At 55.5% G+C, this 65,052-nt stretch overlaps 2 protein-coding genes across 2 annotated transcripts; both read left to right on the top strand.

The window, feature by feature from the left end:
* Positions 1-12,924: 12,924 nt before the first annotated feature.
* On the top strand, positions 12,925-43,492 carry LOC118690074 (diacylglycerol kinase beta-like). The gene is made up of 25 exons (XM_036388775.2): positions 12,925-13,279; positions 18,068-18,319; positions 20,650-20,726; positions 22,006-22,171; positions 23,479-23,709; positions 24,836-25,006; positions 25,713-25,762; positions 26,295-26,369; positions 26,472-26,591; positions 27,549-27,666; positions 27,952-28,040; positions 28,379-28,495; positions 28,608-28,706; positions 28,976-29,089; positions 29,174-29,247; positions 29,921-29,995; positions 30,582-30,667; positions 31,514-31,603; positions 32,562-32,722; positions 34,006-34,070; positions 34,877-34,967; positions 38,237-38,438; positions 39,840-39,960; positions 40,050-40,110; positions 40,927-43,492. Exons 2-25 carry the CDS (start codon positions 18,253-18,255, stop codon positions 41,023-41,025), a joined length of 2,619 nt encoding a protein of 872 aa, XP_036244668.1. The 5' UTR covers positions 12,925-13,279; positions 18,068-18,252; the 3' UTR covers positions 41,026-43,492.
* A 1,875-nt stretch (positions 43,493-45,367) lies between these two features.
* ETV5 (ETS variant transcription factor 5) lies at positions 45,368-56,492 on the top strand. The gene is made up of 13 exons (XM_036389081.2): positions 45,368-45,472; positions 45,992-46,128; positions 46,290-46,377; positions 46,486-46,533; positions 46,637-46,687; positions 51,446-51,575; positions 51,661-51,915; positions 53,425-53,684; positions 54,288-54,347; positions 54,683-54,751; positions 55,114-55,283; positions 55,921-56,022; positions 56,165-56,492. The coding sequence occupies exons 2-13, from the start codon at positions 46,084-46,086 to the stop codon at positions 56,384-56,386; spliced, it is 1,500 nt and encodes a 499-aa protein (XP_036244974.1). The 5' UTR covers positions 45,368-45,472; positions 45,992-46,083; the 3' UTR covers positions 56,387-56,492.
* Positions 56,493-65,052: the final 8,560 nt, after the last annotated feature.

The raw sequence follows: 65,052 nt of genomic DNA, 5'->3' as shown, positions 1-65,052 counted from the left end.
TGAGCAGTGCCCTGACACCAGAGTCACTGCTGGATGCTTTGGGAAGCAGGAGGAAGCACCAACTGATCCATTTCTGTTTGCAAAGCTCTTCATTCCTTTGTCCTGGGTCTCTCCCTGAGGTGACACCTGGACTACAAATCACCCCAGTGGCGTGGGCAGGGACCCAGGCAGCAGGAGCAGGCAAGGAAAGTCAGGGGAGACCAGAGCACCACTCTGATCCCAGCGGCCTTTCCTCTCCCTCTCCTTATTTGTCTCTGAAGGGGATTTTCAAACCCTTCAAGATGGCCTCAAGTGGTTTCCAAGGCGACGGTGCTAGAGTCATCACTGCCATGGAAACCCTCTCTTTGGCATCATATAAATATTTCCCTTGAAGGAGGCTGGATGAGTGGGCGATGCACTATTTTCTAGCACTCCCTGGCTGCAACAGGACAACCTCCAGGAGATGGGAGGGAGCTTGGGAGGTTAAAATTAGCTTGCCATGCCGGCCAGCAATGGAAAGAGGTGATTGCTGATGTTTCAGCCCAAAACCTGGGGTTATTTGTGTCAGCAGGATCCAAATGAAATAGATTTACTCTGTAGGGAGACAAAAACGAGGAAAAAAAAGGCAGGGAGGAAGTAAAGTTGAAAACTTGTGCTTTTTTTGCTGTTCTTCAGAAAAACTTCTTAAAGTTTTCCCTTTAATGCCAATCCCACATTCTCTTGGGTCAGAGGGGACTGAAAACACCGTCTCCTCCACGCTGGGAGCTCCTGGGGCAGCTCAGAAATCCCTGCTGGCTGCTGAGAGCTGGCATGGGGGGTGACAGCCACGTGCTGGGCTGGTGTCCATGCAGGGCACTGGGAATGCTGCTGGCAGCCCCTCCAGAGCTGTGCCCTGGGGCTGGGCACAGCCAGAGCTGGGCTGGTGTCCATGCAGGGCACTGGCAATGCTGCTGGCAGCCCCTCCAGAGCAGTGCCCTGGGGCTGGGCACAGCCAGAGCTGGGCTGGTGTCCATGCAGGGCACTGGCAATGCTGCTGGCAGCCCCTCCAGAGCTGTGCCCTGGGGCTGAGCATCCTGGCTGGGCAGAGCTGGAGGGGATGCTGGGCTGCAGCCCTTGGCAGAACCAGTGGCCCTTAGGGGACAGCACAGCTCCAGAGAGTGTTTTGGGGTTCCTGTCCCACTGCCTATGCTCAGGGTGCAGGCAGACACCTCTCCCTGTGCTCCTGTAAAGGTGCTGGTGAGTTGATGAGACAGAAGGGAGGCAATTAAAAGCAAAGCAAAACACCTCAGCCTTGAATATGCTGCCAGGAGAGGGTGAGGTACTCCAGGACCCCCATCTGCCTGCACCCTGAGCGTAGGCAGTGGGACAGGAACCCCAAAACACTCTCTGGAGCTGTGCTGTCCCCTAAGGGCCACTGGTTCTGCCAAGGGCTGCAGCCCAGCATCCCCTCCAGCCCTGCCCAGCTCTGGCTGTGCCCAGCCCCAGGGCACAGCTCTGGAGGGGCTGCCAGCAGCATTCCCAGTGCCCTGCATGGACACCAGCCCAGCACGTGGCTGTCACCCCCCATGCCAGCTCTCAGCAGCCAGCAGGGATTTCTGAGCTGCCCCGGGAGCTCCCAGCGTGGAGGAGCCGGTGTTCTCATAAACAGAGACGTCTGCCTTCAGCACCGGGGCCAAGCTCCGAGCAGGGACAGGCTCTGCAGAGGGCGTCTGCGCCCGGGCTGCTGCTGTAAACACCTCCTGTCCCCGAGCAGATGGCTCCTCTCACATCCCTGCTGCAGGCAGATACCAAAGGGCTTTCCTGACAAACAAAGCACGGCCGCCTGCAGCCCTGGAGCGCTTCTGGCTTTCCTGGAAGAAGGGGATGCTCCCTCCTTGTCGCACTGCCCAGGCTATTTTTAGACCTGCATAGCAACCAGAGGATGGGGAGACACGGTGTCCCCCTGCCACCCTCTCACCTGCTGGCTGCTGGCCTTTGGCAGGGGCTGGGGATGAGTGTGGGGTGCTGGCTGGGCTGGAGGAGAGGGGTTCCAGCTGATTGCCCCCCAGCACCACCCCAAAAAGTCTCCCAGGAGGCACAGAGCTGCTCCAAGACCCACTTGCTTTCCCCACTCCAGAAGGTGCTGCCAAGGAAATCTGGAGACCAGCAAGGTCAGGCCCCAGCACCTGCTTTCCTCTTTCTCCCTTTAGAAAAAAATAACAACCCACCCTAAATCCAGAGCAAACAATTAAAATGTTCCAGTTGCTGGCTCAGAGCAGCGATCCCAGATAAAACCCCAAGGATCTGCCAGCTAAAAATAGCCTGAGCCCCATAAATTAAACAAAAGCTTTTTGCTGGGCTCTTGGAAAGCCAGTTCCAGTGCAGTTTTCTCTATGTAAGGTATAACTCTAATGGTATTTGTTATTATTAGCCCTACCTCCCCCGTGTCACCGACCTTCCCAGCACCATTGTTTAGGAACAGGAATTTTACAGAGCCAGACTTCTTCCTCCTGGCAGCTCCTCTGCTGGAGTGGGATCCCACCTCAGCCACTTTCCTGCCTTTTTATATTAGTTTAAACCTTTTTTTTTTCCCTTTCGGGCAACTGATTATTTGATACTAAGACATTCTATGTTTTGTAGGGCCACCCTCATTTAAGGCCTGTCTCAAACATCTGCTTAATTTCTATCCCTATCAGCTGTCCTGGGAGCTGTGGACCCTTAAATAAATTCCTGCTTGGAATGCAAATGTATTGGGCAGCCTTTGGTGGACACTGTGCAAGCCAGCATGCATGTAGGGGCTTGTCTCACCTCCTTTCTGGCATCAAGCCCATTAACAATATTTCCTCATATTATATTTTATATATATGTGATGTTAGACAGCCAACGACTTACAGCTTTCTGGGAGTTTTCTCCTCCAACCCTTTAAAGAGCTTCCAGCATCCCACTGCCTCAAGCACACGTGGCCAGCTCATGAGGATGAGTTCTCTCCAGTCCTTCTCCAATGCTTTTTCCCAGCACTCCATGCTGGCTGTGAGGAGCACATCCAACACCTGCTTTCCCATCCCAGATATTTAGGCTTTGTTGCTTTTTCTATTGGCTTTTACAAAAGTATTTCACTTACTGCACTGGGAGCAGCTGCATCCCAAAGCCCAGCTGAGATCCCTTGCTCCATCCTTGTGCTGGACTTCAATTTTTTTGCTTCACTTGCCAGTAGTTCTGTGGCTGAGTAATCCAGCCCACATCTCCAAGAGGTGTGAGCAGGGCTGGCAGCTCAGAAGATCCACACTGCCTTTCCCAAGTGAAAGCACCATCTCCTTGCTGAGTTTTTCTCAGCTTTCCATCCCAGCAGCAGGACTGGCTCTTCTGAAACCACCCAGCAAAGCTTCTCCTTGCTGAGCTGTGTGTGACTGAGTTTCCACAGGTGCCACCCACTTGGTGTGTCCCAAATTTTTTGGCTCCCTGCAATGTTTTTTAGGCTGTCAGACCTTTCTGGGCAGGGTGTGAGGAAGAGGACACCTCGTCTGGTTCCTGCTCAAGGGCTGGAGACAGCCTGAGTGCTCTGCACCCACATCTGCTCCACCCTCAGGACCATTCAAGGATGTGCAGGAGGAAGGGTGATGTTCCCATCATCCCACCATGGCCTTGGGTTTGTAACTGTGTTTGTAAACATGCCTCTACCTGCCCCCTCAGCAGGGCACAAAAAAAAACCCTCAACATGCTATTTTAAGTGAACTCAAACCAAAGGAAAAAAAAAAAAAAAGAAGTCAACTCTGAGGCTGTCATGTCTATATTTAGTTGGAACTTTTCTGTCCAGGATTCAGACTCTATTTGGAAACCCTGTGCCTTGGCATGCAGCCAAGCATCTCAGTTTTATACAGTAATCCCTCAGCATATGGCAAACGTTTCTCTTCTCCTGGTGGCTGCAGCAGCAGCAGCCTGGCATGGAGGGGTTTAAGCTGAACCCAAGATAAGCTGTCTGTCTGAGGATTCACATCACAGACCCAAAAAGTCTTTTAATAGCAATATCTTTTGGAGGAAAAAATCACTCAGGGTGCCCCTACCCCAGGCCCCAGGGCCAGGAGGGCATTTTTGGGGTGCAGGCCTTGGGGCATTTCTACTGGCTGCTGGTCTGGGGTGATGGGGATGGAGATATGGCACATGCCAGGTCACATCCCCAGGTCTCCCTGGCTGCTTCAGCTGTCAAGGTGGGAAACAGCTTCTGGCTTGTTTTGCCTCTCTCCCCACTGAAAATGTAATAAAATTCCCATCCATTATTCTGAGATTTCACATGCCAGGACTTCTGGGATTGACACAAATGTTGCCCAGTGCATGGTGTAGTTCCCAGTATGTGTTTTGTCCCTGACGGTATTTCAGTGTCAACAATTTTGCCCTGACACCTACAGGTGTCTGACTGATGTTTGGGGAAGCAGCATCCTTGTGAATCCTGCTCCTCTCCTCTCCTCTCCTCTCCTCTCCTCTCCTCTCCTCTCCTCTCCTCTCCTCTCCTCTCCTCTCCTCTCCTCTCCTCTCCTCTCCTCTCCTCCCTTTCAGATTAAACAAGTCTTGTGACAGCACCTCTCATGAAAACTCAAGAAACCTCTCATGAAGGTAGCTGAGAGTAAACTTGCAGATTCTGAGTGCCATGCACATTTCCCCACTCTGTGGCAGATGTGGAACAGGGAGAGGCAGAAGCCAGATGAGAAAAGGTGATCACACAGTTATTTATACAGCCCTTCCAAATATTTGAGGCTTGTGACACGCGTGATGATGTATAACAAAAATATCTCCTTCAAAAACCTTCCAAGTTAAATCCCACATCCGTATTTGAATTCAGGAGTTGAAGGGATTTAGGGAAGTGTACACTTGCAGTGATTCTTATCACTGGCAGTGAGCAGCTCTCCAGCCAGCCCTCACAGACAGTGCCCAGGGCTGGGGACAGAGCTAAAACCCTGCACCATGACCCTGGGGAAGGGGAGCCTCAGTGGGGACAACAGGCTGGGCCACCTGTGGGAATAACACAGAGGGGAGGTGTTGGGGAAGATGAAACAGGAAAGCCTTAGAAATATGATTGCCTGGCAAAAGATTTTGAGAATATGGAAACTATAAGCGAGATTGAAATGAAAGCAAGCTTTGAGATCCTTAGTCACTGAATAACGGGAAAACAATGATGTGGCTGGCTGAAGGTAATCCCCTTTTGATGGAACAACACCCTCTGCTTGCAGGCAGCTCCAAGGGTCAGAGCAGACCCTGCCAGCTTGGCAGAAGGGACCCAAAGAGGAGTTTTTAGGGTTTAAAATGTAGCACAGTATGGTAATGTAGTGATTCTTATAGACTGTATGTAAATGCTATAGGAATTGTATCTTGTACTAGATTGGTTAGTGAGAATCAGAATATTCAACACAGAAGATTTATTGTATTGTAACAGGAACTTTGCTCTCTTACTCTTCCTTGCTCTCTCATTTTCTCTTTACCACGCTCTTGCCTTCTCTCTCTGAGCTGTGCCTGGCAGCTCCCAGCAGGGCTCTGCACCCAGGCCCTTTGCAATGAACCCCAAATCCCAAAAGGCCCCTGCACCCAGGCCCTTTGCAATGAACCCCCAGTTCCTGACCTGGCTGCAGAGATCTCTCATGTCCATCTGTCCTGACCGTCTCACCCCTCTGGCTCCTACAGGGAAGGGTCTGTGGGGATGCACAGGATCAGCACCTTTGATTTGGGGACCCCCCTGTCCCCAGCAGAGTGGAGACTCACTGTCCCCTGCAGCCTGGTGCTCCACTGCTCAACATAACAGGATTTCTAGTGAAATTAGTTTAATTTTGCTCACTCAGGAGAGACCAAATCATCTGAGGGAGCTCAGCAGAGCTCAGGAGCTGGAGGTGGCACCAAACATTCCCTGGGCAGGCCAGTCATGGCAAATCTCAGTTCACACCAACATGCCATGCTGGGACCACATGCTCCATCCCAAGGCACCCATCTACAGGTTCCTTCCTGTTACCCTGATTTTTTAAGATTTTCTAAGCCTTCTGATGTTTACATTCTTGTAATGAACTTTCTCACACACTTTCTGTAAATAACTCATTGTTTTGCATTCTTTTATGGAAGAAGAGAAATTTGATGGACTGCTGGTTTGTCCAGTGTCATTGGAGAGGTGGCACTGTCACCCTCCAATCCACTGTCACTTTTAGAAAACTATAATTGTTAAACTCAGAAAATAAACTTCCCCTTTTCTTCACCTCAAGAGCAGTGGTGTGTGCACTCTGTTTATAGCAACACTTTCCCTTGCTTTGGGGATCCCCATGGACACTGTGGAGTTTGGTTCCCCTTGATCCCACAAGGTATCCCCAGCCCTGGTAGGAAAATCCTGGGGAAAGGCAGGAGAGCACGTTCCTGCCTGCCCAAATGTCTGCTGCAGCTGAGCCAAGCTTCAGAGAGCTTTGCAACACCCACCCGCGTGTTCCCTGCAGCCCGGTGATTCATCGATAGCCACTTGACTCAGCTCTACCCTTTCAGCGTGCCTGAATGTGGCATTTCCCAAATCACATGGGCTTTTTCTGCTGCTGTTCCACACCTCCAGGCCCAGCTGCTCCTCTGTGTGGTGCCCTCCTGCACTAGGAGTGCTCACTGCCAGCCCAGTGACACGTGCTGCCCCGAGATGACACAGGGGTTTGTCACAGCAGATTTTATCCCCACAGTGTCCCCACAATTCTTCTTCCCCCAGACAGGATTTCCTTCTCACAGTTATTGCTTCATGCAGCTGCCTGTGTCTCTTGGGACAAGGACAAGGCAGGATGGACATTCTGATAAAGGCTGCTGGAAAACCTGTTCATTCTTTTGATTAAGGATGCAAGATCCATGTGCACATTCCCAGGTGAGAGAAGTGTCTGTGGGAACCAGGTACATCCCCAGAAGTGACCCACAGCTGGATCAACACATCCCAAAAGATGCTAGGAGTTTCCCAGGAGCTCTGTGCTGCAGGAAGGATTTGGTTGCGATCCTGATTTCCTTGCTCTCACGCTGGGGTGTTGGAGCTCGTGGTGCCAAATGCTGCCCCAGCCTGTTTATCAGTGCTGATTGTAAAACCCTGGCACTAGCACTCCCAATCAGGCCTGCAGAAATCCTGCTGGATCTGCTGCCTTCCAGACAGATGGGCCTTATTAAGAGGTGTCACAGCACTAACAACATCTGACAGCTCCTGTGCTCCCTCCCCTGCTCTTCTCCTCACAATCTGCGGGCCAGGCAGCAGCCAGAGACGGTGACAGGAGGCAGATCCCTCTGTTCCCACACCTGCCCCGAGGGCACAGAGCTGGGGCTCTCCTTTGCACGAATTCCTGCACTCTGAATTTGCTCCATGCTCTTCCCTTGCCCTCCTCCTCCCACCTCCCTTCTCCACCAGGGAGGCCCCAGCTGCACCCATGGCTGGGCAGTGAGGTGTCACCCCCAGCACTGGTGCTTGGGGTTGCAGATGATACATCAGATCTCTTACAAGAGGGGGTTTTCCATATATCTTGTTACATTTGGGATTTTTTGTTTCACTGGGTGCTCTGTGCCAATGGGTTCTGATGTTGTGATGCTGTGACATTATTATGTTCTGAGCTGCTGCATTGTCACTGTGGCCATCTCAAGTCTAGAAGAGGCCACAAAGTTGTTTGGAGGGATGGAATCCCTCTCCTATAAGGAAATTGTGGGGATTGTTCAGTCTGAGGAAGAGAAGGCTCCAGGGGAACCTTATTGTGGCTTTTCAGTACCTGAAGGGTCTCCAAGAGAGCTGGAAAGGCCCTTTGGACAAGGACAGGAATAGGGGATAGGAAAAGGCAGAATGGCTGTACACTGACAGAGGGCAGGGTTAGACTGGAGTTGAGGAAATAATTCTTCCCTGTGAGGATGGTGAGGCCCTGGCACAGAGAAAATATGGATGCCTGGAAGTGTTTCAGGCCAGTTTGGATGGGGCTTGGAGCAACCTGGTCTAGTGGAAGGTTGTGACCGTGTTCACAGGGGTCTTGGGATGAGGGAAGAGACTCTGACTCCATGTTTTAGAAGGCTTGATTTATTACTTTATGATATATATTACATTAAAACTATACTAAAAGAATAGAAGAAAGGATTTCATCAGAAGGCTGGCTAAGAATAGAAAAAGAAAGAATGATAACAAAGGTTTGTGGCTCGGACTCTCTGTCCGAGCCAGCTGGCTGTGATTGGCCATTAATGAGAAACAACCAACATGAGCCCAATCCCAGATGCATCTGTTGCATTCCACAGCAGCAGATAACCATTGGTTACATTTTGTTCCTGAGGCCTCTCAGCTTCTCAGGAGGAAAAATCCTGAGGAAAGGGTTTTTCATAAAAGATGTCTGTGACAGAAGGTGTCTCCACCTGTGGGGATGAGATGGTGGAACTGGATGATTTTTTGGGTCTCTTCAAACCCCAACCACTCAGCAATTCTATAATTCTGTGGTCACCTTCTACCAGCTCTGGGTCACTCGAGGGAAAATAGGACAGGGGCAAAATTGAAAGTACCCATGGGTGCTCTGACCACTCTCAGTCTCCCTGCTGGGTTTCCCCAGCCTGTGCTGAGTTCCTGGGCTCAGAGGTAGCCACGGCTCTCAAGGCTCCATGCTCTCAGCTCAGAGTCCTCCTCCAGCCTCAGGAAGATGCTGCTTTGCCAAAATCCCTGACTCACACCATCTTTCCCTGACAGCAGGCAGGTTCTGCAATTGGAGCTGGGCTTGGGCACGAGCCACAGAGCCCTGGAGAGCTGCTGCTGGCACTGCTGTGGATGTTCCTTCTGACTGTGCTGCTGCAACTCTCCCCTGCTTCCTGTCAGCCCCATGGTTTCCCAAATCAGAGTTATTTCACCCTCCAGAAAGCCACCCTGCCTAGAAGTCACCCATGCTGTTCTCCAGGTGCAGAGGCAGGGATGGAGTCAGCTGGCAGCCAAGTTGTTGTTCCCTCCGTGATGCTCAGCACCCCAAGGCTTGGGAAAAGCCTGCTGGGGTGACACCAAGTTCTTCAGGAATATCCACAGTAATGAAAGAGGAAGTGAGTGCCCTGCCCTGCCTCTGGCTGCTCTCACTGCCTGCAGGATCCCAGCACAGTGCCCAGGACACCCAGATCACCATGGCTGGCACCTGGGAAGGAGCCAGTTTGGCCACGCTGGCATCTCCTGGCTCTTCAGCCAGGCCCCTCTCAGGGGACATCCCATCCCTGCAGTGTTTTCTAATTTCCAACCTAATCTACCTCTCTCCAGGCTCACTGAGACTTAATATAACACTGGCAACCACCCATGAGCTCATCCTTCTCCCAGGGAGCAGATCTGTGCTGAGAAGAACTGTAGAAAAAAAAATCATCCTGGAAATTTCTTCTGGTTTTATGGGGTTTTTATCACCTTTCCTGTGGTCACTGAGAAATAACTGGGCTGTGAAGTGCTTCCCAAGCAGCTGTTAGTCTTTGGAGCAAGAGCTGGGACTGGGGGAGCCTGGGCTCATTTTAATTTTATCTTGACTGCAGTGCTCATTGCTCTGCAGTTCCCATTTGTAATCACACGTTCAGTAAAATAATCAAGTTATAATTGCTTGGGATTCCTTCTCTCCTACGTCACAGAGCCCAGGAGGAGAAGCAGTGCTACAACTGAGTCAGCAGCCAGCCTTGGCATTGCCTTGGGCCAACATTTCAAGAGAAAATTAACCACAGTTAAACCAAAAAGAGAGCTGATAAAAATCTCCCAAATCTGCCCAGGTGACAAAAAGAGATTTTTAACCTCTCCTTTCCTTGTCATACTGAAAAAACAGCATCTTCTTGCCTGTGAGTGCCCCCAAAATAAGGCTGGATCAGTGCCCATCCTTTGCAGGGCAATCCCCTGTGTGTGCCCAGGGTGGTCAGGGAAGGTTCAGCCCCTTCCCTGCTGATCCCTGCTGGGTTTGGGCTCTGCCAGGGGCAACCAGTGAAAGAGAAGAAATCACAGAGCATGATTTCAGAACAAGGAATCATAAGTGACTCAGGTTTAAGAAGAACAATTTTTTGCCAGGCAAAATGTAATGGCTTTTTTGGACAGGGATGGAAAACAGGGCTGCAGCTCTCATTAACCCATCAAATGCCTTAATCTGGGGAGTGAGCCTTGGACAGACCTGCCCTTGAGGAACTGGGCTTGGCAGAGGTCTTGTGCCAAGGGGCACCTGCAGACACACCTGGGGCTGTTTGGTGGGTGGTGGGGCATCCCACCAAGGGGATGAGCAGAGGGAATATGGGGAAACTGGCAGGGACCAGGGAGGCATTACAAATGCCCACGGTGGCATCTCCATTCTGGCACCTTGTCCTTCCTGCTTCTCCAAACTGGGCTTTTCCTCCTGCATGTGCAGAGGCAGAGCTCAGAGGCTGCACAGCTCCTGCCAGCCCCCCTGGCCCGTGGGCACTGCCACCCCATCAAAAGGATCCAGCAAAGGGATCCTCCTCATCCTCATCCTCATCCTCATCCTCATCCTCATCTTCATCCTCATCCTCACAGCTCCTGCCAGCCCCCCTGGCCCGTGGGCACTGCCACCCCAGCAAAGGGATCCAGCAAAGGGATCCTCCTCATCCTCATCCTCATCCTCCTGCTCATCCTCATCCTCACAGCTCCTGCCAGCCACCCTGGCCTGTGGGCACTGCCACCCAGGCAAAGGGATCCTCCTCATCCTCATCCTCATCCTCATCCTCATCCTCACAGCTCCTGCCCGCCCCCCTGGCACATGGGCACTGCCACCCCAGCAAAGGGATCCTGCTCCTCCCTCAGGTGTGGAGCATGGTCAGGGCTTTCAGACTCAGAGATCAGTGTTAAGCAGGTCTTCTCCTCCCAAATCTGACCCCAGAGTCCCACTGAGGGAATCAGTCTGGGGGGTGAATCTGCTGCTTCAGCCCTTTTAGGGACTGGGAGTGTGTCAGGACACAGACACATCATCACTGGGGCTTGTGCCTAACCATAATCATTTGGTTATTCTACCCTTTTAATTTACTAATTAATCCCTGGAAGGGATACTTACTGGGATGCAGGGAAAGAATGAAACTCTCTCATCTGGGAGTGCTGAGGATTTCACCAATAGCCCTGGCAGAGCATTAGCAAAGTCAAAGCAGAGTCCAGCATCTCACTGGGCCAGCAGCTTCTCATGACTGAGCTGGCCACACTGCCTGGAAAAAACATTCATTCTCCACTCCTGCAGGGCCATTCCCATGGCTGGAAAACCTGTGAGAGCTCCTGGCTGTCTGGAAAGCCCTGGGAGACTGCTGCTGGCTGGAAATGATGGCAGGAGGTAACACTGCATCCTGAGTGTGTTGCTCCTGTGAGGGCTGGGATCAGCCCTGAGCTGGGAAAGGCATCATCTGGTGTGAGCTGTCTTTTGGGAAAAGCACTCTGTGTCTACCAGCTGAGCCCTTGCAGGAGGAATTTCACCAGCCCTGGCCAGGTCTCTTCCTGCCCAGCCCAGAGACCACAAGCCCTGGCACCCTGGATGCAGACAGACACAGGTGTCTGGCCAGGAGACTTCTTCATCCTCATCCTCCTCTCACCCATGTGTTTGTCAAACTGCTGCCTCCATGCAGTAGTTGCTAATGATAAAACTCATTTATTATTCATTTCCTATCCTGCCTCCCCCACAGTGTCTGGGCTTTCCCTACATCCCAGCCCAGCCCTGCACTGTGCCCTGAGGCCCCACTTCTCCATCTCCATCGCTGGCAGGGAGAGCTAAGCCAGACAGGATGAGCACAGGGCTGGGACACTCAGGGGAGAGGAGATGCCACCTGCCCTGGCTCAGGCTGACGCAGGTTACAGCTTCTGAGGGAGATGGCTGGCATGGATGGCAGCAGGGAGCTCAGGGTCCTTTCTCCTGCTCTGGAGCGTGACATTTCTCTGTGCTTTGGCACAGCCCACCATCAGAGACCAGTTAGCTCTTTGAAGGGATGCTGCTCTTTCCCAGGCACAGATGACAAGTGCCACCACCAAAAGTTAAAGGTTGGACTCAGAGGTCTTTCCCCACCTAAATGATTCCATGATCCTGTCTCCCCTAAAACTGGTGTGGCTCTGGGGACTCCATCATTCTCAGCATCCCAGCCAAGAGCCCCAACCCATCTCTCTGGGGTCCCAGCCAGAAGAGAGGGAGGGAAGGTGGGGCTGGGGCTGAAGGGATCCCTCACACAGAGCAGGAACATCACCTGGGACTGGCACACAGTGAACAGCTGTGGCTGCCGAACCTGCTCCTGTTTCTCTCAAGAAAGTTCAGTCCCAGCTGTCAGTTCCCTTCTCCTGTTTTTTTTTTTTTTTGAAGTTGGAGAGCTACGTGCATGGATCACGTCTCTAATTAATATAAATATAGCGAAACATAAATAATAGACATGCCTGAAATAGTGTCACTCCCAAGCAGGCAGGCAGACGCGTCATGGAAAGAAAATAAAAATGCTTTTTATCTGTTTTGGCATTTTTTGTTTGTTTGTTTTCAGTGGTTTGTTCTGTTCCTGAGGAAAGAGCAACCTTTGCCATGGGTGAAACTGTTTGAAAGTGAGAGACCGAGGTGCAGGGGGAGGGAAGGCCCGAGGAAGAGTGAAATGGGGACTGGGATGGGGACAAGGATGGGATGAAGATATGGATGGGGACAGGGATGGGGACATGAAGATGGGGACGTGTGAGGGGATGGGGACAAGGATGGGCTTAGGGCTGGGGATGGGGACAGGCACGGGGAGCGTCAGGGCTGCGGGGCAGTGTGCGCGATCATGGGGAAGTGGGGAACACCCTGCCGCCGTGGGGAGGTGGGGATTCATCACAAATGAGTTTTATGGTGCGAACCCGTCTGTCTCCCGCCGCCCCCGCACCGGCTGCTCCCGCCCCGCTGCTCCCGGGCGCTGCCCCGGGCCCGCCGGGCTCTTCCCTCCAACTCCTCCTCCTCATCTTCCTCCTCCTCCTCCTCCTCGTCTTCCTCTCCCTCCCGGCCCGGCCGCCCGGTGCCGGCGGAGGCGGGCGGAGCGGAGCGGAGCGGGCCCGGCCCATTCGCATCCCCATCCCCGCCCCGCCGCGGGAGCGCCGGGCTGAGCAGCGCTGCCCGGAACCGCCGGGCTGAGCAGCCCTTGCAGACACCGCCGGTACCGGAACCGCCGGGCTGAGCAGCCCTGCCCGGTACCGCCAACCCCGGAACCGCCGGGCTGAGCAGCCCTGCCCGGTACCGCCAACCCCGGAACCGCCGGGCTGAGCAGCCCTTGCAGGCATCTCCAGCCCCGGAACCGCCGGGCTGAGCAGCCCTGCCCGGTACCGCCAGCCCCGGAGCCGCCGCGGCCCGTCCCGCCGATGGCACCGCGCTGCCGCCGCCAAGTAAGGGGACAGCGCGGGGGGACGCGGGGCTGGGCGGGGGAGGTGGCGGTGTCTTGGGCTCGCCCCTTTCAGTCGTGGGGAATCCCCCAGATCCGCTCGGGATCCCCCACCCCAGGCGGGAGAGGCTCGGCAGCGCTCGTCGGTCCCCGTGTGCTGCCCTCGGAGTCCGCGACCCTTCCCCGGGCCAGCCCCGACCCCTTCCCCTGCGGTTTCGGGAGCGGGGCAGCGCTGGGATTGGGGAATCGGGATTCCCTGGCGTGTGGTTCCACTCCTGAGGAAAGCTTCCCGAAGGGTGGAGAGAGGGCAGCGTACCCTTGTCTGCAGGGTGAGGAGGATGGCAACCAGGGGCTACACCACCCTAAAGCACCCTACACCACCCTAAACCCCCCTACACCACCGTCACTGGTGTCTCAGCGTGTGCTGGTTCTCAGCCTGGCTATAAAACCACCCGTGCTTTGGCTGGGCAGAAGAACAGCCCAATCCAGCTGCTCCTGTGTGTTGCCAGGCTGGAAAAGCTCGTTAGTGTCTTTCTTGTTAAGTAGAAATTGCTGGGGCCGTTGGCTTTGGAGGACTTTGGGAGGGCTGAGGCGGTGCTGGTGTGGCTGGCCCGTGGAAGGGGGCTGGATGTGACTTGTTCTGCAGGTTGTGTTGGAGGATGAAAGGGGAGAATGCCTTTCCAAGCTACCAGGAAGCAGCTTCATCCTGCACAAGGTGTGGTTATAACCCTCTGGACTCGTGGCCGCGGGATTCCTGCAGGCACAGAGAGCCAGGGCTTCCATCTGGCAGGTTTGGAGGTGTCCTGAAGTGCTGGGCTTACATGTGCAAGGAGATGGAGGTGGGATCCTGGGGTGGATCCCAGTCCTTCCAAATGCTGCAGGCCCAGCATTTGCTGCCCTGTCTGGAGTGGGAAAGGGCTTTTCCATGAGACCAGGTCTGCTTTGAGTGGGACCTGCAGGTCCAAGGGGAAGGGTCTTGCTCCAGAGGTATCCCAGCTCAGATCCAGTCTGCTCTGAACTCAGCCAGCAAAATTATTCTCTGAAAATCCAGCAGTACTAAGTCAGGAAGTTGTTGGTGTCTCTGGGGGATGAGCTGAGCTGTCCTGGCCTTGGCGGTGGGTGAGTTCCAAGGAAGGCTGTGCTGCCACAAGGTTGAGCCAAGCTCTCCCAGCACCCAGCTGGGAATTGGTGCAGCCACAGCCCAGCCCTGGCTGCAGCCACCCACCTTCCCTGTGTCACTGCTGCCTGGATGCTCCAGGCACCCCTGCCAGCCCCTTTTATCATCCTGGTGCCATGAGGGTCTCCAGAGCAAAGCTGGTGTGAGGCACCTGGACAGCGTGCCTTGCTCTGTGTGGGTGTTGGTCAAAGGGTCAGGGGAATGTGCAGACAGCAACAGGTTTGGAGAATGGAAAAACCCGATCCTGAGTGTCCTCCTGGGCTGGCAAAATGCAGAGAAGTGCCTTCTCCTGTGGCTGCAGAAAATAGTTTGAGCGTGACTTGGTTGGGGTTTGTTTGCTGCAGTGGGACAGGAGGGATTTATACTCCACCCACCGCCTCAGGGGCCTCTCCCCATCCAACACAAAAATAGGCTGATCTTTCCAAAAGATGGTGGGGGAGGCCTGGAAAATGCCATTCCTGCAGGGACCTGCCACGCTTGTGCCCCAGGAGATGTGGCACATGACTGTGGCTTCTGCAAGCCCGGGCAGGGAAGTAGGGACGAGCCCAGCATCGTTCCCTGCTGTATCCCACTGCTGCCAGGGAGCCTCTGCACGTGTGTGTGAGCTCAGCAGCAGTGGTGCCTCCTCCTGCCACCTCCTGCAGCTCAAGGAGCCCATGGTTTCCTTGCTAGAGGGCATCTGGAGCAGGATCTCTGTGGGCAGGTGCTGCAGCCCCCTCCGCACATTCCTGTGGAGCTGATGGGAGGCTGGAGGCTCTGCCAGCACCTGGGAGCTGCCAGCCCAGCCCAGCCCAGCCCATTGTCTGTGGTGCTGTGCCCCAGCGTGGGCAGGGCTTGGGTCCCCATCAGTAGCTGTGGCAGTGGGACAAGGCTCCCAATGACCCCAGAGCTGTGGGATGAGGAGCTGGGTCCTCCATCCACAGCAGCACCTGGGGCTGGGCAAGAGGCTCCAGGCAGGGATGTCTGGCTGGGAAATCAGCTCCTGTGCCATCCCACTGCTGCTTCTGGGATTCCCCATCCCTGAATACCAGAGGGACAGCCCTTTCTTAGGGACATGGGCTGTGGCTTGGTCCTGCCTGGTGTCCAGGCTCCAGTCCCCACTGTGGGCTGGCCATGGCTCACTCCAGCCTGGCATTTCATTTCCCTGTTGATGCATTTGAGGCCCTACATGGCTGCGCCCTGGCTCCCTCCAACAGAGCTGCACCCATCCCTGCTCCCAGCAGCTCCTCTTCCATCCCTGCAGCTGCCAGGATGTTCCAGCAGCTCCCCAAGAGCTCCAGCCCTGCTCATTCCCTCCCAGGGAGGTTTGGGAGGCCCCGGGGTCCCCCTGTCCTGTCCATCCTCCCCCATTCTGAGTCAGGGCACGCCGGTGAGCGCCTCCAGGCAGGGTAATCCGGTGTTATTTGTAACACTAGTAGGGAGCTATTTTTAGAGAGAGGCAAATTTGATTTAACAGAACATAATTTGCCGCTGACAATTCAGAGGGCGGCCAAACGAGGAGCAGCTGGATTCCTGAGGAGGCTTTTTCCTGCCCTTCCTGAAACCCGAGGCTGACGTGCCACCAGTGGCATTTGTTATTCCAGCAATTGCTGGGGGAAAGCCCCTTGGGATGGCCCAATTAGCTCTGCTTTGCTTTCCTTCTGGAGCTTTGTGCTACCCCATCATCCCCCAGTAAAGGAAGCCAGGGATGGTTTTGCTGCCCTCAGTGCCCCCCAAACTCCTCTGGGGAGCTGGAGCCAGCCAGGTCCCCCCCTTTGCCTTTTCTTCTGAACTCTCAGCCTCTCCTTGGGTAAGTTTAGGATAAAAAAAGAGCTTCTGATCAAATCAAACAGCTTGTGTGCCAGGAAAGTGGAGTCTGTGTGTGTTCCTGGGCATTTCTTATGGGCTGAGCTCTTCTGGACCAGCCTCAGAGGTGCTTTGGGACAAACCCATCATGCAGCATAGGAGCAAACACCATCCTCTTGCTTGTGCTTGCAGCAAGATGAAGATCCCCACAAAAGCAAAGACACTGGGTTGTTTTTCCCTAGCCATAGCCCTGCTGTGTCCAGCCTGTCCCCAGCTGGTGGCACAGGGCTGGGATAGTCACAGGCTGCAGGCGAGTTGCCGTGGGGCTGCAGGGCCCCAGTGAGCGTGGGAAGGTGAGATTTTCCCCAGGACTGGTGTTATCCCACCAGGAATAACATTCCAGTGAGAGCACTGCTCCCTGTCCTGGGCAGGAACAGCCCCTTGAGGGGTCCCCAGAGCCCTCAAGGCAGCCTCAGGGGCAGCCAAGAAGTGCCAGGCCATGGAGGGGTGCAACAAGAGCCCAGTGGCTTTGTCCTCCTGGGGGGAAAGGACTGGACAGGACTAAGGAGGGTTGTGCCATTGAACTCTGGCAAAGGTGTGGCCAGGCTTTGGTGGGCTCCTCTCTGTGTGCAGCCACTCCCTGCAGCTGGAAAACCCCTTGGCAGCCATGCAGGCAGCCCTCAGGGGTCCCCATCCTCCCCACAGCCCCAAAGAGGGTTTGCTCCTTCCTCTGCCATCACCAGGCTTTGCCCCTGGGACCATCTCTTGCCCTGGAGCATTTTCAGCAGCTGGATGTAGAGCCAGAATAGCATTAGTGAGAATATGAGAATAGCATTAGTGCAGAAATGTGGGCAAAGTCCTGGGGATGGGGGGTGAAGTGACTGCTCCTGGTGCACCCCCAAGTGTGAATGTCCCTGGGGACTCTGTGCGGTGTTGGGACCTGAGGGCTCCCCAGAATTGCTTGTTCCTCTTAATCAAAGGTGTTTTTCTGTGAATGGAAAGGTGCAGCCAGCTGGGGGATGTGGGTGCTCCCCAAGCACCATCCCAAGCCCTGGGATCTTGCCCAGCTCATCCTTGCTCTGCTTTCTCCAGTCTGTCAGCTTAGGCTGGTGGAAACTGGGAGCCAATATTTAACAGGGAAGCAGCCCTAAAATGGAGATCAAACTCCTTGGAGAGCAACCACCTCCTCCAAATGCTGCCCTTTGCCTGATGACCAATTTGGTTAAATGAAAAAGACTAAAAAATTGTGAAGCCTACAAATGGGTGGCCTGGAGAGAGCCCTTTGGTCAGGGCTATTCTGTGGCACAGGTCTTTCTGTGGCACTGTAGATTTTCATTTACAATGATTCTCTGGAAGGAAACACCAGCTTCAAAGGTGCAGGAGCACGCTGGAAGTTTGTATTCCCTGCTTCCAGCTTTTGCATCTTCTTTAAATAATCGTGCCCTTCCTCCTGCTCCCCTTGCTGGGTTCCCCTGGGAGGTGCTGGGGGTGACAAGTTCCTTTCCTTGGCCTCTGTCAGCCCTGGCCTCACATGCTCTGGCCATGGGAGTTGTGGCTGTGGGGTGGGACTGGGCTGGCTCTGTGGCAGAGCACACCAAGAGGACACCAGTGAGGTGCCCTGAGCCCTCCTTGTGCTCAGCCCCATTTCCCTGCAGCTCACACACTCTGCTCCCCATCCCCTGGGGTTCAGATCCCCCACATCAGCAGTGGGGCAAAGCCCCCCTGGCACCCCATTTCCAAGCTCCCACTACTGAAGGTGACTGTCCCCAGGGACAGCAGGACCCTGTCTCTGCCTCCTGCTGACCCCTCCTCTCTCTGTGTCCCCTCCAGGCCGACCAGGTGCCCTGAAGCTCTGGGCTGGCTTCCCCCAGGCTCAGCAGGATGATGCCAGCAGTGCCAGAGCCACCCCTGCCCCTCGTCCTGCTGATGTGACCGAGCTCTGCTGGGACCTGTGGCACTGAGGCTGGCACAGAGGCAGTGGCTGGTGGCCCCTGCAGTGTCCCTGCTGCCCCAAGATGAGTGATGGCACGTGGATCTCGCTCAGCCCCGCTGAGTTTGCCCAGCTCCAGCAGTACACAGACTGTGAGTACCCTGGCACGAGAGGGTGGGATGAGCTGAAAAGTGCTGCTGATCTGTGCTGGACTCGTGTCCTACCTCTCCTCAGTGTCCTCCTGGACAACTCGGTGATTCCTTAGGTTTTTATGAAGCCCCTGACCCCTCAGCCAGGCTGTGTGGGGTCCCTGTGCCTGCCTGGCTGGGAGGATGGAGCTGAGCTCTGGGGGCTGCACACGTGAGCTGGGCTCAGTCCATCTGAAGGCGGCGGCTCCCACGTTCTCAGCAGAGTGAAATGCCAAGCAGGAAAAGCAGCCTGGCTTTTCCCAAACACACCAGAGCTGCTCCACAGCATGCTTTGGGCTGCCAGCCCTCTGCAGTAATTTTCCTTAGTGCTTTTGCAGAGCAATTCTCTGCTGCAGCTCCTGCTGAGGAAAGGAGATGTGCAGCAGCACCAAAGGGGTCCTGGAGCTGGGGGATGCTGCAGACAGAGCCTGGGTGGAGGCCAGAGGTCCAAAACCAGGTCCTTGAGGTCCAAAACCAGGTCCTTGAGGTCCAAAACCAGGTCCTTGAGGTCCTGCCTGCCACAGAGCTGGAGTGTGGGCGTGCTTTTTACAGCAGAGGATGGAGAAGCAGTGCAGCTCGTGACGGTGCTGAGAGCAGGGCAGGGTAGGGCAGGAAAACCACAGGGTGAAGGGAGAAGGGTGTGAAATCACAAGGGTGCTGCTTTGCATTGTTTGCAATTGTCATCACCCTGGGGTGAGCAGGCTGGCTGGGAGATGACTGAGAGCCAAAGGGGACACAGTGAGCACTCTGAGGCTGTCCTTGGGGATGCTGTACATCAAAAGGGGCTGGGGACAAGTTCCTCATGGCCATCCCACCCCAGCCCACACTGCTGAGAGCATTTTGGGGCATTGCCTTGCCAGGCAGAGTCTGGGGAGGATTTGTTCTCCCCCTCAAAGCAAATGACTTGGCCAGCATGGGGATGGGACAGCTCTGTGCCCTCTTGCTCTCCTCCAAAGAAGGTTGGGATTATTTTTTCCAAGGGGATTATTTTTTCCAGAGGCCTCAGGCAGGGCTGCAGGCAGAGGTGTGTGTGTGCAGTATCCCTCTCTGCATCTCATTCTGCCTCTCTGGAGGATGATGGGCTTTGCTTTCCTGAGTCCCAGACCATGGAACACCCTCTGTAACACTGGCCTCAGAACCCTGATGGCATCTCAGTTCCATGAACCAAAGTGTGGCCAGCAAGGCTGCAGCAGGGGCAGCTGCCTTCTCCCCTGTAGGATGGCTCAGCACTGGGCTGGGGAATGGGATTGGGGGTCTCTAAAGAGGGCCAGGATCCCTCTCCTTGAGAGCCCCAGACATCCCAGACAGCTGTGGGCCAGTGCCAAGTTCTGTCCCCAGCACAGGGCTGGGGGATCAGAGCCAGCACAGCCCTCACATGGAGAGAGGATTTCCCAGTAATTAACAAGGCTGCTGTGTCTGAGAACCTTTTAATTGCACGTGCCCAGGGATGTGTGTGAGGTGAGGGCTGAATGTTCACTCACATTGATCTTTTTTTCTGCTTTTCCCTTTTTTTTCCCCTATTTTGAAATGATGAATGTCCCTCCAGACACTCCAGGCTTAAGGACACTCAGCCAGGGTGTGTTTACCACTTGTGTGGAAGTTTGCATGGACAAATCCAGTGGCAGGACAAGAAGAATGGCCACAAGCTACACTAGGGGAGGTTCAGATTGGATATTCAGGAAAATTCTTCTCCAAAAGGGAAGTCAAGCACTGAACCAGGCTGTCCAGGGCAGTGGTGAAGTCACCATCCCTGGGGTTATTTCAAAGCCATGGAGATGTGGGACATTTCTATCTTTGTGCTGGTTAATGGTTGGACTTGATGATCTTAGAGGGCTTTTCTGACCTAAATGTTTCTGTGATTCTATGAATACAGTTCTATTTCTCCCTCCTGGCACCTCTGGAGATACCAATGGGCATGCCAAGGCAGCCTGTGGGATGAGTGGCCCTGCCAGGGGTGCCAGCAGCCACTGGGGCAGGGACATGCAGGGTGTGCTGAGCACGCCAGGGCGGCTGGCACTGGAGTGTGATCCACACCTTCCTTGCTTTGTTCTGGGCCTGTGCTTATTTTCATACTGGCAAGAGGAAGTCCTCTGTGTATGTAAAGCTCCCAGCTTTCCATATCTGCCCTGCCCTTGAAGGTGGAAGGGGAAGCAGAGCACGGCCGGCCTCTTCCCGGCACGGAAGGATCCAGAAATTGTACATCCAGCACATAAACCCCTCTGCAGCACCCTGCTGGTGGATGAGAGAGGCAGCCCAGCAGGGCCATGCTCAGCAAGGTGCTTTTCTCTCCCCAGACTCCAGCAAGAAGCTGAAGGATGTTCTGGAGGAGTTCCACGGGGACGGGGTCCTCTCGAGGTACAACCCCGAACAGGTACGGCCCCGTGCCCGCCGCTGTCCCCCCGTGCTGCTGGCAGCCCCCAGCCCCCTGCAGCTCCCCAGCCCAGCTCCCCCAGCTGGGAGCAGCCAGGAGAAGGCAGGGCTGGCTGCTGGCCCCCAGCTCTCCCCCGTGGTTTTGCACCCAGGACTTGATTCCCTGCCCAACCCTGGACCATGCCTGCTGCATGGCCATCCCACCCTGCTGAGAGCTTTTTGGGGCAGTGCCTTGCCAGGCAGAGTCTGGGGAGGATTTGCTCTCCCCCTGAAAGCAAATGGCTTGGCCAGCATGGGGATGGGACAGCTCTGTGCCCTCTTGCTCTCCTCCAAAGAAGGCTGGGATTATTTTTTCCAAGCAGTGCTTTCAGAGGGGCCTGTAGGTGTGCCAGCAGGACAGAGCCTTCTGTGGGGCTGTAATCACTGGAATCAAGGCAAAATGAGAAAAATCAGTGGGCTGAACATGCAAGGAGGGGCACAAAGGTACCTTGTTATTCCAGGGCACCACAGGACTCTCACTCCAGCTGGGGCTACAGAAACCATTGAGAAATCATCATCCTCACACAATGGCACTGCCCAGCAGGGAAGGAGGGGGCACAGAGTCCCCAGGAGGAGGACAGTCCCCACGGGGCTGGAAAGTTCCACTGCTCTGCCCTTGCCTGCCTCTCTGTGACCCTGTTCACAGGGGTCTGAGGATGAGGGAAGAGACAAGGATCTGACTCCATGTTTCAGAAGGCTTGATTTATTATTTTGTGATATATATTACATTAAAACTATACTAAAAGAATAGAAGAAAAGGTTTCCTCAGAAGGCTGGCTAAGCTAAGAATAGAAAAGAATGATAACAAAGGCTTGTGTATTGGACTCTCTGTCTGAGCCAGCTGACTGTGATTGGCCATTAATTAGAAACAACCCCATGAGCCCAATCCCAGATGCACCTGTTGCATTCCACAGCAGCAGATAACCATTGGTTACATTTTGTTCCTGAGGCCTCTCAGCTTCTCAGGAGGAAAAATCCTAAGGAAAGGGTTTCCCATAAAAGATGTCTGTGACACCACTCCCCCAGCTCCTGCTGTCCCCTGGCTCAGCCACGCTGGCACTGGGCATTGCTGGGTCCCTTCAGGTTACCCCAACCACTGGGATTTGGGAAAGCAGCAGTTTTGGGGAGGGCTCTGCAGCTGCTGTGCCCAGTGAGGGGGCCCAGGCCATGCAGCCCCTCATGGTGACCTGGGCCACCTCCATCCTCCTCCTCCTCCTCCTCCTCCTCTGTCTGCTCCCCAGCCCATTGACTACGAGGGCTTCTGCCTCTTCATGAAGACCTACCTGGAGGCTGACGTGCCTGAGGAGCTCTGCCAGCACCTCTTCACTTCCTTCAAGCGCAAGATCTGCCCAGCCTCCCCCGAGAGCCAGCAGCAGAGCCCTGGAGTGTCCCAGCACAGCAGCCTGGGTGAGCCAGCCCTGCCACCCAGGGGGCACTGGGGCACCCTGCCACACTCCCACCCTGCCCACAGGAATGAAGGCTGGGGGTGGCACCTCCAGGGGTGGCACCTGAAGGTGCCAATGTTATGGTGTAATGTCAGTGCTTCTATGAAAATATATATTTTTTTTAAGGTTTGCTGTGAGATGTGACTAGAAATAGAGCAAAGTAGGCTTTAGCTTAGGAATAAAGGGAAGAACTTGGTTAATTTACAATATGAACACACAGAACTTAGAATGTAAACTTTCTAAAAACTTTTTTTTTCTTCTTTCTAATTTTTAACAGTACACAGTGAGACAAAACTTTGGATTTTTAATTTAGTTACTACTTTTTAGAGAATCAACTCTCAGTTCATTACTACTTTTTAGATAATCAACTTTTAGTTTATTAAGAAGAGAAGAGGGTTTTTTTTTGTATTATAGGCATTTTTAGGAACCACAGTTGAAACTTTTTCTGTTTTTATGTTACACGTGGCACTGTTTGGAGAATATTTGCTATTGTGACTTTTTTTTAATGTTTAGTGTTTTTACTCCTGTGCATGGACTAGGGCTGCTTTTAGGGTTTGTCTTTTAAGGATGTTTTGCTTAGTTTTAAAAAAGTAACAGTTATTTATTTTTGGGACACTAGGGTTTTTTTTAATTTATTTTTTGGGGCTGAGGGGTTTTGAGAACAGAGATTTTTTTTTTTTTTCCTGTGGCATACAGACACATAGAGACAACCCCATCTGTCAGATGGGCTGCCAAGGCTGCTGCAGGGAGGGATTTCTCCAGGATGCAATGGAGAAAGTGCAGAGGAAAGGACGTTCAGAGCCCAGGTCACTGTGTCAGCATCTCTGTGCAGGCTGGGGTGGCCTGTGCCTGTGTCACAGGTGCCAGCAGCCCCGTGCACCCAGAGCAGGCCGTGAGTGCCAGGCACCCAGCTCAGCCTGGGTGCATTCCTGGCTGCTGGGGACATCTGCTGAAAGGACTATAAACTGCAAAGGGAAAGGGAGCACGTCCCCAGCTCTGGCTGGTGATGGAGGAGCACATCCTCCCTGCCTGCTCTGAGCACTGTGGTGTCCATCACCCGGGGATGGGAGCACTGCTGGGCCAGGCAGGAGGGTCAGGAGGGTGGGGAGCTGCCTGTGCTGCCCCTCAGAGAGCCCTGGGGCTGGGCTGCCAGGGCAGAGAGGCTTGGGCTAGCACAGAGGGCACGGGGTGAGCACCCAGCACCAGTTCCTGAAGGAAGGGACGTGGACACCCTGGTGTCACACTGCCCTTGGGCCTGTCTGCTTGCAGGGATCAATGGGAAAAGCCTTCGCAGTGCTCTGGGACGACACACTCCAGAGCCCAAGGGCAGCTCAGCTGAGCCCCAGCCAGCATCCCTCACCCTGGCATCCATCCCCAATGCCTCCCCCAGCTGGTCCAGATCATCCTCCCAGAAATCCACCACTGGCACCACCTCTGCTCACAACTCCTCAGGCTCTTCCAAGATCTCCTCCGTGTCTCTGCTCAACCCTCAGTCACCAGGTGAGCTTGGCTGGGGCTCCACAGGGGCACTGGGGCAGTGACAAGTGACAAGCCCTGCCCAGCTTCTGGTCAAGTCCCCAGCGTGGTGGCAGTGACCTCCCAAACTCACTGGGTTCCTGGCATCTTGACAGACTTAAGCTACAGATCCCATCCCACAGAGCCCCCATCAGTGATGTCCTAATGAGCTGGCAGCATCTTTAGGGAGGGGGAATGGGGCAGTGAGTCACAGCTGCCCCTTGCCCCAGCCCCTGAGGAAGGGCCCCTCTGCCAGGAGCATCCCTCCTGCTCTTGGCACAGGCATCAGTGAGCGTGGGCTGTCCTGGCACCCTGGCAAGCTGCCTTGCTGCCCACTGAGCTTCTGCCTCCCTCTGGCTGGATGCTGGTTCCCATCAGGAGACATTTCTCCAGCTGCCCATCCTGCCCATGGCTGCAGGGATGGAGGTGTGGCAGTCTGCTGTGTTAGCAGGGACCCCTGTGGCGGGGAGGGAGGAATGATGCATCTGACTCCATGTTCTCAGAAGGCTCATTTATTACTTTATTATACTATATTATGTTAAAGAATGCCATACTAAACTATACTAAAGAATACAGAAAGGATACAGACAGAAGGCTAAAAAGATAAAAATAAAAACTTGTGACTCTTTCCAGAGTCCTGACACAGCTTGGGCCTGATTGGCCAAAGAGTGGAAACAACTCACAGCAGAATCCAACAAAACAATCACCTGTGGGTAAACAATCTCCAAACACATTCCAAAGCAGCAAAACACAGGAGAAGCAAATGAGATAAGAATTGTTTTCATTTTTCTCCAAGGCATCTCAGCTTCCCAGGACAAAAAGAGATTTTTTCAGAGAATGTGAATGCCACGGGGGTCTGCACCCCAAGGACTGAGTGGCACTGCCCAGCCCTGAGCCCGTGATGGCACCAGCCCCAAATCTGCTTTGTGCCCCCAGGCCTGCAATGGCACCCAGCCCCAAGTGCCCTTTTTATGCCCATTCCTGTGTCCCCTCTGTGTCCCAGCCCTGTCCCTGTGGTGTCACTCGGTCCCACTCCAAATGGATCCCTCCCCAGAGCTCCTGGTGACAATTCCTGCTCCAGTGTCATCCCTGTGTGTGTCCCTGCCCACAGGCACGAGGAGCGTGGAGAAGAGGTTGCCCTTCAGCCTGAGGAAAGGCTCCAGCTCCCTGAAGGCCACCCCTCCTCCTCCTCCCACCCCCGTGGCCCAGGTGGTGCACCTGAAGGACATTGTCTGCTACCTGTCCCTGCTGGAGAGGGGACGAGCAGAGGACAAGCTGGAGTGTAAGTGTCACCCTGGGCTGGGGAGGGGCTCAGGGGCTCAGGCTGTCACCTGAAGGGGGGTCTGGCTGCTCCTGTCCACTTAGAAAATGCCCTTCTGCTCCTGCTTGTGTCTGTACTACTTGTGTGGAAGTTTGCACAAATCCAGTGGCAGGACAAGAAGAAATGGCCACAAGCTACACTAGGGGAGGTTCAGATTGGATATTCAGGAAAATTTCTTCTCCAAAAGGGAAGTCAAGCACTGAACCAGGCTGTCCAGGGCAGTGGTGAAGTCACCATCCCTGGGGTTATTTCAAAGCCATGGAGATGTGGGACATTTCTATCTTTGTGCTGGTTAATGGTTGGACTTGATGATCTTAGAGGGCTTTTCCAACCTAAATGTTTCTGTGATTCTATGAATACAGTTCTATTTCTCCCTCCTGGCACCTTCTGGAGACACCAATGGGCATGCCAAGGCAGCCTGTGGGATGAGTGGCCCTGCCAGGGGTGCCAGCAGCCACTGGGGCAGGGACATGCAGGGTGTGCTGAGCACAGTGTCTGCCCAAGGGGCCTTGATTCTCCACAGCCCTGGGCTCACATCTCAGCCTGGCTGAGCCAGCACAGTGCTGCTCCCACCCTGAAGCTCCAGCAGCCTGGAACAGGGTCCCTGGGGCAGCCCAGGGTCCCTGGGGCTGGGCTCTAATTATCATCCCCTTCTCTCCTCCCCCAGTTATGTTTCGCCTCTATGACACCGATGGAAATGGGCTCCTGGACAGCTCGGTGAGCCTTCCCTTGGGACACAGAGCAGGGGCTGGGAACCTGCAGGACGCTGCTGGGGTGTCCCCTGCCCTGCTGAGGGGCTCCACAAAGGGGCAGGGATCTGGGAAGGGAGGAGGAAAGCAGCAGCTGGGCTGCAGAGCTGGGAAAAAATCCACCCACCAAGAGCTGTAGCACTACATCAGGTCATGGTGTTTCAGGGAAGAAAAAATCATGCACAGCTCCTTCCCCTATGATGTTTTCTCCTTGCTCTTTGGGTATTGCCTGTGAAACCCGCTGCAAATAAAATCTGCTTTATCAGAATAGTTCTTCCTAAGGAAAACCTGTTACAGATTTTCTTGCAGGGCAGAAGGCCCTGAAAAAAGAAGGAGCACCCATTGAGGACTGGGGTGTTGCTGCCCCTCCTGTGTGGCTGGGACTAGGGTAGCCATGGGCATTTTGGGATATAGACCCTGGGGCCTTGGGGCTGGACACTCTGCTGATGCCTGGAGCCCTCCCTAACCCTGGGCACTGTTTTCTGTGTGTGTGTGCTTAGGAGCTGGATCGTATCATCAACCAGATGGTGCACGTGGCTGAGTACCTGGAGTGGGACTCCACCGAGCTGAAGCCTGTGAGTGCTGGGGCTGGAGGCACCAGGGGCAGCTCCAGGGGCTCTCAGCCAGAGCCCTGGCTGGCCTCACTGTCCCACACCACTTTTTGTGCCCCCCTCCAGATCCTGAAGGCCATGATGGAGGAGATAGACTACAACCACGATGGCACTGTGACGCTGGAGGAGTGGATCCGGGGCGGCATGACCACCATCCCCTTGCTGGTCCTGCTGGGCATGGAGACAGTGAGTGTCCCTGAGGACACCTGGTCCAGCCTACCCCCAGCAACCAACCACACTCTCATGGAGCACCACACAGCCCCACACTGGCCCCCAGCCCCTGCTGACACCCCCACCCTGCCCCCTTCACACCCAAATCTTTCCAAGTTAATTTTTGAGCTGCTGTGCCCAAGCAGGCTGGCCTTGCTCCTTGCCATGGCAGTGCACTCCAGTTGGGTGAACACTTAATCAAAGCCTAAAATGAGAAGGTCACAGTCACAGCTGCCCCTTGCCCCAGGCCCTGCCACCCCCTGAGGAAGGGCTCCTCTGCCATAGGGCATCCCTCCTGCATTTTAGATACCTAAAATGGCATTTCCTCTTGTAGAGTGAGGCTTAAAGAGCAAAGGTGGGGTTGTTGGGACCCCCTTTATTTCTCTGTCTTCTTTTTTCACCCTTTTGGCCTTGATTTCTTTCAAGTGCACTCCTGGCCATCAGGTAATAATTTGCAGGGAAAGATGGTTTTGCTCATGGTGCCCATGGTTCCCCTGGAGAGGTGGGGGACAGGCTTTCTGGCAGAAAAAGTCAAGAAAGCAGGGAATTTTGACAGGCTCCTGAAAAGCACTCATGCCTGGCCCCAGATGAAGAGGTTTGTGCTTTTGTCACCCCATGGTGGCAGTGGTGGCTTGGCCCCAAATGTGAAGTCACCTTCCTGTCAGCTGCCAAGATCTTCCCTGTGGCTGGGCTGTGCCAGGGGTCTGTGGGAGCTGGAGCTGGACATGCCCAGGGGGATGCAGTGGCAGGGATGCCCTGGGGAGCACCAAGAGAGAAGGGAACAGGGGGAGCCCATGATCCTGCCAGGAGCAAACTCCCAGAAACACCATGGGGGTTTTAGGGGGGAAAAAATTATTAAAACGATGGTCTGAGGGTGCTGGGATTCTTGGCAGCAGGGGAGTGACCTCCACCCTCCACTTTCTTGTCCTGCAGAATGTGAAGGATGATGGGCAGCATGCCTGGAGGCTGAAGCACTTCAAGAAACCTGCCTACTGCAACTTCTGCCGCACCATGCTGCTGGGGGTGCGCAAGCAGGGCCTCTGCTGCTCCTGTGAGTCCTGGCCAGAAGGTTGCACTCCCAGTCTGGTGGCTCCTGCCACAGCCAGTGGTGCCCTGGGGAGGGGGGACTGGTCCCTGTTAGTGCTGAGCCCCGTGGGTGCTGCAGGAGGCTGAGAGGGGAGGGGGCAGCTGCCATGGTGGGAGTGATGCTGGCCACCTTGTTGGTGGCACTTGGGGTAGCGGTGCCCTGGTGGTGTTGGGGTAACAGCTGGACTGAAAGTGAAATGATTTCAAACACAAATGATTCTGTGGCTTTATGGTTTTTGTCTCTCACCAGTCTGCAAGTACACAGTCCACGAGAGGTGTGTGTCCAAAGACATTGCTTCCTGCATCAGCACCTATGTTAAATCCAAGAAAAACACAAGTGTGAGTAAGCAGCTGGTGCATTTCTGAGCCACTGGGTGTCCCAGTCTCCTGCTCTGCTTCCCCACAGCTTCTTCCCCTGGGTTTTGCTCCTCACATCCTGGGCAGCAGCTCATGGGCATTCCCAGCATCCAGAGCCTTGCAGGATGCACCCCGTCCCCAGTCCCCAGGCACCCACACCACCTCCAGCTCCAAGATTTGCTGTGGCTCTGCAGAGGGGCAGGATTGGATCAGCAGCATCCTGCAGGACAAGCTCCCAAAATCCTGACAGGCACCCTTAGCAGGAGGGAGGTGCCTGTGGGTCAGTGGGTGCTGTGCCACCGTGTCCCCGTGCCTTGCAGGTGATGCAGCACACCTGGATCGAGGGCAACTCACCTGCCAAGTGTGACAGATGTCACAAGAGCATCAAGTGCTACCAGGGCATCACTGGCCTGCACTGTGTCTGGTGCCAGATCACGGTGAGTACCCAGGGCTGGGCACACCCTCAGTGCCTGCATGGCCAGCTCTGGGCTCCTGCTCAGGGCAGGGCAGGTGTCCTCTGCTCCACATCCCTTCCTCCTACCCCTGCAGCTCCACAACAAGTGTGCCTCCCATGTGAAGCCAGAGTGTGATGGGGGCCCGCTGCGGGACCACATCTTGCTCCCATCCTACATCTGCCCAGTCGTCCTGGTAAGTGCCCCCCTTTGTCCTGGTGAGCGCCCTCCTTATCCTGTAAAGTGTCCTGCTGAGTGTCCTCCTTGTCCTGGTAAAGTGTCCTCCTTGTCCTGGTAAAGTGTCCTCCTTGTTCTGGTAAATTCCCCCCCTTGTCCCGGTGAGTGTCCCCCTCCTCACTGCCAGTGACAGGGACCCGGCAGGGCCCTGCTGAGGCTGCTGTGCCTCCCCTGGCTGCTGGCACTGCCTCGTGGGCAGGGTGGGCACCCACTCCTTGGTTCCCAAAGGACAGGCAGTCCCACTGCCGGCGCTCCGAGAGCGACTCCCCTGCCAGCACCAGCCCCGAGGACAGCCAGGCCTTCAAGTTCAACTCCACCACGGTGGATGGGCAAGGGCTGCAGGTAGGTTCCAGGTGCTGCAGGTGAGCTCTGCCACTGAAAACTGCACAGGTTGAGGAATTCACAGGTGCCTTTTCTGCCCCCCAGATCAGCCCTCAGCCCGGGACACACCCGCTGCTCGTGTTTGTGAACCCCAAGAGTGGAGGAAGGCAAGGGGAGCGGTAGGTGGGCTCCTGCCTGGGAACAGCACCCTCCTGGTGTGGGAATCACCTTCGTGCTGTTAGAAATGAACACTCCAATCTAATAATTAAGGAGGTTTATTAAATAATAAAAGTATATGTTTGGAAAAAGCCACAAGCAGTTTCGACTCTGAGCCAGGCAATCAGAGTCAGGGAAACCCAGGATTTGGCCTCTGTTGCACCAAATCCCCGTGGGTGTCCAAATGTCATTTCTAATGTCTATTTCTAAACTAAAAATGTCATTTTTCATTTTATACAGTCTTTTGGGCTCTGGAAGGGGCTTCTCTTTAGCATATTTTTGCATATTATCATAGTTTTTCTTTCTTGCTGCCGTGTTTCCCGGTGGATCATTGCTGGAACCCTGTCAGTGAAAACTTTCTAGGATAAACTTCTGATGATGCCTATCAAATGCCTCCTGCTGGGGTCTTGTCAGACAAAAAAAATCCCTTGAAATGTACATCCCTGGAGACAATCATCCTCTGGTGTTTGAATTTCTATCCTTATCACTTAGCTTATTACTGCTTGTTACCCGACACTGGTTTTAGTTCACAAAATGCTGTGGTTTTTCATTTCCTTTGGCACTAATTATTTTGTAACATATGTTAGAAATTATTTTATCACATACATGACGTCCCTGACGTCTCTCTCCTGCCAGGGTGCTCCGGAAGTTTCACTACCTGCTCAACCCACGCCAAGTGTACAACCTGGACCGTGGCGGGCCCACGCCAGGGTAAGGAGCTGCTGCTGCAGGGGATCCTGTCAGGGAAATTCATCCTCAAACACCAGAGGTTTATGTCCAAAAAGGAGACAGAGGAGTCCTTCTGGCTTTATTCCAGTAAAGGGAGAGGCCATGGGGCATTCCCCTGGGATCTCTCAAAGTTTTGGAGGACGCAGCCTCCCTTTTTATCCCAATTTGCTGGCTGTGTCTTTCCCTTCTCTCTTTCCCCATTGGCTGGGGTACTTGAGAGGTACAGACTTCCCAAAACACCTGATACCAAAGATTTCCCTCTAATGTACAACCCTCCCTTTTCATTTTTAATTCTTACGGAATTTAGGGTTTTTTTTCTTCCCCATTGTTTCTTTCATCTCTCAATGTTTAATTTCATTTATCAGCAAACCTAAAGTTTATTTGAAAAAGCAAATATCTTTTTCCATTCATCAGTCAGTGGAATCCTTCCCACTGTTCCTTTTATCTTCCAGAGCTAGTTTTACCTACCAGCAGACCCACAGCTTGTTTGTAAAGACAAATCTGCTATTCCTCTCAATGCTCTGCCCCCTGTCCCCCATCACCCCTTGTCTCTCCTGGCTTTCCCCAGGCTGAACTTCTTTCGGGACACCCCGGATTTCCGTGTGCTGGCCTGTGGAGGGGATGGCACCGTGGGATGGATCCTGGACTGCATAGGTGAGCCAGGCATAGCTGTGTTCCTGCTCAGCATCATCCTCCTGCATCCTTGGTGGTGGGCCACAGATTCCTCATATTCCCCCAGGGAAAGTGGAGTGGTGATTGTGAAAAATGCCAATCACTTGTTTTTAAAATATTAAAAGTTTAATAGTAACAAAATGGTTATAAAAATAGTAATATAATTAGAGGAATAATAATTTGGACAATTGGGATTAGGACAATATGAGACAATAGAAACAAAGAGTTACAGACAGTCTGGGTACCTTTTTCTGGGCAAAATAAGCCCAAAAAAGGACCCATGTTAACAGAGGATTAACCCTTAAAAGCAACAGCCTGTTGCATATTCATACACCTCATCCATGATGCATAAATTCCATCCAAACACAGGATTCTGTCTGGTCAGTGTCAGCTTCTTCCTCTGAATCCTGATGGTGTCTTCAGGACTGAGCAAGGCAGGAAGAAGTTCATTTCTCCTGATAATGGAGCAATAAATTCTCTTTCTCTGAAAGATTCAGGTGTCCTGTGGCTGCTATCTCAGTGGGAGTCCTTTCTTTAGGAAAAAAATATCCTACATAGAATAGTTTCTATTTTAACCTTTTGTTACAACCTAAAACTACATTTAACACACTACTTAAGAGAATTAACACAGCATAACTTTCTAACACAACACATACAACATTCATTTTAATACTTGCAAAAAGCCAATCATAAAACACGCATTTTTCACAGTGACCCTTAGCCAGCAGCATCATTCCGGACTGCTGGCTGAGGATGGACACGGGCAGGGGCAGGGAATGAGCCTTGCCAGCCCCAAACCTCTCTCTTCTCTTCTCCCTTGCCCTGCAGATAAGGCCAACCTGGTGAAGCACCCGCCGGTGGCCGTGCTGCCCCTGGGGACGGGCAATGACCTCGCTCGGTGCCTGCGCTGGGGAGGAGGTGAGGACAGGACAGCCCTTGGGAACCCTTCAGCGGGGCCATCCCCAGGGGAGGGAGGGCTCCCAGGCTCCTGGGATGCGGTTCAGAGCTGCATCTGAGCCTGGTGCCTCTAACTCCTTCCAAAAAGAGCAGCTGCTGCTCTCTGAACCCTCCATAGCTGGGTGTGGGAGCGTCGGGGGTAGCACGGGGGGACGGACGGAGAGCAGAGATCCCTGCAGCCAGGTCAGGAACTTGGGGTTCATTGCAAAGGGCCTGGGTGCAGGGCCCTGCTGGGAGCTGCCAGGCACAGCTGGAGCAGGACTGAGAGAGGAGAGGGGGAGAGGATGAGAGGGTGAGAGAGTAGGAGCATAAGGGAGTAAAAAAGGGTAAGGGAGTAAAAAGGGCAAGAGAGTGAGGTTCCCGTTACAATACCATAAATCTTCTGTGTTGAATATTCTGATTCTCACTAACCAATCTAGCACAATATGCAAATCCTATAGCATTTACATACAGCCTATAAGAATCATTACATTACCATACTGTGTTACATTTTAAACCCTATAAACTCCTCTTTGGGCCCCTTCTGCCAAGCTGGCAGGGTCTGCTCTGACCCTTGGGCCTGTCTGCAAGCAGAGGGTGTTGTTCCATCAAAAGGGGATTACCCTCAGCCGGCCACATCATTGTTTTCCTGTTGTTCAGCAACTGAGGTATCTCAAAGCTTGCTTTCATTTCAATCTCACTTATAGTTTCCATATTCTCAAAATCTTTTGCCAGGCAATCATATTTATAAGGCTTTCCTGTTTCATCTTCCCCAACAGCTGGGTCCTGCCCAAGCTTTTCCATTTGGAGAGCCCTGCCATGAGGCAAAATCTCTGCCACTGCTGGAAGGATGTGCCATTGCAGCACCCCCAGTGCTTGGCACCTGGCTGTGACATGGCTGTGCTCTCCTTCATCCTCCTTCATCCTCTTTCCCTTCCAGGCTATGAAGGAGGCAACCTGATGAAGGTGCTGAAGGACATAGAGCACAGCACGGAGGTGATGCTGGACCGCTGGCACATCGACATCATTCCCACTGACAGGGAGGCCAACGGGGATCCTGTCCCATCCACCATCATCAACAACTACTTCTCCATTGGGGTGGTGAGTTCCATGGGGCAGGAGTTGGTTTCTCCCTCCCTGTTCCTCCTTGCTCGCTCTCCCAACCTCCCTCCATCTCCTGGGGTTGAGTTTGCAGGCAATCCTGACAAGGGAAGAGATGAGAATCTCGACTCCATGTTTCAGAAGGATTATTATTATCTATGATATATATTATATTAAAAGAAAATTATATACTAAATCTCTACTAAAAGAATAGAAGAAAGGATTTCATCAGAAGGATAGAAAAGAAAAGAATAGAATGATAATAAAATCCTGTCACTGCTCACAGCCTCAACACAGGTGGCTGTCATTGGTCATCAAGTAAAAACAATTCACATGCTGGGTAAACAATTCTCCAAATCACATTCCAAAGCGGCAAAACATGGGCAAGCTGAAGCTTCTCAGGAGAAAAAATCCTAATGAAAGGATTTTTCAGAAAATATGTCCATGACATCCTGGTTTTGTCTTTTTTTTCTGGTTTTATTGTCATTTGTGAAGGCAGCACCAAGACACATGAGCAGGCATGGGATCTCTATCTTCCCAGCAGGAATGTTGCAAGAATGAGTGTGAAGGGAGTTTAAAAAGGGTTCAGGAAAGTTTGGGGTGCCAAAGACAAGGACACCCCACCTGCCAAGACATCAGCAAAGCCCTGCTTTGGTGTTTGGACCCATGTTCCCCCACATTTTCCTGACCTAGGGAGACTGGGGAGCCTGGGGGTGGTGACAGCCCTGTGCCATGGGGCCAGTCCTGAGAGCAGCAGTGTTTTGGGGAAAGCCCCTCTCTTCCCAGGGGCTTGCAGCACTTTTGTCCTGTGCCATGGCAGGGGTCCCTCACCTGCAGCTCTGCAGGATGCTCCTGGGCTCACAGTGGCTCCTGCTAATGCAGGTGGCATTTGGTGACAGGGCTTCAACACCCCCCCTGTGCACAAGGAGAGGTTGGGATGAGTTTCAGGAGAGCTGCCATCCTGCCAGGGTGCAGGGTCTTGGGGTGTCCCCAGAGCCCCACTGCTCCATTGGTTGCCTTTTCTCCCCTCTCATCATCCCCTCCATGCAGTGATGAGGGAAGGAGGCCAAGTGCACTAATTAAGTCCCACCTAACAAGCTTTGGGAAGAGCCTGGCTGAGGGTTTCTCCATCACCTCGGGCCATCAGTGTCATCCTCTGTGTCACTGTGCCACAGGGACCAGCATGAAGAGCTGAGCACCCTGCCCTGGCTCATGGCCAGGGGGCACAGGGTGTGGGTTCTGTTTGTGTTTCTGTGCCTCTGATGTCTCTGTGCTCCCCACAGGACGCCTCCATCGCCCACCGCTTCCACATCATGAGAGAAAAGCACCCCGAGAAATTCAACAGCAGGTGAGGGCTCCCCAAGGACCCCCTGAGAGCTGGGGGGTGTGGGGAGACCCCCTGCCCCAGCACCCCATGCAGCATGCCAGGAGGGTTTGGTGTTTGTCCAGCCCGAGGGGACAGGCACCAGCCTGGTGGGGCTTTGGGGTGCTCCGTCAAGTCCTGTGCGGTGTAGCAGGCTGCTCAAAGTCAGCCACACCCCCAGTTAGGTTCATTCATGCTTTATAATTAGTGTGGAATGCCAGGACAGGCAGGAGCAGGCCAGGCAGGGAGGGCAGGGCAGGCAGCAGGTCACAGCTCGTTCCTGCTGTGCTCAGGAAATGTGCTCAGCAGGAGCTGTGGCTGGTGATCCCCATCCCAGGTTTAGAAATGCTTCTAGAAAAATCCCAGAGTGGACCAAAATGTCTGGCTGTGCCCTCAAGTTAGCCCCTTTTGGATTACAGCTCTCACAGCTCCCCCTCCAAGCCTGGCCCAGCAGCTGATGCAGGGAGTGAGCCACGGTCAGGGGGTGCTGAGGGCTGGGACATCCCCTCCAGAGGGTGCCCTGTGCTCTGACAGCACATCCCATGCCCTGGGAGCACCCAGCACCCCTGTCCTCCCCCTCTGATGGGTGCCAGAGCCACCCTGTGGCAGCCCCCAGGCACTCCCTGGGCCCTCCCTAGGGCCAGCATCCCTCTCCACAGTGGCTTGTGTCCTCATCCATGGCTCGTGTCCCCATCACAGCAGCTCCATTCAGTCTCTGGCAGTCTGTCCTGCTGCTGGCTGGGGTAGGATGCTGCTTCCAAGTGGGATCCTGACATGTCTCTGTGCCCCAGGATGAAGAACAAGCTGTGGTACTTCGAATTCGGGACCTCAGAGACCTTTGCAGCCACCTGCAAGAAGCTCCATGACCATGTTGAGGTTGAGGTGGGTTCCCTGGCATGGCCCCTGGCTCTAGCCATGGCACAAAGGCTTTTTGGAGCCATTGCCCATGGATCCCTCAGCTGTTTGAGGAGAGGGTGCCACCACTTTGACCCCTCACTGTGGCAGAAGGACACGGTGGCTGTCAGGACCCCTTATTGCACCACACAGCCCTGGCTACAAAGCCAGCCAGCTGTGGGCAGAAGAATAATCCTGTATTCCCCACTTCCAGCTGTATTTGAGAGCATGCCTGGAACATTCTCCCTGTAAATTCTGCACTGCTCCCAGCCCTCATTGGATGACATGGAAACAGCCTTTAATTAGAGCTGGGAGGAGGGCCCGTGGTTGCTAAGAGTGCTGTCACTTCTCTGTGCTGGGGATTTGGGCTGTAAACTTCCATCTCTCCCTATCTCTGGATAATCCACCCTTTTATAACTTAGGCTGGAGGGTGAGGGGAGGAAATAGCACTTGCCAAGAGCTGGTGGGTGCAGGGTGCTGGTGGTGGGCACAGAGCAGAGCTGGCCCCGCAGAGTGTGCCCATGGGCAGAGGGATTCGGGTGCCTCTTTCTATACAGGGAGTTTCTTCCCTTCCCAAAGCCTGGGCTGGGTAGCTGCACCCTTGGAAACTTGTGGGAAGGGGCAGGAGCAGCATCACAACCATCTCACCCCCTTCCCCATCCATGCTGGCATGTCCCAGGGTGGATAAAATCCGTGTTTGTGGAGTTGAGTGCTGCTGGAGATGGGCACGAGGTGCCCCCTGTTCCATCTCAGGGTGCTCCCCAGCAAGTGTGCATGCCCAGCAGCTGAGCCCACGGGCAGGAAAGGGTTAATCCCACAGCATTTGGAGTTGAAAGGAGCCGCCTGTCCTCCCTCCAGCTCCCAGGCAACTGTCAGCCTCACCGAGAAATAGCAGTTTTGTTTTGGAAATTGGCACTCCTTCCCCCTACAACTCCTGGAAATGAATTTGCTTTTTCCCCCAGCTGCAAATTTCTCCTTCCAGCCTCGCTGCCGTCAGCTGCCCCTGCTCAAAGGGCCCATTGTGGCTCCCTGGCAGGAGCAGGAGCAGGGAGGGCTCTGCAGGGAGAATCCAGAATCCAGAATTGCTCCTGCCCGCGGCTCTGGGCGGGCGTGGGCGGCTCTGGGCAGGAACAGGCTCCTGCTGCAGCATCCCAGCATCCAGCACTCCTGGCAGCCAGCTCCCACCCCATCCACCCCATTCCACCCCATCCCATCCCATCCCATCCACCCCATCCCATCCCATACACCCCAACCCATCCCATCCTATCCACCCCATCCCACCCCATTCCACCCCATCCATCCCATCCCATACACCCCATCCCATCCCATACACCCCATCGCATCCCATCCATCCACCCCATCCTATCCATCCCATCCCATCCATCCCACCCCACCCCATCCCACCCACCTCATCCCACTGATCCCATCCCACCTCACCCATCCCATCCATCCTACCCCACCCCATCCATCCCGTCCCATCCCATCCATCCTACCCCATCCCATCCATCCCATCCCGTCCCATCCCACCCCATCCATCCCATCCCATCCCATCCCATCCCATCCCCCCATCCACCCCACTGGTAGCCACTGCTCAGAGCATTGAGGTCTTTTCTCCCCCTACAAATCACAATATCATTACATTGTATTGAGAACTCAGGGATTAACATCCTTTCCAAGCCTTGGAGAGACAGCTCTTCCCTCCCAAACCAGAAGATTCCTGCTTTTTTTTGCTTTTTTTGCTTTTCTTGCTTGGCTAAAAATAAGATCCTGCAGCACCAGGGGAGGCAGGAAGGATCTGACACATGGAGGTGTGAGCACCCAGCTCCTCACACACGGGGTTGGAGTCCTCAGCAATGGCCAGAGGGGTGGGAAAAATCAGCTCCAGACCTTTGTTCAAGGAAAACCCCCAGAACTGGAGCAGCTCATCAGCCCATTTCGTTCCTCTCAGCACAAGAAGCGAGGGCAGGGGTGTCTTTGCATCACCAAAATGCAAGGAAAAAGCTGTGCTGGGATTTGCTGAGGCACAGGGTGGCAGGTAAAGAGCAGATGCCTCAAGGAAAATAGGAATGTTTTATAGAAATTCAAGCTGGATGGAAAAGTGGCTGCTTTGACCAGAGGTGTTTAGGAAGGGGATCCATGTCTGGGGAGTGTGAGAAGAGCTGAAGTTAAGAAATGCATTTCCATGGCTGGTGCTTTCAGTTCTGTGGAAAGCTGCAGGCAATGGATATTTTAACTTTCACAGGGAATTTTCAGCCCTGCTGCATGACAGCAAAGCCTGAGATGCCAGTTCTGTGTGCTGTGCTGTGCTTTGCTCTCCAAAACCTGACATTTTCCCTCTGACACCTTCCCCTAATTTCCTTCCAGCTTTATTTCTCTTTTCCAAATGGCTCTTGAAGACAAACTGGTGTGAGCTACATTTTGGGCAGCCAAACTTTCCAGTCCTTTGGAGTAGTTTGGATAAGGAGAGGGGGAAATCAGGTGCTGGAGCTCCTTGGGTGGAAGCTGCTTTAGGGTCAGGGTGGTGTGACTGGTGTTCACAGGGGTCTGAGGATGAGGGAAGAGATGAGGACCTGACTCCATGTTTCAGAAGGCTGATTTATTATTTTATGATATATTTATTAAAACTATACTAAAAGAATAGAAGAAAGGATTTCATCAGAAGGCTGGCTAAGAATAGAAAAAGAATGAATAACAAAGGCTTGTGGCTCGGACTCTCTGTTCAAGCCAGCTCATTTTGATTGGCCATTAATTAGAAACAACCACATGAGCCCAATCCCAGATGCACCTGTTGCATTCCACAGCAGCAGATAACCATTGGTTACATTTTGTTCCTGAGGCCTCTCAGCTTCTCAGGAGGAAAAATCCTAAGGAAAGGGTTTTTCATAAAATGTGTCTGTGACAGGGTGGTGTTGCCTCCCATTTTGGGTGACAGCACTGAGTCTAGCCAAGGTTTTATGTGCTCCCCCAGGAATTTCCTTTTTGAAGCTGACATTTTGGACCTGTGGTAAAACTCCTGTGGAAGCAGAGGGGAGAGCAGCACAAGGAGTGTCAAGGAGTTGACAGTAAATCTAGGAAAAAGTGAGGGGGGTATTTGCATCTTGCATATTTGGCCTCAGCCACTCTGGAGCTGCCAGTGTCCCCTGGAGCCCACCCAGTGTCACACAGTGCTCAGGGAGCCACATTTCCATGGCAGGGAGAGGAGGGGGCTCCCTGTGGCGGGCACAGCTCCCCCCTGACACCCCCCCTGTGCCTGGCAGTGTGATGGGACCCTGCTGGACCTGAGCACCACATCCCTGGAGGGCATTGCTGTGCTCAACATCCCCAGCATGTACGGGGGCTCCAACCTCTGGGGAGAGACCAAGAAGCAGCGTGGCTACAACAGGCTGGGCAAGAAGGTGCCAGACAAGGTGCCAGGCACGGTGGTCACCGATGCCAAGGAGCTCAAGTTCTGCGTGCAGGGTGAGTGGAGGGCACCAGGGGAGGGTGGGGGCAGCACAGGGGCACTGGGCAGCACCAGCCACCATCTCTGGAGCAGCAGCAGCAGCACTGGAGGAGTTTGATCAGCTCTGTGTCATTTGGGCTCAGCTCTGTCTTTTGGAGTCACTCCTCTGTATGGCAGAGGGAGAGCAGGAACCCAGCAGCAGAGCTGGCTTTTGTCAGCAGCTTGCCAGGCTCCAGAAGCATTGCCAGCCTGGATGTGGGGTTTGGGAGCAGCAGGACCCACACTGAGCCCAGCTGGCACCTCCCGGCCACTGCTGAGGCCACCAGAGCCACCCCCGTGGGCAGGGACAGCCCAAAGCGCTGGCACTGGGGAGCAGAGGGGTACAAAACAGCAAAATCCACAGAGTGCCTGGGTTTTCTACCCAGCAGCTCCCACAGCCTGGGGCTGGGCTGGGAATCAGCCCCCCAGAGCAGCAGTGTCACATCCCTGGCTGTCACTGTCCCTTGCTGCCTGAGGCAGTGGCAGCAGGGAGTGGGATACAGGGCAAGGCAGCCCCAAAGGGCTGCAGGGGACAGCAGGGGTGCTGCCCTGGGGACATCCCCACTCCCAGGTGGGAAAAGGGTGTGGGAGGCTCAGAGGATCCCTCACAGGGCTGATGTGAAAGGGGACCCTGAGGCAGAGCTGTGCCATGGCCTGGTGTCCTTGCTGGTGGCCCAGAGGAGCAGGATGAGCTGGGAGAAGAGGCCATCCCCTGGGATTTGACCAGATACTCTGCCACGTGTGCTGGCTTCTGGTTTGACCAGATACTCTGCCACATGTGCTGGCTTCTGGGTTTGACCAGATACTCTGCCACGTGTGCTGGCTTCTGGATTTCACCAGATATTCTGCCACATGTGCTGGCTTCTGGATTTCACCAGATACTCTGCCACATGTGCTGGCTTCAGGATTTCACCAGATACTCTGCCACATGTGCTGGCTTCTGGGTTTGACCAGATACTCTGCCACGTGTGCTGGCTTCTGGATTTCACCAGATATTCTGCCACATGTGCTGGCTTCTGGGTTTGACCAGATACTCTGCCACATGTGCTGGCTTCTGGGGAGCTGCAGCCCCCCGGGGCAGCCAGGCAAGGGGTGCCATCCTTTCATAGACTGCAAACAAACAGTGCAAGGGCTGGTGGGGATCTGGGCTGGCACCGTGCAGACCCAGGTGCTTTTTCAGAGTTTTCCTCCGAAGATTTTGGCTAGCAGCGTCGCTCAGTGCTGGAAACACCCAACTTGGTGGTCTCAGGACACAGAGGACATCAGGATAAATCCCCTCAGTGCCACCAGGACAGCTAGCAGCCCTGCTGTGCTGGCCCTGAGGTTTCCAGTGAGGGCAGGAGGAGGGGGATTCCTGCTCAGACCCCTGTGTCCTGCAGATCTCAGCGATCATCTCCTGGAGGTGGTGGGGCTGGAAGGCGCCATGGAAATGGGGCAGATCTACACGGGGCTGAAGAGCGCGGGGAAGAGGCTGGCCCAGTGCTCCTCCGTCATCATCAGGTATTTGTCCCCTTCACAGCGAAACCTGACTCCCGTGTCACCGAAACCTGACACCCGTGCCACCAACTTCCCTTCCTTGTGCCTTGCAGGACGTCCAAGCTGCTGCCCATGCAGGTGGATGGGGAGCCCTGGATGCAGCCCTCCTGCACCGTGAGTGCCCAGCGAGGGGCAGGGGCTGGCAGGGGCTGGGCATGGGGCAGAGGGGGTGGCAGGGGGTGGGGATTGGGGAGAGGGGCTGGTAAGACATGGGGATGGAGAGAGGGGCTGGCAGGGGGTGGGGATGGGCACATGGGGCTGGCAGGACCTGGGGATGGGCAGGATGGGCGGCAGAGTGTGGGGATGGGGTAGCAGGAGCTGGCAGGGTGTGGGGATGGGCAGGATGGGCAGCAGGGGTGGCAGCACAGCAGGCTGGGACAGCCTTGGCTCCTGCTGGCAAAGCTGCTGGCTTTGGAGGGAGCCTGGTGCTGGCTTTGGAGAGCCTGGTGCTGGGTTTGGAGAGCCTGGTGCTGGGTTTGGAGAGCCTGGTGCTGGGTTTGGAGGGAGGATGGTGCTGGCTTTGGAGGGAGGATGGTGCTGGGTTTGGAGGGAGCCTGGTGCTGGCTTTGGAGGGAGCCTGGTGCTGGCTTTGGAGGGAGGATGGTGCTGGCTTTGGAGGGAGCCTGGTGCTGCTGCTGGTGGGTGGCCACAGAGCTGAGCTGTGACTCCGTGCCCTGCACTCTTGTCACTCCCATTCTTGCTGGATGGGCACAGCAGCATTCCTCTCTGGGGAGCTACAGCAGGGTCCCCTTCCATTTCTCCTCTTCCTCTTCCCATCCCAGCAGGACCTGGATGTGATTCCAGAGCTCTTCACTCGGTGCTGAGCTGCTCCCACCTGCATGGGGTCACTCCTGAGGGTCCTGGGGCTGGAGGGTGCCTGGGAGGGCTCAGGCTCCTCTTACTGAGCTGGGTTTTTCTGCTTCTTTTTAGGTGAAAATTACTCACAAAAGCCAGGTGCCCATGCTGCTGGGGCCCCCCCAGAAGAGCAGCTTCTTCTTCCTGAAGAGGAGGAACCGAACTCGGGATTAAAGCATCACCCAAGGATCCACAGCCTGGAGCATCCCAGCCACCTGGGGATTATTTATCCTGGGAAGGTCTTGTAGGCTCCTTCCTGATCACCAGAAGCATCCTCTCAAGCTGGGATGGAAGAAGGGGGAGAAGGCAGGCTGGAGCAGTGAGCACATTTGCTAGAGCAGCACTAGGACTGGGATTTTATTTTTTTTTTCCCTTTTATTTAAATTCCCTCCAGCCAAGCTGCCAGTGAATGTGCTCCTGAGGCAGCACTGAGCTCCATTTATTTATTTATCCTCCTCCTGAAGACCACTTGATGTCTCACTGCAGTGGCTTTGTCCCCCAGTCCTTGCAATGGGAGGAATTATTTATTTCTTTAGCCCAGAGGAGCCATCTCAGGCACTCACCTCTGTGCTGTGGGGTTTGAGAGAGATGCAAGAGCCATTGCTGCCAGCCCAGTGAGCCACAGGCTGGGGACAGACAGTGCACAGGGACAAGCCTGGGGTGGATGGCAGGAGATTGTGTTTTTACAGGGAAATGGCAAAAAAAGGGGTTTTGGGGGAAAGCAGCCCCAGCTCTGGGCTTTGTGTTCATATTTATGTATTTATTTAGCAAACTTTGGACAAAAAAGGGACTCTGGGGGTCACCTTTATAGGAGCCCAGACACAGACAGCACCTCCCTTCTCTGCTGGACTTTTCCTCTCTCCTGAATCCTGCCAGCCTGTCCTGGGGGCTGGAGACCCTGGGCACAGACATCCAAACTCTTCTCACTGGAAGGTGTCCCCAGCACCTTTTACACATCTCCCAGTGTGTTCTGCCAGGCTGGTGCTCCCCCTGTGCTGCCCCTGGGCTGCAGGGAGTGGGGCAGGTGCTTGCACCTCCCTTTCTCTAGGGCCAGCTCTCCCCACTGCCCTCTCCAACCCCAGGAGGCCTCATAGGTGATGGCAGCTGGGATACACAGGCAGGTCTTGGTGGCATCACCCATGGATGGACAGAGCAGGGCATGCAGTTTCTCTCCAGGGACCAAAAGGAATGCAAGGAGTTTGTGGTGGTCTGGATGCACTCCCAGGGGCCAGGAGCTGGCAAGGGTGGCCATGGGAAGGGGCCAGCAGTCACCCAGTGCCTCCAGCAGTGGCCTGCATGCAGGATACAGCCACATCCTGAATTAAACCTGCCCCCAGGCTGCTTCCCTTGGGCTGGTGGAGGCTCCTGTGCCGCTGGGAGCAGGAAAACTCCTGCTTGTCCCCTGCCACAGGGTTGGGACAAGTCCCCCTGTCCTCCCCAGTGCCCACTCAGTCCCTGCTGGTGCTGCAGGTCCCCCTTCAGCAGCCTTCTCTGGCAGAGGGTGCTGCCAGCACTGCTCCACAGGGGCTGGGAGGGACTTGCTGGTGCCCTGTGTGCACAGGCATCAATCTGTCACCACCGTGCATCAATCCACTGCTGTTCTCCTCCTCCTCCTCCTCCTCCTTGTCCCCCAGGGCAGCTGTTTATGAGTAGCCAGGTGAAAGCAGATGGAGCAAGGCCAGGCAAAGCCCAGCTGCCTCCATCTCCCCAGCCCATTGCCAAGGGCAGCAGTGCCTCACAGCCCCACCCCCGGCGAGGGTGACAAAGCCACCTCAGCCACCTGCAGAGCTCTGCCAGCAGGAGGGTGACAATCTGGGATGGCAGCACACGAGGGCAGCAGGTTTGGTTCCATTTCCCTGCCCACCCAGCCTCAGGGCAGGGTTTTGTCCCGGATGGGGAATCAGCAGTGCATGAGCAGTCAGCTGTGGTTTCCCTGCCCCTTGCCCCTGTCTCAGTTTGCTGGGCTCAGGGCAAAGAGCAGCACTGGGAGCTCTGCTGAGCTGTGCTGTCTGTGCTGGCAGAGCTGGGAGGGCACTGAGCCTGTCCCTGCTCCCTTGGGCTGGAATCCAGGGCTGAGCACTCAGCCACATCCTGCAGGGCACCGGGAGCCCAGGGCCACCCCTCTGGGCCTTGGAACAGTGACACACCAGCAGCACTCTGCCAGGCTCCAGCCCAGATGTCCCCTCTGGTGGCCAGGGAGGTGATCCCTGCCCCAGGGGCTCCATCTGCTCCCACACTGCCAAAGGCAAGGTCCAACAGGCCTGCCAGCCCCCACCTCTTACCCTGATGGTGCAAGGCTCCTGAGCCCAGCAGGGACCCCCAGGGGCTGGGCTCCATCCCAGCTGTCCCTGGTGCAGGGAGGATGAAGCCATTGCAGCTGGGGGGCACCCGAGGCCTTCACCCCCCCATTCCCCAGTGCCTCCCAGTTCAGCCCAGCTCCCAAGGGCATGGGGTGGAACCAAACCCCCAGACGAGCCCCTGGGCACTGGGGAGCCCCAGCTGGAGCCCCAGGAGCTCAGCCCAGTCCCTGTGTGTGTGTGTGTCCCGTGGTGGTGCATGGAGTGGTGTCCGTAGCGCGTCTTGCCGTGTGCACCCGGGTGCTGTGGCCTTGCCTCCAATAAAGATGGTCATGAACTCCTCAGCTGCTCCTGGCCTGCATGGGGGTCATTCCTGGCCAGGTGTGGCCCTCTGGGGACCCAAAGAGATGGTGCCACTCCAGGCTGCCGGGGCTGAAGGGGTGCAGGCAGCGCAGCAGCCATGGAGTGGTGCTCAGTGCGAGCTGCATCCGGCTAAATTTGGAGCCTGCAAAAAAAAAAAGAATTTTTTTTTTTTTTTCATCAGTGGGGGCTAAATTTAGCAGGCACCGGTCACCATCCCCCCCCCCACCACCAGCAGCCCTGGCTCTCCAGGGGTTTCAGCTCTTCCTGTGAGCTCCCACCCGCCTGTCCCAAGGCTGTCACCTCTGCGTGTCCCCGGGGTGCTGAGCAGCCCCAAGCCCCCAGATCTGCAGCTGCCCTGGGCTCCCTGTTGTGCCCCCAGCTCTGCAGGGACCCCCTCATCCCCAGTGCCCCCCGTGCTCCCCAGGCTGGGTTTTGCCACCTGCCCTCCCATGTGTCATCTGCTAATTTTACCTGCAGTGATTTCATCGCTTGCCTCTGTGCAGAGGGGAAGTGAGAGCCTGCAGAGCCCCCAGGAACGGGCTCTGAGCAGCAAGGACACCCCGTGCCCTCTGTGCTTCCTGCCCCCAGCAGCCCCCCCATCATTCCAGCCGGGACACGCTGGCACAGGAGCTACCTGCCATGATCCCTGGGGGTGGAGGTGGCCCTGGGGGACTCTGGGAGCTCATGAGTGACCCAGCATCCACAGAGCAGCTCCCTCCAGCAGCTGGGCAGCTCGCCCAGGACACTGACAAGCCCATGAGCGGAGCATTTCAAGCTGGCCAGGACATCTCTGTACTGACAGGCTTCTGAATCCCTGGGCAGCTTCCCAGGATCCGAGCAGAAGGTTCCTCTCCTTCCCAAGCTGAGATGTGCAGTGTGTAACCAAACACCTTGTTTTTGCCTTCTCCAGCAATTGCTTCCTAGTCTCCCTCCACAGCAATGTGAGGCCTCCCCACAGCCCATTTATCCTGTCCCTGAGCAGCCCCTGCCAGCTCCCCACGGCAGGTCTCACCCCCTTCTTACAGGTAGGGAAACTGAGGCACTTAGCAGGGAAATGCTGCAGTGAGGGGCCTGGCAGGCACCCAGCAGCTCCATTGTGTCCTAAATTCCTTCCCAGACCTCTGGGACGTTTGGTGTCCTTCAAGGGTGTGTGTCCATGGATCTGCTTGGAGGGATCCATGGCTCCAAAGCCCTTGCAGGTGGGAACTATTTTTCCCATGCCCCTTTTTAAAGGCAGCCGTGGCTGCAGGGCAAGGCTGCCGAAATCAGTACTCAGGCTTGGCTTAGCCCTGGGCTCGCACGGACGCTGCCTTGTTTGTGTGAAACCACAACCCAAGAAAGCAGAGGGGACCCCACGGCCTGTGAGGCCCGAGCTCCGTGCCATCTGCGTGCCTTGCTGTGTGCCAGCTTCTTGGGCACGTTGTGCACCGACCCGCTCCTTCTCTCCTCGCCACCCTGAACCCGGAGCCGGGGTATCCCCCTCAGTTCTCCCTCCCCAAGGCCGTCCGTTGAAGCCCCATCCCCGCTCCTGCAAAGGGCCGCGGCCCCTTTAAATCCTGCGCGGCCCCGGCCCCACCCGTCAGTCTTTTCCCCCTTCTATTTTTTTATGAATGAAAAACGTTCGGGGCGGAGCCATGCAAATCCCCGCGCGCCCACTGGTTGTCTCCGCCCCCGCCCACTCAGCCGTTCTCAATGGTGCTCGGCGGAGCGGCGCGCGGGCGGGCGCGGGGCGGCCCCGCAGCCAATCAGGTGGCGCGGGCGGCAGAGCGGCGGCACGCCATTGGCCGGCGCGGAGGGTAAACAAGCGGCGCGGGGCGGGGCGTGGCGGAGGCCGCTGGCTCGGGGGCTGCGGGCCGGCGCAGAGCGGCAGCGCGGTGCCCGGGCTCCGAGAGGCGCCGCTCCATCCCCGGCCCCGCTCCCGCTTCGTCCCGCCGCCGCTGAGGCTGCGGCGCCCCGGCCGGGTAGGTGTGGGCCTGGCGACGGGGCGCAGCGCGGCCGGGGCCCGGGCCCGGGGCGGGGGCGGTGTTTATGAATGGCGCGGGCCGCGCGGCGTGAATGGCGGGGGGCGCGCGCCAGCGGGCGCTCGAGCGCGCGCTCGGGGGAGAAGCGCGGGGAGGGGAGGGGGGGCGGAGTTTATGAATGGGGCGCGCGGGGTGGCGTGGGAACGAGCCCGGCTGCGGTGAGGGGCGGGGGAAGGGAAGGGAAGGGAAGGGAAGGGAAGGGAAGGGAAGGGAAGGGAAGGGAAGGGAAGGGAAGGGAAGGGAAGCCAAGCGCGGCCCTCCCCGCTGCCTCCTCCCGCTCCTACGGCGCGTGATGTCACGGCCGTTTCTATAGAAATTAGGTGACATCACGAGCCGGGGGGCTGCGACCCGCCACGACAGGAGCGGGCCGGCTCCCCGGGGAGGCGTGGCGGCACCGAGCCAGCCCCGGGGGTGGCAGGGGCCACGGTGTGACCCCTCCCCGTCCCCTCCACCCCCCAGCCGCGCACCTGCCGGAGCCCGGGCGGGACCCCCCTTCCCGGGCCGGCGTCGATGCTGAGCGGGCCGGGGGCACTGCCCGCTTCGCCCGCACCATGGACGGCTTCTACGACCAGCAGGTTCCCTTCATGGGCCCCGGGGTAAGTTTGCCCACCCTGATCCCCCCGTTGACAAGTTCCTCCGCGACCTTGGAGACACCCCTTCCCCATCCTCGGGTCACCCATTCCTCATCCTTGGGAGTGCCCCCCTCGTCCTTGGGGGCTGCCACCCTCATGGGCAGCTGTCGCCCTGTTCCTTGCAGAAGTCCTGCACAGAGGAGGGCCGAGGCCGGCCGGGGTCCGATAGGAAAAGGAAATTTTTGGAGACTGACCTGGCCCATGACTCGGAAGGTAGGCAGGGCTGGCCCCGTGAGACCGTTGTTTTAGAAATAATCCTGCAAATAATGGCAGTTTGATTTATTCTTCTGTGGAGCACATAAGTCTTTCACTCTGTTCCAGAGCTCTTCCAGGATCTCAGCCAGCTCCAAGAGGCCTGGCTAGCTGAAGGCAAGTCTTCACCTCCTCCTTTTGTCATGTAAAACCTCTCTGTGAGCATCTTTTTGAGAACTGAAAACGCCATAAACCCACTTTTTTTGTTTGTTTTTTTTAGCTCAGGTCCCCGATGACGAACAGTTTGTCCCAGATTTCCAGTCTGACAACTGTGAGTGATTGTTCCTGGGTTTTCTTCTCTGGGGGTAGACGTTTGGGTGCCTGTGCAAACATTTGAACTGGGTTTGGAGTTGCTTCCTTGGGAAAGCAGTTGTTCCTGGGGCTGAAACGTGAAATCACGGGCTTTTGGGAGAAAGCACGTGTGCTTTGGGTTCCTCCTGCCTTTTGTTAATGGGGAAAACCGTGGCCAGATGCATGGAAATAGCTCTCAACTGCTCTCTGGGCTCCTCTGAGGCGTGATGCTTGTTCCTAGTGAGGTGCATTCCCTCCTAAACCCTCCTTTTCCTTTTCAAGTGGCAGAGATAACCCGTGCTGGGCTGCTTGGTTAGCCACAATCTCTGCAGTTTCTAGAGCTTTTCCGAGTCCTGGCCCGGCGCTGTTGGCAGGAGCGAGCGCGAGCGGTGAAACTTGAGCCGCTTTAAGCAGCATTAATCACTGGCAAGCCAGCCTCTTTAAAAGGAGGCCAGTGAAAATGCAGTCCCTGGTGAATTGCATAAGAGCCAGAGTCGGTTCTGAGCCGGGCTGTGTTGCCAGAGAGGGTTGGTGGCGAGGGCAGGGGCCGGGGATGGCGCGTGGGGCTCGCACAGCTCCGGGGGAGAACGGGGGCGGATTCAGGATGTTTGGAGTTGTTACCTGGCAAGCACAAGTAGTGGCTTGGTGTCGGTGGCTGGGTTTTGCTGCTGAGCCAGGCAGCCAGGGAGCTCGAAGGAAATCAAATTTAGCCTGCAGTCGAACAGATTTTTTCATTCCAGCTCTGTCACAGCATGCAGCGGGGTATCTCCTCCGACAGCAAACCCTGTTAATTATTGCTCTTTGCTTACTCTGGAGTGGGAAGCTTGCCATTGAGCCCGTCCAGACAGCCCAAGTTTCAGATGTGTTTTTTTTCCCCTGTCTCCCCTGAGATAAAAGGCGAGCCCGGAGTCAGAAACACAAGGGTCTGTTGACATCCCCAGCACAGCCCAGCAGCTCTTGCTCGGAGCAGCAGAAACTGCAGTGTGCGTGGGAGGGTGGCTCTTGAAGCTGAAGCTGTTTCCAGTGCCTTTTGGCAGTCTCTTTTTCCTTGTAACCTGAAGAGCTCAGAGAGGAGAGACAAACTTTTCTGGGTGATGCAGGAAAAAAGAGGAGAAGAAGAAGAAAAAGGCGTTTCTTTGGTCAGGACTCTTAAAATGTTCTGATCTGCTCAGCCTGTGGAGCTGGTGTAGAAATGATTTTGTCACTTGAAAGATCTGCCTGTGTGACTCCCTGCAGCAATAACCTTCTTTAACTTGCCTGGGGAGAGAAAGCAAAGGTCTCTCTTGCTGCTGCAGTGCTGGCTGTGCAGGGTCTCAGACTGAGGCAGAGGGGAATGGGAAGCCCAGCTCTTGCATCCCTGCACTATTGAGAGTTTACAGAGCAGAGAAACTCCAGTTTTGAACTGTGTGCCATGTAGAAAGGGAGAGAAGGATGGCCCTGGTGCAGCTGAGGTCTGCACCCAGCTTTCACTAGCAGGGACATGCTGCCTTCCTGGGCTGGCAGCCGCAGTGGAGTTCAGCATCCTTGGCTTCTGAGGAAAGGTAGATCCCTCCTCAGTCCCTATGGACCTGTTTGTGGGCTCTGTTTCTGCAGCTGTGTGGCTCCATGCCTTTTCCCTGAGGAAACTGCTGCTCTCTTATCCTGAGCAAACCTCAGCCTTGTGCCCCATCTTGCATTCCCTGGGCCAAGCTTCCCAAAAGGGACGAACCAGGCTCCATTTGGACCCCACTGCAATGGGGAACGTGCCACGTGGAGTCTTGGAGATGCTCAGAATCCTTCTTGCCTTGCTGAAACCTCCTCATAGCTGCCTGCAGCTCTGTTAATGCTCACTCTCTGTTCCCAATTCCATAGCCAAGATCCCTGGCAGACAGGGTATTAAAGCTGGGGCTCGGTAGCGAAGTGATATGGAGGGCAGTGGGTCGCTGTGCTGGGGAGGAAATCCAGTGTAAGGAAAGCAAGGCTGCTCCAGATGAGGGATGCATTGTTCTTAGTGCCCTGGACTGGGTGGCAAGAGGCCAGATTCAGTGCTTTTCAGTTGCCCAGGGAAGTGTTGGATCCTTCCATGGGAGCCAGGAGGCTGTGGTGACCCCACAGAGCTCACCTTGCTGCCCCCCTGGCTGGGCATGGTGTGAGCTCAGCAATGTGGTCCTGTGGCTGAGGGTGTGCATCCAGTGTTGTGTCTCCACTGATTGTTTAAGTACCTGGGAGGTGATGGGATCATGCTGAGGAGATCAAGCTCCACAAGAAGTGATTTTTATCCCAGGGCACCTGTGGCCTCCCTGCCCAGGCAGCACGTGGCAACAGCCATGGGCAGGGCACGGAGTTTCTTACACGCCAAAATGAAAGAGGGAGGTTTGTTTGTGAGGAAGAGTTGTTCAAACAAAGGAAGGCAGGATCCTGGCTTCTATTTCTGACTCCTCTCCTGGTGTGACCTTGGGTGCCTCCTGTAGTGCTGGGGGATGGAGGGGCAGGCGCAGAGCTCGGCTCCCAGGTGACAGCTTGAGTGGGTGCCAGTGTCCCTGGGCTGGAAGTGTGCCTTGGTTGCCTTCCCATGGCTCATTCAGAGGAAGCCAGTGCTCTCTGAGCTTAGTCTCATGGAGGTCCAGTCGTGCTGATGGGTGGGAATGACCTGCCCTGTCCTCCATCGAGGGATTCACTGGGAATTCAAGTCCTCAGGCGGCTCTGTGGTGTCACCCTTTTCCATGGGGCATGGCTGATGGTTGGCATCAGGGGCATTTCCAGTTCCACTGCTTGCATGGCACTGGGAGGGTTTCCCTGAGCCTCCCCTACGTGCCCTCCTGGCTGGGCACAGCTGTGGCACACGTGGCTGGTGCCTTGCCTGGCCTGCCCAGGGTCCCTCCACCTCCAGAGGGGCTGCCAGGCACCCTCGGGTGTCCTCGCTGCTGCTGTGGCTCAGCCTTGGCGTGGATCTGCTGACACATCTGCTCCAGCCCTCTCTAGAGCTGAGCTGCTCCCTCTGAGTATTTTTCTATATTTTTTTTAGCTTTTAATTACAGTGCCCAGGGCAGGACCGGAAAGGGTAAAAGCGCTTGAGCGCCCGCTGCTCCTTTGAGGTGTTGGGTGCTGCTCCTCCCACCTGGCTGCTCGCTGCTGGGGCCCAAACCCAGCTCCTTGCCCCAGAACTGCCCCTCAGTGCCCCCCAGGCTCCTCCAGAGCCTGCCTGCCCGTGAGCTTGGCACGGGAGCCGTCGTGCTGAGCAGCGCCGGCCGGCCCCGCCGTGTTTGTGTAAGGAATCCAAACGTTGCACAGAGCCCCGGCTTGGACAGCTGGTCTCTGTTAGGATCTTAAGGCTCATTTCCCTTTTTTTTTGAATGGCAGTGCTAAGCTCTGGGGAAATTTTTCCTTTCTTTTTTTTTTTTTTTTTTCCCCTCCCTCAGCCACATGAATGGAGCGCTGCGAAGTGTTTGTGAATGGAGGGTGGTGCCTGCTCGGGGACTGGAGGCTTTTTTCTTTTTTTTTTTCAATGAATAACCAGACCCCATTGTACGGCTGGCGGAAAAACAACTCGCTCCAACAACACGGAGCCTGTTTGGGAGAGCCGTGCCCGCGATAGGCAGCTGGAGCCCTTCCAAAGCCAGTTCCCCTTTGCTTTCCCATGGCTCAGGGGGTGCCTGTGCTTCGCTGCTGCCTTGCTGGCCCCCTTTTAGGGCTGGAAGTGCTGAGAGTGGCAAAAGCCGGCTGGGGAGGGGGGAAGGAGGAGTGGGATAAATCCGGCTGGGGTGGAAGGCGTGTGGGGGGCTGTGCTGGCTCAGCGCTGGGCTTTGTGTTTCAAATCCTTCCCGGGTAGGGACGGGGGGGGGTTTATGCTCTTGGTACCAGCTGTATTGAGGCCTTTCGAGGGGGGATGGGTAGAAAGGGGAGTCAGCAGCTCTTTAAAGGTTTTGACAAATTAGGGGAGCAGCTAATTACCTGGCAAGCTGTGAACAGTTGTCCTGGAGCTATTTGCTCCTCTCCAGTGTAGCTGGGCTGTGTTTAGGCTTCACATGAAGCTAATACTCCACTTCCGATTAGTCTTGGCTCTCCTCTGAGGCACTATTTAGGTACAGAGCTCTGAGGCGCTTTCCCTTTCCTAGGGCGCCTGCTTTTAGAAATTAATTAGCTTAAGCGTATATTACTCAGTTTATAATAATATATATAGCAAGTGAGCTTGGGAGTGGGTGGAGAGGATTTGGGTTTAATGGGATGTTTGTCACTTGAGCTCATACAATTGTGGGACCCCAGGACCAGATCCCATTGGACCACCTCGGCTGTGGGAAGGTGGATCCCACTTGAAAGCTCTGCGAGTGGGAACGCCCGTGTGAGGGCATGTTTATGGTGTGGGTATGTCCCTGTGAGGCCGAGTGGGTTGGTGTTTGTGAGACCCTGGAGCTCCAGTCTGTCACCCCTTGCTCTGTGTCACAGCCACTGCCTGTGGTGCCTGGGCTCTGCTCCGCTCACTGAGGAGCTGGTGATAGCTCATGTCTGATCTAAGGCTGTTGTGGAGCTGCCTCACAGCCCTTGTAGCCCTTCTGAGAGCAATGTCCTGGGCTGCTGTCACTGTCCCAGCTCTGCCCTCCCCTGCCAATGCTGGGATCTGAACCCTGGTTCAGTTGCTGAGTGCTCCCAGGGCCTAACTCAGCCCCTTACTCCCAAGCACAGAGCTGATGCTTGCAGGGCTGATGCTGCCATGGCCCTGTCCCCTGTGGCTGAGCCTGTGTCCTCCTCGGTGTCCCTGCAGTGGTCCTGCACGCCCCACCTCCGGCCAAGATCAAGCGGGAGCTGCCCAGCCCGTCCTCGGAGCTGTCCTCCTGCAGCCACGAGCAGGCTCTGTGTGCCGGCTATGGGGACAAGTGCCTCTACAACTGCTGGTAGGTACCCGGGCGCTGCGCTGCCTGCGGGGCCCTCGGGTGCTGCTGTCCCTCGGTGTCACCATCGTCCCGTGTCCCTCGGCAGTGCCTACGACAGGAAACCCCCCGCCGGGTTCAAGCCATTAACGCCGCCCGCCACGCCGGTGTCCCCCGCGCAGCCCGGGCCGGCGCTGCCCCCGCCGGGCCCCGCCGGGCCAGGGGCCGCTCACGGGGCCACCCCGGGCCCCCAGGCGCTGCAGGAGCAGCGGCAGCAGCCGCCCTTCGCCGTGCCGAGGCCGCCACACCCGCCCATCCACATGCCAAAGATGATGTCTGAGAACCAATTCCCCGCAGAGCACAGGTAAGGCAGCCCCCAGCGGCCACAGGGCTGCTCCGGGGCTTTGTGGGCACTCTTGGGGTGGGTTGGTGGTCCCAAAGGGTAAGGGAGAAAGAGCCACAAGATCCCGGTAGGAAGTGGCAAGTTTTGCCACGTGGGACCACAGCCGACAGCATTTGTCCCACCAACTGCAACCGCAGCACGGGGACAAAGGCACAAGCATTTCTCTTTCTCCTGCTCCTTCCAGTCCCTGAACGCTGCAGAGCCTTTGCTCCCTCTTGGGAAAGGCAGGGGAGGCAGAGCATCCTGCATCCTCCCCAGTTCCAGCAGGGGCTGGTCCTGAGTCAGGGCTCTGCTCTCCTCCTTCCCACCCACTGCAGCTCTGCCTCCTGAGCCCTGTTGGGCTGTGGAGCTGTGCTCATCTCTGTCCTGCCCGTGTGCACCCCGGGCTGGGGGTGATGCAGAGCTCCCCCTGACATCACCATGATTTTGTGGGCTGTGGTGGGAGACCCCTGTTCCCTCCTTCCTCTCCAGGCTGTGGCTTCAGTCCCCATCACTCCCACATCTCTGGAGGCTTTGCCAGTCCCTTCCCTCACCCTGGGTTTGCTCCTGTGGGTGCTCTGCTTGTGGCCTCTGCACGTCCTTTGCTGTGAAGCCGCCGTGTCACCCCTGTGGGCATGGGACAAGATGTGGCAGCCTGGCAAAGGCCAGGCAGTGGGGCCAGGGAAGCCCTTGGAATGTGCCCATCCAAGCAGGCAAGCATCCCTCCCCAGCAAAGCTCCGTGTGACCTTCAGGCAGTGCAGGGGGCTGGCTGCGACCCCTTGGGAAGCACGGTGCCAGCACGGGGCTTGGGTTTCATTCAGGAAGGGCAGAGGGACATGGCTCGGAAATGGAGTAATCCCAGCCCGGCAGCTGGGAGGGCTCGGGTTACAAAGGCAAATGGCGCAGGGCCGGCTGAGAGGAGCCGGCACGGAGATCCAAGATCACCTTTCAAGGTGCCGGAGGAGGACGAGGGGATGTGGCAGCACCCCCTCGGGATGGTCCCTCACCCTTTGCCACCGGCAGAGGCCGTGCTCTCAGAGCAGTGGTGGCAGCACCACAGAGCCCAAAATAGTGCTCCCTGCTGTGGAGTTCAAGGTTTAATCCCAGCTGCGCGGGCGGATTAGCAGCCGGCTGGAGCTGCGCCGTGGATTTGGCTTTGCGTAAGCGCCCACCCCTGCTCAGCATCCCTGGCCCCTGCCCCCCTCGCTGGGCACTGATTTTACGGCTTTACAGAGATACCTGCGCTGGGGGGGATGGTATTTTAGTCCTTTTCCAGATATCTGAAGGCCAGAGTGCTTTACTGTGTTATCCTACTTTACTGTGTTATCCTACTGTTCCATTTTGGGGTTCTCAGAGCTTAGAGGGGCACAGGGCTTCTCAGCCCCCCGTGGTGGCTGTGCTTCTGAGGAACCACCCCAGCTGTCAGGTGGCTCTGGTTTGGGCTGGGAGCTGAGCCCCACTCCTCAGTAATGCCACGTCCTTCCCCCCAGGTTTCAGAGGCAGCTGTCGGAGCCCTGCCACCCCTTCCCGCCGCAGGCCGGGGTCCCCGGGGACAGCCGCCCCCTCTACCACCGGCAGCTGTCGGAGCCCCTGGGCCCTGCTGCCCCCCGCCCCCCTCAGGGATTCAAGCAGGAGTACCACGACCCTCTCTACGAGCACGGCGGCCCTGGCCTGCCCGGCCCCCCCGGGCACAGCTTCCAGCCCCCCATGGGCATCAAGCAGGAGCCCCGGGACTACTGCATTGACTCAGGTGGGTGTGGGTCAGGGGACAGCCAGGAGGGGCTTCAGTGACACTCCAGGGAGCAGAGCATCTCTGGCAGGGGACAGGGTTGAGCCTCAGGCTTTGCCATTTTCTTTCCTGCTTTCCCAAAGCCAGGGGATAAGGCAGGAGTTCACCTGATGCCAGTGGTGTGGTCGGGGCTGTAGCCACGGGCTGGGGTGCCCCACAGCTCCTGGTGGGTCCCCCCTTGGCTCTGGCCTAGGGCCAGCTGTGATTGCTGGCTGCTGGACCCTAGCAGCATCACGGAAAAATCCTCTAATCGCCTTAGGACCTAAAAATACCCCAACCTCGGGAGGGAGGGTGGCACAGCCAAGCAGATGGTAGGGGAGGTGCAGCAGTGCCTCCCTTCATGTAGGGCCTGTGAAAACTCGAGCTGCTCCAGTCTAAATTCCAGTGCCACCCCAAATCATACTGGGTTTCTTTTCCCCAATGTTGAGGGTGGATGTAGTGGACCAGGGAGCATGGAGAGGGGTGGAAAGTTCCCAGACTTCACTGCAGGACATGCTTGGGGTAAAGAACATGCTGCCAAATCCATGGGTTTACAGCCCTGATGTAATTTCATTTCCCCCTCAGAAGTGCCTAACTGCCAGTCCTCGTACCTACGGGGGAATGTCTTCCCCAACAGCCATGACGGTGAGTGACCCCCAGTGTCCCCTGGTGTGACCCCATCCCTCCCTTGTGGCAGGCAGCACTCCCTGGGCACCCAGAAAACCCCCATGAGAGCCCCTGGGGCCTGTGAGGGCACAGCAGTGCTGTGGAATCTGGGATAATGCAGAGCTGCCAATAGGGCTTGGGAGCAGTGAGGGGGGCAGAGCTGCACAGCACTCAGCCACTGAAGGAGCTGGGAGTGGGTCTGCTCCCAGAGCTGTGGATGGGGTTCTGAGCTGGATTCAGCCAAGGCAGGGTTTTTGGGGTCCAGCCAGGGTAGTGGAGGGGCCCTTTACTCACAAAGGGTCTTTTCCCCACAGGATTTTCATATGAAAAGGACACACGATTGTATTTTGATGACACGTGCGTGGTACCCGAGAGGCTGGAGGGTAAGAGCCTGGCCCCAGAGGAGCCTGCAGGGGAGCTGGGGCTCATGGAGGAAGATGTGGGCGTGCTGGGATCTGCAGTGCTTGGCTTATAAAGCCAAGCAGTGTTGGCACGGTGCTCTGAGAGCTGCTGAGCATCATCCCACGTGGCAGCTTGGCATCACTGCCTTGCTCCATCTCTGTCACTGACACCTACCTGCCTGCAGCACCATCCCCAGCACCTCTCCCACCCCATGGCCTGATCCTGCTCAGGTGTCTCAGCACAGGCATTGCCCGTGTTGTTGTACATATCTCCTGCTGGTGACACAGTCTGGGGAGAGGGGCAGAGCCAGGCTGTTTAACCAGGTGTCTCTTTGTGTGAGCAGGTAAAGTGAAGCAGGAGCCCACCCTGTACCGTGAGGGCCCTCCCTACCAGCGGCGTGGCTCCCTGCAGCTCTGGCAGTTCCTGGTCACCCTCCTGGATGACCCTGCCAACGCCCACTTCATCGCCTGGACCGGCCGGGGCATGGAGTTCAAGCTGATCGAGCCTGAGGAGGTATGAGGGGTCCTGCCCTGGAGCTGGGGAGTGCCTGTGGACCCTTCCTTTAGTACCTTCCACTGCCTCTTGGCGTGGCCCGTGCTGGCTCCCGAAGCTGGCAGTGGTCACCAGCCGTGGTGCTGTTGCCTCTCTGCTGTGCCTTGCTGCGTTCTGCTGCTCTGCCACAGCTCCCTCCTTCCCAAGCTGCTCCCATCCTTTGCCCTGGGTTTCCAGGAGCAGCTCTGTGCTGGAACCACACAGCTCCACGGGAGGGTGACACAGAGGAAGGAGCTGTTTGGGCAGTAATTGAGAGCAGCTGTAGGCAGCCCTGAGCTGCGCATTGTGGGTAATTACCCATAATATCTCTTGCGCCATGCATGGAAATTGTGGTATTTTGAAGCAGCTTTTTTGGCAGGCTCTGCCTAATGAAATGACTTTTGATTTGGCCCCTGATCTGGCGGTGGCTGTGTGGTCACAGCCCGAGCGTTTATCATGGCAGGCGGGGAACCACTCCCAGACCACGATGACACCTTCGCTCCAGCTGCCCCAGCCCCCTCAAACCAGCCTCCAGCCTGCATTTCCGCTGTGATTCCCTCTGAGGATCCCTGTTCCAGCCCTGGCTGGAGCCCTGATGGCTGCCCCTCTCTCCCTGTAGGTAGCACGGCGCTGGGGCATCCAGAAGAACCGGCCAGCCATGAACTACGACAAGCTCAGCCGCTCCCTGCGCTACTACTATGAGAAGGGCATCATGCAGAAGGTGAGGCCACAGCAGGCTGTGACCATCCCCTGCTGTCCCAGGGTGCAGCAGCACAGGGATTAGGTCCGATGTGAGGTGTGTGGTGCTCCCCCAGGGCAGGGAAATGCTCAGGGCACCCCTCACTCCCGTGTCCTCCCTGCAGGTTGCCGGCGAGCGGTACGTCTATAAATTCGTCTGTGACCCCGACGCCCTCTTTTCCATGGCCTATCCCGACAACCAGCGCCCTTTCCTGAAGACAGAGCCGGACTGCCCAGTGCCAGAGGAGGAGACGGTGCCCCTGACACACTTTGAGGACAGCCCTGCCTTCCTCCTGGAGATGGATCCCTGCGGCAGCCTTCCCTACGCGGAGGGCTTCGCCTACTGACTCGGCCGGCTGGCAGAGCCATTGGCACTAGCGCATGCACCTGGGGCAAACGCGGTTTTCTAAAGAATATTTTTGGCTGTCCATAAGAGGGAAAAAAAAAACAAAACAAACAAAAAAACCAAACCCCAACGACAAAACAGCATGGGTGCACACGCAAATTTGAGGAATTTAAAACGCCCCGTGTGTGTCGCCGCCGAATTCCCACCCTTCCTTTCCAAGGGCTAGTGCACAGGACTGCCCGTGGCTGGCACCTCCTGCCGTGCATCAGTGTGATGTCTTGGGGCGCCGGGAGCCTAAAGTTGCAGTCTCTTCCCCAGGCCCTGGCTCTGGCCGTGCCCCAGGGCTGGGCTGCGTGGCTGCCGAGCCAATTGTCACGACAATCTGCTTTGCATCGAGCACAATCCGCGTAGCTGCCTTGTGTGGTGGAAAGGGCTTTGATTTGCACAGAGAGAGAGGAGGGATGCGGGGGGGCCGCCCGGGCCAGCGCCCCGGGGCTGATGTGCGCAGCATCCTACCCCAACCCCGAGGAGCCTTCTGCCTTCTTCCTGAGCCCCCTCCCCATATAACCTCCTGTTGTTCCCATAGAACCTCCTGCATCCTCTCCGTGCCCTCCATCCTCCTCAGCTCTGGCTCTGGGCCATGGGTTGCATTTTGGGGGAGGAGACCCTGACACTAACTTCCTCTTCGTTTTTGGTTTTGGTTTTTTTTTTTTTTTTGGGATGTTTTAGGAAAATACTAAAGGTTTCTAAACTGATTTTTGTAGATTTTTTGTATTTTAAGGCAAAGCTATTTTTTGCAGCTCGGCTGCTGTCCCTGGAGCCCCTGGGGACACCCCAGTGGCTTTCCTGGTGGCAGGGGGAGCTCTCGATGCCCGTGGCTTCCTGGGATGGCTGCCGAAGGATCTGGTCCACTCCATTTCACTGCTCCAGTCCTGTTTCCCAGGGGAGCCAGGCCTGAATCCCAATACTGGCTCAGCTACGCTCCCCCTGCTCGGCATGGCCTCGGAGCTGGGCTGCAAGGCTGAGGTGGGCAGGGATGGGGATCCCCCCCTTCCTCAATGCCCCACTTCTCTCCAGCTCCCCCCACCCCTCGCTGCACCTCTTAACACTCCTCCACCACTCATATATCCATACCTGCCTCCCCTGCACCAGGCTACATGTTTTGTTGTAAATGCTGTATAGGAATTTTTTCTCTTCTTTAGTTAGCTTTGGTTGGAATTTTTGTTTGGTTTTGGTTTTTTTTTTTTGGTTTTTTTTTTTTTGTCTGATTCTTTTTTTTTTTTTTTGGGAAGTATGAAGATTAACTCTACAATGACTTGGTTGCTCTCCCCATGGTGGCTGCAGTGGCATGTACCCATGGGGAGCACTTGGTTTTGGGAACCCCACCCTTGGGGGACAGGTTTTTAACCATTTGCTCGGTGTGGCAGGTCTGCAGTGCAGAAGGAGTTAATCTGAGGACTGATTTGAAATATCTTTATTCAAGCAGGGCTATGTATCTCCTGCAAAGCTGCATTACATTCTGTACTGTGTACAATAAAGGATCTTGCTTCCTGTTCCTCCCTGACTGCCTGGGCTCCTGCGTTGCCTGTGCTGTAGGATGCTGCTGGGCTGGGAGGAGCCCCTGGATGTGCTTGTGGGGTCTGTAGTGGTCCAGGCTACAGCCCAGCACTTGGGGGCTGCAGCATGGTGTGTCTGGAGCTGGGACCAAGGCCCCAGGGCTGCTCTCTCCCCAGCCCCCCTTCCCTCTCCCCAGTTCTGGATTTGTTGCTGCTGGGTGTGGATGGTGCCATGGCTTCCACAAAGCCACATCCCATGAGAGGATCCCTTTGGAATGGGGGTGGCTTCTGCCCAGTAGGTGCAATTTAATATTTCCTCTTGCCAGGGTTTCTCAGTAAGTCCTCCACTCCCCTGGAAACCCGAGTACCTGCCAGCAAGCAGGACTAAGCTGGTGGGGGCCTCTCAGGACAGCCCTTCCACAAGCCACTGGCAGTGGTCCCCCATTGCCCCCATTGCTAGGCTGGGAAAAATTCAGGGTTTGCAAAAAGTTGAAGGAGGTGGGTGGAGGGCAAGGGCTGTTCTGTGAGGACTTGATTCAGCTGAAGTGTTTCTCCTGCCAGGCTGCAGGAAAACTCAAACACCCCAGAGCTCCCACTGCCATTGGCCTCAGTTTTAGCTGGGCTGAGCCAGGGTGTCCATGGGCTCCCAGCCCACCCTGTGCAGGGGGCTGGTGTGATGCTTTTGAGATACTCTGACACGTTTTCTCTTCCAGCTTATTTTCACAGCCCAGCCAAACCCCATCCCTGGATGTGGCAGTGGAGAGATGAAAGGTCCTTGTGTGCCATGATGCTTTTTACACACCCACCCCAGCTCCCCTGCATCCCCTGCTGGCTGCCAGCCACGGTGCTAATGGGTCCTTAAGCTGCTCTTCCATCATGCCTGAAGTATTAAGCTGCATGGGGAAGTGTGGCTGTCTCCCAGCCCAGGCAGGGCAAAGCAAGCTCTAAAACATCCAGCAGAACCAATTCCTCTGGCATGAAGCCTTCAAGGAGCTAAATCAGCTGTTTAGCCTCAGGAGACATCTTACACTCCCAACCCATTCCATCTTTATTTTCCACCAAGTTCTGTGCTCTGCCCAAGAGTGCAAAACCCAGGTGCTCTGAGCTGCAGACAGTGCCTGCTAATCCCACCCCAGTGGGGATTCCAGCAGGCTGAGTGCTGGGGCTCAGGATGGAGCCAGGGGAACTCGGGGCACCGGCAGCGCGGCCGGCGGGCAGATGGCCGAGGGGGCAAAGAGCTGGGGCCAATTATGGAGGCTGAGGATGAGGATGAGCAGATAAAGCAAAGCCTTCCAAAGCCTTCATCAAGCATCTTGGCACACCACAACACTGACCCCGGCCCTGCAAATCTTGCTGTGGGCAGGGCTGGGGCCCCAAGGGCGTCTCTCATGCTGCTCTTACAGCAGGGAGAGGTTGGGTAGAGGGGTTTTTCTGGTCCAGTTGTCAGTGTGACACAAAAGGGTTCAGGCCACAAAGGGTTTGACACCTCACTGGCTTTTATCCCTTAGGATACCAGGAATTTGCTCCTCATTTGATCCTGCTGTGTGTCCCCCCTCCCTGTCCTCACGCTCCATGCAGAGGGGATGGAGCTGCCCTGGGTGCCTGGTCCCACTTGTCCCCACCCTGAGGCTGAGCAGGACACAGCCAGAGCTGCTCAGTGTCCTGCCTGCAGCCTCCCAGGGATGGGGGCAGGAGCTCCCAGCAGAGCAGGGGCTGGCCCAGCATTTGCCAGGAGCTGGGAGATGGAGGGGGTGCAGGTGGGGAAGCGTGTGTGCTCCCTTCTCACCTCCTGCCCCATCAAATGCTGCTTCCAGGCACGGGATGTGCCCTCTCAGGACATGCTCCAACATGCCATGGGATGGAGAGCACTGCTGCAGCTGCCACCACTGCCCCCAGGGCCAGGAATGGCTCAGGCTACCCCTGCTCCATCCCCCGCACTCACCACCTTGGCCCCCTCCTCCCATATTGCCACACCATTTGCCTCCTGCCTTCCTCCCGCTCCTGCCAGCCATAGGGAGGATGAAGAGGAGTGAGCAGAGAGGATGGTGAACAATGAAGAACCATTTTTGTGGAGGATTCACCTATCCAGGCTGGGGAAAACCTTGGTGCTGGTGTCCAATCCTCCAGCCCACAGCTTCCACCTCTTTGTGGTGGTTGTGGTACAGAGCAGGGTGAACAACAACCTGTGGCCCTGGGTAAGCAAACAATAAAATGGCAGCTGGTATTGAATGGTTAAACAAAAACAAAACATGGAAAAAGCAAAAAATGGAAACCAAACAAAAAAATGTGGGTTTTTTTCCCTACTTTCTTCTTTTCATGGTTTTTGTAATGTGCCCCAAGTTCTCCCCTCCCTGGAATGAGAGTTTGGTGTTACCAGATGGTCCAAGAGGCACAGGTTAAAAATCATTTGGAAAAGAGGAGCCTGTAAAAGGGAGAGGATCATTACAACCCTTTACACATCCATAATTCATGGAGCACATTTCTGCTCTCCCTGTCTTGGAAGCATATAGCAGGACTGGAAAATGTTCAAAAAGCAACAGAGACAGCCAAGGGTCTGCTCTGGCTCTTCCATGGGAGTGTATAAATAGTCTGGCACTTCCGACTGGGGCAGGATTTGTGGCTCAGGGGCTTCATATTTAATAGCCCATGACAGAGTTTTCCATTGCTGCCTGCAAAAGCATTTTGGGGAAGAATTACTGCCCACGCAGCTCGTTCTTCTGGCAGGGCTGACAGGGCCAGAACTTGAGGTGCTGCAGGGCCGCCAGGGGCAGGGAGGCACAGCTGCCCCCTGGCCCATGTCCCAGGGCCCTGGTGGTGGCCTCGTGCCTGTGCTGGGCAGCTGGCTCTGCCAGGGTCACACCACAGCAGCTCCTCTCCTCCCCAGCTCTTCAAACACTCCATGTTTTCAATAAGTGGGTTGATTTGGCTCTTAAACACCTGGAGCAACACGAGTGGCTCCATGTGTGGGGCCAACTTCAATATGAGTCAGCCCCAGAGAGGAAAAAAAACCCAAAAACAACCACACCAAAACAAAACAAAACAAAACAAAACAAAACAACAACCAAAAAGATCAGGCAAGCAAGATCTGGGCTGGTGAGTGAGGAAAAGTGAGGAACTTCCACCTGGAGATGTGCAGGACACCCAGCTCCCTTCACACTGGTCTGGCACCACCTCGTGGATGTCCAGCTGCTGCTTCTGGCCACCACGGGGTTTTTGGTAGCACATCTGCAGAGGTTTTGGTGTCCAGATGTGGTTCATACCCGTGGGCTGGACGCTCTGTGGCAGGCAGGGCTCAGGCACAGCTTGTTTCCCAGGGCTTCTCTCTGCTTTGTGCTGGCTTTCCTGGGAGATGTGGGTCTGGGTCACTGACTCCAAGTCTCTCACTCCTGGCAGGATGTAGGAAGAACACTGAGCCCACCTCCTCCTGTGCTGCACTGAGAAGGGAGCTGGGGCTCCACCAACGCCCCAGAGCCCTCCAGCACTGAGCTCCCAGCCTCTCACAAGGCACTAACACTGCAATGAGCCTTTAAGTAGCTCCTGAAGCCATGAGCCAATTGCTGAATTAAAGGCTCTCAGAGCTACAGGGGAGGCTCCATCATCCTCTTATCATTAACTATGGCAGTAACTGTCTGTGTTATTCCTGTGTTCTGTAGGTGCCCATGGACTACTCCCAGCCATGGGACACCTACACAGGATTTTCTGTCTGGAGAACCTGAGGAACCTGCAATCCTGAGGCAGGCAACCTACCAGAGGGAGGTGTCCCTGCCCATGGCAGGAGGGTGGAACTAGGTGGTCTTTAAGGTCTCTTCCAACCCAAACCATTACAGCCTTCTATGATTTCTTGGCCCCTTTTTGGAGAGGCTAGCAACTGGACCCCAGAGGCTCAGATTTTGGCAGGAGGTTGCCCCCATTTGTTGCAGAAAGAGGAGATTCCGCCCTGCATTGAAGGGCTGGGTGCTCACCTGGCTGGTGCCTCCCTCTGGCCAGGAGGGGTCCTGGGCAGGGGTCAGCCTGGGTAGGACAGAGCAAAAGATGCAAGATGAGGTTTTGTTCCAGCTGGGAGTGGAGCCAAGGTGAGGGGCAGAGCTGGGAACTTGTCTGCAGCACAAGGAATCAACCATAGCCTCTTATTTAGAAGGATTTTTGGTTTAATACAAATAAAACCATCCTGGACAGAAGAGGCAGCAGATGAGGTGAGAAACCCTGAGTTCCCACAGCACTGGGTCAGCCCAGCTGCACCCCTGCACTCCAAGCTGACCATCCATTGTCCTGCCATAAATTGTGCTGGGATTCCTGGAGGGATCTGACAACAAAGGCACAGCCAGGCCAGCACTGTGTCAGCCTGGGCAGCATCCCTGGGCCTGGCACCCTCCAGTGCTGCTCCCTGCAAGGGTGAGAGAGGATCTGCCAAGGGTGACATGAACCCAGGCTTGCGGGGATCTCTTTTAAAAAATCATCTCTTGGTTTCTTGGTCACCTTGGACCCAGGAGAGGGCAGCAGCAGCCCAGGCTGCAGCCTCAGCTACCCTTTCCAAAGCTCCTCTTCATCTCCTAGGCTGCTCAGAGACAGCAGAGAAAGAAAAGCTCCGTATGGAGGGAGCAGTGAAGAGCAAAAACCCGCTGGGTGGGCTAGGTGGTGCTCTCCTGGGCTTTGAATCTTCTGCTTTCAAGATGGAAGTGGAAAGAAAACAATATTTCTTTGAAAACTAATTAGAGTGCCAGGCTTTCCATGGCAGTGTCTCATTCTTTTGGTGCCAGTGATCCCTGTGGATGCTTGTAATGGCAGCAAAAAGTGAGGTGGTGAAACTGAGGATGTTCCCAAAAGAGGTGGGAGGAAAATATGTGCGGTGTGTGCCCATCATGCTGCTGCAGGGATGCTGAAAGCCCATGAGATCCCCACTGTGGAGCTCTTATGGCTTCACTCAGAGCCCTCCAGGGGGATAAAACAAGATTACCAGTGCTGCACAGGCATGCTGGCTGCCTTGGCCTCGCTGATTTTGTTGTGCCTGAAGGAACAGGAAAGGGAAGGCTGGAAATAGGGACATTTTCTACTCCTCCACCTTGGCACCCCACACAAGGCTCCCCCCCAGCTCGGTGCACTGCTGAGCCCTGTGAAACTCAGGCTCCCACTTCCAAGGCAGCATCAGAGGTGTAGGTCAGCATCTCCAGGGGCAGCTGTGGCATTTCCACCCAGCCAGGCTGGCAGCACCTCCTGCCTCCCGGGATGAGCTCACCGGGCTGAGTCACAGAGCAGGTGAGTGGGAGGAGACACCCTCAGCCCCAGTTCCTGCCCTGCATTCCCAGCCACCTGCTCTGACAACAGCCAGCCTGTTGTGGAGCCAGCCTGGGCTTTGCTGAGGCACTTCCATTTCTGCCTGGCTTGGCGTGCCCCGAGGCACAGGGGCAGCAGCGTGCCCCACTCCTGGCTCAGAGCACACAGCTCAGCCCTCTGGCCTCTGTTCCCTCATGGGGTTTTTTGTGTTTGGTTTGGTTTGTTTTTGGGGTTTGTTTTTTTTTTGTGTGTGTTTTATTGTGGGGCTTTTTTTTTTTGTTTTGGTTTGTTTTGGTTTTTTTTAGTTTACACCCTCTGAAATCACAGAAGTGCAAAATTATTGCTTACCAAAGCTGTTCTCCTGAAATGAGTCATGAAACAAGGAGTTTTGTCACTCTGCCAGACACAGCCTGGCTGCTTTTCTAAATTGAATGGCACCAGGGAACAGCTTGCTCCTCCCTTTGGGTTTCAACCCACCTGCACCTGGTGTTACCAGCCTCCCTCCAGAGCCTGGAGAGAGAATTATTCCCACCTGCATTATTCTCCTGCATTATTCCCACCTCTTCAGACCACCAACCCTTTGTACCCCATTTTTGGGTGAAGCTCTGCATGGTGTGGTAACATTTTGGTGATGCCGTGCTTTGTACCAAGCTTGTTTGGGGAGCTACCACTGTGTGCACAACTCCTGCAAAATAAATCTCTTATACAGATCAGCCAGTCAGGGTAGCCTTGTCCATCCATCCATCCATCCATCCATCCATCCATCCATCCATCCATCCATCCATCCATCCATCCATCCATCCATCCATCCATCCATCCCCACCAAACCCCTGCAGCTTTTGAACAGTGGCTGTTTTGAAAAACCTTTTCTTTCGTGGGGGAGATTATACAAATCTATCCATATATACAAATCTATACATATATACAAATATATACATATATTTTTGAGCTCCAAAACCCAAACATGTACAAGCATCAGGGAAACAGGCAGCTGGGTAGAGGTGGAAAGCCATCTCCTCCCAAAGTCCTGGAGATGCTGCCATCTGACACCTGGCACTGCCACCTTCGAGTAGCCACCTGTGTCTGGTTACGTTGCCTTCGTGAGGAAATATTGCATGGCATCCTTGCTTGTCTTCTCTGTCACAGTCTTCAGAAGATATTTCATGGATTACAGGATGGAAAAGGATCATTTAGAGGGCAGGTTTAGATTTGATATTAGGAGGGTGCTGAGGCTCTGGCGCTGTTATCCAGAGAAGCTGTGGCTGCCCCATCCATGGAAGTGTCCAAGGCCAGGTTGGGTGGGGCTTGGACCAACCTGGGACAGTGGCTGCTACCATTGCAACACCACTGCCAGCATCCCAGCATCCCAATACCTCAATACTTCAACATCCCAGCATCCCAGCATCCAGCATCCAACATCTCGATATCCCAGCATCCCAACATCCCAACATCTTGATATCCCAACATCCCAATATCCCAATATCCCAGCATCCCAGTACCCCAACATCCCAACATCCCAGCATTCCAGTATCCCAACATCCCAGCATCTCAGCATCCCAGCATCCTAATATCCCAATATCCCAACATCCCAACATCCCAATATCCCAACATCCCTACATCCCAGTATCCCAGCATCCCAACATCCCAGCATCCCAGCAGGCTGGGCAGAGGGCAGAGCTGGAGGATCAGCAGCTGCTCTTGAGGCTGTGCTGGCTGAGTGGTGGCAGAGAAAAGCAGGAAGCTAAAGTGGGAGTTATCAAAAATGGACACAAGCATGTTCTTGCATCCACTTTGCTTTCTGGTGTTGGCTGGGAAAGCAGTGTGTCTGCCATCCAAAGGG

Source organism: Molothrus ater, chromosome 10 (genome assembly GCF_012460135.2).
Source record: "Molothrus ater isolate BHLD 08-10-18 breed brown headed cowbird chromosome 10, BPBGC_Mater_1.1, whole genome shotgun sequence".
NCBI classification, from domain to species: domain Eukaryota; kingdom Metazoa; phylum Chordata; class Aves; order Passeriformes; family Icteridae; genus Molothrus; species Molothrus ater.
The sequence above is the reverse complement of the archived record's forward strand: the minus strand, read 5'-3'. Positions and strand labels throughout refer to the sequence as shown.

Coding starts and splice junctions, on each gene's coding strand:
- ETV5 (XM_036389081.2), top strand. CDS start 46,084: ATGGACGGCTTCTACGACCAGCAGGTTCCCTTCATGGGCCCCGGG. Junction 46,534..46,636: donor AGAGGCCTGGCTAGCTGAAG/GCAAGTCTTCAC, acceptor TGTTTTTTTTAG/CTCAGGTCCCCGATGACGAA. Junction 54,348..54,682: donor CTTCCCCAACAGCCATGACG/GTGAGTGACCCC, acceptor TTTTCCCCACAG/GATTTTCATATGAAAAGGAC.
- LOC118690074 (XM_036388775.2), top strand. CDS start 18,253: ATGAGTGATGGCACGTGGATCTCGCTCAGCCCCGCTGAGTTTGCCCAG. Junction 26,370..26,471: donor ACTCCACCGAGCTGAAGCCT/GTGAGTGCTGGG, acceptor GCCCCCCTCCAG/ATCCTGAAGGCCATGATGGA. Junction 29,090..29,173: donor TGGATGGGCAAGGGCTGCAG/GTAGGTTCCAGG, acceptor TCTGCCCCCCAG/ATCAGCCCTCAGCCCGGGAC.